A 72,089-nucleotide genomic window follows, 5' to 3' on the forward strand; every position below is an offset into this window, starting at 1 on the left:
AATTCTGGTTGGTTTTGTTATCAAGGGGAATAAACCAAAGCTATTCATTGAATTCACAAAATCACTTACTCTTTGGCAACTGGAGCTTTCCACATTAACATTAAAGTCTCCACACATAAAGAGCATTTTGTTTTAGATTTGATGGAATAATTCTATTATTTTATCTGTAAATTTCACAACACAAGAGTCTGGTGCTCTGTATACACAACTGATTAGAATATTTTTAGATGTTTCATGTACAATTTCCACTGTCACAATTTCTATGACATCATCTATAATTGTCATTTCTTCTACAATTTTACATGTCAGATCTGTTTTTATGTACAAAGCAATACCTCCACCTTTTTTTTTCTCTTCTATTTACAAAATATAACTCGTATCCCTCCATTTGAACATTAGCCATGAGGTCATTTTTAAGCCAAGATTCTGTGATTGCAACAATGCTGAATCTATTTTTAAACTGGTTTAAATAATTTTTTTATTTTTGACATTTTATAGTACAAGCTTCGAATGTTTATATGTATGAGTGACAGGGTATCTTCAGTAATTTTTTCACTATTTAACTGTTTTTCTGTATAATTCTCACAACCAGTTGTAGTCAAGTCAAATATACTTTCATCAACTTTTATACTTTCAGATGCTTGTGTGCGCAAATGTTGTAACGACAGGTGTACGACGTGTTTGAGGTGGCTCCAATTTTTCAAGAGTGGCATGTAATTCCTCCATCGTGTGCTAGTCGGCATCAATCATGTTATGTGTGAAGGGGCCCTTACATAAAGTGTAAGGATCTCTGAGTCAGTTAATCAACTTTGAGATGGGACACTGCATCTCCTCTCCAAGGCTTGATACATGATGTAAAAGTCCTGGGCCCATATCCTCAGTGCACTGCAAAGTCCTCTCAAAGAGCTCATAACTTAGCCTAAAATATCCTGGCAAGGACTCCCAGCCTCAAAGAAACCCAAGAGGTGTCTGAGAGCAACTCTGGGCAAGGAGTTGACAGAAACTCCTATCTTAGTGAGGAGGTGGGGTTGACCCCATTGCTAGGTATGACATGGTCCTGTAAGTGCTGTGATGGGTTGTCACAGAAAGGGAAGGGGGAATAAAAATTTAAATGCGCTCTGTGCTTCTAATACAGTATGAATGAACAGTAAAATCAACCGATCATATAACCTGAACTGCATTACGAAATGCGTAATCGTGAAAATAATTTGGTATCATGGTGATGATACTCAGCAAAATTAAATTTGAGCGATCACCAGTCGCTTCTTCTTCTTTGTCTTTCGGCTGTTCCCGTTAGGGGTCGCCACAGCAGATCAATCATTTCCATCTCACCCTGTCCTCTGTATCTTCCTCTGTCACAACAACCACCTGCATGTCCTCTCTCAGCACATCCATGAACCTCCTCTTTGGTCTCCCTCTTCTCCTCCTGCCTGGTGGCTCCATCCTCAGCATCCTTCTCCCTATATACCCTGGGTCCCTCCTCTGCACATGTCCAAACCATCTCAATCTCGCCTCTCTGACTTTGTCTCCAAACCGTCCCACCTGAGTTGTCCCTCTGATATGTTCATTCCTAATCTTGTCCATTCTTGTCACTCCCAAAGAGAATCTCAACATCTGCAGCTCTGCCACCTCCAGCTCTGCCTCCTGTCTTTTTGTTAGTGCCACTGTCTCTAAACCATACAACATAGCTGGTCTCACTACTGTTTTGTAAACTTTCCCCTTCACTCTTGCTGATATTCTTCGGTCACAAATCACTCCTGCCACCTTTCTCCACCCACTCCACCCTGCCTGCACTCTCTTCTTCACCTCTCTACCACACTCTCCATTACTTTGAACAGTTGACCCAAAATATTTAAACTCATCTACTTTCACCACTTCTACTTCTTGTAACTGCACTATTCCACTGGGCTCCCTCTCATTCACACACATGTACTCAGTCTTGCTTCTACTGACTTTCATTCCCCTTCTCTCCAAAGCATATCTCCACTTCTCCAGACTGGACTCAACTTGCTCTCTACTCTCACTACAGATCACAATGTCATTGGCAAACATCATAGTCCATGGGGACTCCTGTCTGATCTCATCTGTCAACCTGTCCATCACCACTGCAAACAAGAAAGGACTCAGAGCTGATCCTTGGTGTCATCCCACCTCCACCTTGAATGAGTCTGTCATTCCGACTGCACATCTCACCGCTGTCACACTATTCTTGTACATGTCCTGCACTACCCTAACATACTTCTCTGCCACTCCAGACTTCCTCATACAATGCCACAACTCTTCTCTTGGCACCCTATCATAAGCTTTTTCTAAGTCCACAAACACACAATGTAACTCTTTCTGTCCTTCTCTGTACTTTTCCAACAGTATTCTCAGAGCAAACATTGCATCTGTAGTGCTCTTTCTCGGCATGAAACCATATTGCTGCTCACAGATCTTCACCTGTTTTCTAAGCCTAGCTTCTACTACTCTTTCGCATAACTTCATGCTGTGGCTGATCAGCTTTATGCCTCTGTAGTTACTGCAGCCATCTGTAAATTCTTGTGCTGCAATGCACTATGGGAGTTCTGGGTTTTGGGGTTTTAAATGTTGTTATTGTGGTTCATGATAGTTTAACAGTGTTTTTAGTATTGTTGATTTATTGTCATTTTGTTGTTCAGTTGGTTTAGTGAGTTGTCACCATAAGTGAAAAGTGTATCGTGTTTCATGCTGTCCCTGTATTGTTTTAGCTGAAAAATGAGCGCCTCCTAGCGGCAGAGTGCCAAAAGACAGAAGCTCTTGCTTGTCTTTCATTATTCCATGCAGTTCACCACAAAATGAATTGTTAAACAGCTTGTTTGCACATATCTCATTCATTCATATCTCATGCCGTTTATCTGCATATTAAAAGTGTGCGTGAGTTTATTAATAAGTTCAATGTAAGTACATAATATAATTGTAAATAAGTTAAAATTCCATGCATGACACAAGAAAGTAAAACACTTATTTCTATTGTGGTCCATGTAAAAATCAAATGACAAAATAGAATTATAATAGAATTATATAATCGTAATAATAAAATAATAGTCCTAATACTGATAATAATAATAATAATATTAATGTGTGAATATGACAACAACCTAAGCAATTTATAAATACATTAAGACATTAAATTCACATAAAAATAATTAAACAGATCAAGCCAGTAGTGTGTTACTGACTCACTGTCATCCTACAAACGGAGAATATCTCTGCTTCCTCTCTGTCTTTTCCTCCATCTTGTCTGCTTAAGACACTTTTAGGCTTCTTAAAAGTCCTCCTCACTACTCTTACCAGTTTGGCACCATAGGAGCTCTCTTAAGGCCTAAGGTGCATTGCTGACAACTTTCATCTTATCAAGGGCAAATTCTAAGAAATTACTAAGAATTTGAGGAATTCTAAGATTTTTCTTCGAATAACATCACTAGGACCTACGTTTCGCCTTACGGTGCTTTGTGGATATGGGCCCTGGTTCAAAAGGTCTGAATACAGAGGCAAATTTTTGGCAAAAATGGTTAGGTTTAGGGGAAGGGAGAGGGTTACATTGTGGTCAGTGTTAGCAGAAGGGGTAGGATTAGAAATAGTAAAATAGGAAAAAAAAAAAGCATCACGAAAATGTGACTTGGAAAGACACACACCTTGGTTTGAAACCAAGCATGAATGTAAAGGAATTTTCGGTAGTCGTTGGAGACAGGAGGCACAAATCTGGGGAAGGGTACAAAACCATTTCTCTTTCTTTGAAGGTCTTAATTATCACAGTGCCCTATAGCAACCCATTTAGTATTAAAATTTTCAAACCTCCCTAAAAACAGTAATTTGTGCATGGAAAACAGGGTATTGGTGTTCGGTCTGAGTTATTTTCATTAGTTACTTCATCCAAACCATCAACATGTCTATTAGACCCCATTCCTACCAGGCTGCTCAAGGAAGCCCTACCATTATTTAATGCTTCGATCTTAAATATGATCAATCTATCTTTATTAGTTGGCTATGTACCACAGGCTTTTAAGGTGGCAGTAATTAAACCATTACTTAAAAAGCCATCACTTGACCCAGCTATCTTAGCTAATTATAGGCCAATCTCCAACCTTCCTATTCTCTCAAAAATTCTTGAAAGGGTAGTTGTAAAACAGCTAACTGATCATCTGCAGAGGAATGGTCTATTTGAAGAGTTTCAGTCAGGGTTTAGAATTCATCATAGTACAGAAACAGCATTAGTGAAGGTTACAAATGATCTTCTTATGGCCTCAGACAGTGGACTCGTCTCTGTGCTTGTTCTGTTAGACCTCAGTGCTGCTTTTGATACTGTTGACCATAACATTTTATTACAGAGATTAGAGCATGCCATAGGTATTAAAGGCACTGCGCTGCGGTGGTTTGAATCATATTTATCTAATAGATTACAATTTGTTCATGTAAATGGGGAATCTTCTTCACAGACTAAGGTTAATTATGGCGTTCCACAAGGTTCTGTGCTAGGACCAATTTTATTCACTTTATACATGCTTCCCTTAGGCAGTATTATTAGACGGCATTGCTTAAATTTTCATTGTTACGCAGATGATACCCAGCTTTATCTATCCATGAAGCCAGAGGACACACACCAATTGTTGTGAAAGTGTGAGAGCACGGACCCACAACAGGGGGCGCAAATGAACGGACAATGGATAAAGCCAAATACAACACTTTACTGTTGTGAAAGTGCACAACAACAACAGATTACAATAGTAGATAGGCTCAAATACAATATGTCATGTGGGCAGGCTCGAAGATAGGAGACGTCAATCCGAAGTCGAACCGGAACCACACGATTTCCTCCGCCACCGAACCCCGGGAATACTGGAGCCGCCAAGTCCCGAACTCCCAGGTGGCCACTGCCTCCGCATGTCGGATCTGGTACTGCTGGCGATGAGCAAACACAGTTAGAAGTGGGTGCGTGTGCACCCAGCAACACGTATGGTGGGAAACCACCTCCACCTCTCGTCGAAAAAAGGAACAGAATAAATGCTGTCCAATTCACACAAGCAACAGTTATTCAAAAAAACACAGTCAGCTGAGAAGTTACCTCTTTGGTAGAGCGATATCTCGGCAATGAGGTGGAGATGCCGTCTTGCTGATATACCACTGTCGATCCGATGATTGATGACAGCTGTCGCCGGTGATAAGTGACAGCTGTCACCCCGGCTGCTCCTGTGAGGTGGCAGCGCCCTCTGGTGCCTGGAGCCCGCACTCCAGGCAGGGCGCCCTCTGGTGTTGGTGGGCCAGCAGTACCTCCTCTTCAGCGGCCCACACAACAGGACCCCCCCCTCAACGACCAGGCTTGTCCGGGTGGCGGCGGTAGAAGTCAGCCAGGAGGGCCAGGTCCAGGATGAAGCTCTTCTTCACCCAGGAGCGTTCTTCAGGGCCGTACCCCTCCCAGTCCACCAAATACTGGAAGCCCCGGCCCATCCGTCGGACATCCAAAAGCCGGCGCACTGTCCAAGCCGGCTCGCCATCGATGATCCGGGCAGGAGGTGGTGTCGGACCCGGAGTGCAGAGGGGTGAGGTGTGATGCGGCTTAATCCTTGAAACGTGGAACACGGGATGGATCCGCAGTGAGGCCAGAAGCTGAAGCCTCACTGCGGCGGGACTGATGACCTTGAGGATTTTGAATGGACCTATGTACCGTTCCTGTAATTTTGGGGAGGCCACTTGCAGTGGAATGTCCTTGGTGGACAACCACACTTCCTGCCCAGGACGATACATAGGAGCCGGGGTCCGCCGCCGGTCTGCATGGGCCTTTGTCCTCATCCGGGCCCTCAGCAAAGCAGAACAGGCGGCACGCCACACCCGACGGCACTTCCGCAGGTGGGCCTGGACCGAGGGCACACCGACCTCTCCCTCAACCACCGGGAACAATGGGGGCTGATACCCCAGACATACCTCAAAAGGGGAGAGGCCGGTGGCGGACGACACTTGGCTGTTGTGGGCATACTCGATCCAGGCCAGATGGGTACTCCAGGCCGCCGGGTGCGCGGCTGTCATGCAACGCAGGGTCTGCTCCATCTCTTGATTGGCCCGTTGTGCTTGCCCGTTGGTTTGGGGATGATACCCGGATGAGAGACTGACTGTGGCCCCCAGTTCCCGGCAAAAGCTCCTCCAGACGTGCGAGGAGAACTGGGGGCCGCGATCGGAGACAATGTCTGTTGGAATCCCATGCAGCCGGACGACGTGGTGGACCAGGAGGTCCGCTGTCTCCTGGGCTGTTGGGAGCTTCGGGAGGGCCACGAAGTGGGCCGCCTTGGAGAATCGGTCCACTATCGTGAGAATGGTGGTGTTGCCCTGGGACGGCGGGAGGCCCGTGACAAAATCCAGGCCGATGTGGGACCAGGGGCGATGAGGCATGGGCAGCGGCTGTAACAATCCCGAAGCCTTGCGATGGTCGGCCTTGCCCCTGGCGCAGGTGGTACAGGCCTGGATATAATCCCAGACGTCGGCCTCTAGGGACGCCCACCAGAAGCGCTGCTGGACCACTGCCACGGTTCTTCGCACCCCTGGATGACAGGAGAGCTTAGAGCCGTGACAGAAGTCCAGGACTGCAGCCCTAGCTTCTGGTGGGACGTAAAGTCTGTTCTTCGGTCCAGTTCCGGGGTCCGGGCTTCGTGCCAGGGCCTCCCGGACGGTTCTCTCTACGTCCCAGGTGAGGGTGGCCACGATAGTGGACTCCGGGATGATGGGTTCCGGTGGATCCGACAACTCCGTTTTGACTTCGTCTTCATGTACCCGGGACAAAGCATCCGATCTCTGGTTTTTGGTCCCGGACAGTAGGTGATCCGGAAGTCAAAACGGCCGAAGAACAGTGACCAGCGGGCTTGCCTGGGATTCAGCCGCTTGGCGGTCCTGATATACTCCAGGTTCCGGGGGTCAGTGAAAACCGTGAATGGCACGGACGTTCCTTCCAACAGATGTCTCCACTCTTCAAGAGCCTCTTTCACTGCAAGGAGTTCTCGATTGCCGACGTCATAGTTCCGTTCGGCCGGGGTCAACCTGCGGGAAAAATAGGCACACGGGTGAAGGACCTTATCGGTCTTCCCGCTCTGGGATAGCACAGCTCCTATCCCTGAGTCCGAGGCATCCACTTCAACCACTAACTGGCGGCTAGGATCGGGCTGCACCAGAACGGGTGCAGACGAGAAGCGCCGTTTCAACTCCTTGAACGCGGCATCGCAACGATCCGACCAGGTGAAGGGGACTTTTGGTGAGGTCAGGGCTGTCAGGGGGCTAACTACCTGACTGTAGCCCTTAATGAACCTCCTGTAAAAATTAGCAAAGCCGAGGAACTGTTGCAGCTTCCTACGGCTTGTGGGTTGGGGCCAGTCTCTCACCGCCGCAACCTTGGCCGGATCAGGAGCGACGGAGTTGGAGGAGATGATAAATCCCAGGAAGGACAAAGACGTGCGGTGGAACTCACACTTCTCGCCCTTCACAAACAGCCGGTTCGCCAACAACCGCTGCAGGACCTGACGTACATGTCGGACATGGGTCTCAGGATCTGGAGAAAAGATGAGTATATCGTCTAGGTACACGAAGACGAATCGGTGCAGGAAATCCCGCAAGACATCATTAACCAAAGCTTGGAACGTCGCGGGGGCGTGAACATCGAATCCAACAGGGGCAACGGGTATCGATTACGAACCGTGATTTCGTTCAGTCCCCTGTAATCAATGCATGGACGAAGTCCGCCATCTTTTTTACCCACAAAAAAAGAAACCTGCACCCATCGGGGAGGTGGAATTCCGGATTAACCCGGCGGCTAAAGAGTCCCGGATGTAGGTCTCCATTGATTCGCGCTCAGGCCGTGAGAGGTTGTACAGCCTGCTGGACGGGAACTCACCGCCTGGAACCAAATCAATGGCACAATCGTACGGACGGTGGGGGGGAAGGGTGAGCGCCAGATCCTTGCTGAACACATCCACAAGGTCGTGGTACTCCACCGGCACCGTCCCTAGATTGGGTGGGACTCTGACCTCCTCCTTAGCCTGGGAACCGGGAGGTACCGAGGAACCTAAACATACCCGATGGCAGGTCTCGCTCCACTGAACCACTACCCCAAACGGCCAATCGATCCGGGGATTGTGTTTTAACATCCAAGCCAAAATCACACGGGAGGTAGTTGGAGTCACAAAAAAGGAGGACGTTCTGCTCGGTCATTAAATCCATCCGAGCCGTGAAAGCGGTGAGGATTCGCTGCAACTCACCGATCATTCCTCCTGCGGCCGCATGTGCGCCCTGTTCTTCCATTGGCCGTTCAACAGCCAGTTGACGCCCCTCGGGATCCATGACGTTGGCCGAGATATCCTGTTGTGAAAGTGTGAGAGCACGGACCCACAACAGGGGGCGCAAATGAACGGACAATGGATAAAGCCAAATACAACACTTTACTGTTGTGAAAGTGCACAACAACAACAGATTACAATAGTAGATAGGCTCAAATACAATATGTCATGTGGGCAGGCTCGAAGATAGGAGACGTCAGTCCGAAGTCGAACCGGAACCACACGATTTCCTCCGCCACCGAACCCCGGGAATACTGGAGCCGCCAAGTCCCGAACTCCCAGGTGGCCACTGCCTCCGCGTGTCGGACCTGGTACTGCTGGCGATGAGCAAACACAGTTAGAAGTGGGTGCGTGTGCACCCAGCAACACGTATGGTGGGAAACCACCTCCACCTCTCGTCGAAAAAAGGAACAGAATAAATGCTGTCCAATTCACACAAGCAACAGTTATTCAAAAAACACAGTCAGCTGAGAAGTTAAGTTAGAAGAGATGCCGTCTTGCTGATATACCACTGTCGATCCGATGATTGATGACAGCTGTCGCCGGTGATAAGTGACAGCTGTCACCCCGGCTGCTCCTGTGAGGCGGCAGCGCCCTCTGGTGCCTGGAGCCCGCACTCCAGGCAGGGCGCCCTCTGGTGTTGGTGGGCCAGCAGTACCTCCTCTTCAGCGGCCCACACAACACCAATTAGCTAAACTGCAGGATTGTCTTACAGACATAAAGACATGGATGACCTCTAATTTCCTGCTTTTAAACTCAGATAAAACTGAAGTTATTGTACTTGGCCCCACAAATCTTAGAAACATGGTGTCTAACCAGATCCTTACTCTGGATGGCATTACCCTGACCTCTAGTAATACTGTGAGAAATCTTGGAGTCATTTTTGATCAGGATATGTCATTCAAAGCACATATTAAACAAATATGTAGGACTGCTTTTTTGCATTTATGCAATATCTCTAAAATTAGAAAGGTCTTGTCTCAGAGTGATGCTGAAAAACTAATTCATGCATTTATTTCCTCTAGGCTGGACTATTGTAATTCATTATTATCAGGTTGTCCTAAAAGTTCCCTGAAAAGCCTTCAGTTAATTCAAAATGCTGCAGCTAGAGTACTGACGGGGACTAGAAGGAGAGAGCATATCTCACCCATATTGGCTTCTCTTCATTGGCTTCCTGTTAATTCTAGAATAGAATTTCAAATTCTTCTTCTTACTTATAAGGTTTTGAATAATCAGGTCCCATCTTATCTTAGGGACCTCATAGTACCATATCAACCCAATAGAGCGCTTCGCGATTGACATTTCTAAGTGACTTTGATGGGGGTTAAGAAGCAGACTAGTTGCTTCTGCTAACCCCTGGCAAAAATGATGGAATCACCGGCCTAGGAGGATGTTCATTCAGTTGTTCATTTTGTAGAAAAAAAGCAGATCACAGACATGACATAAAACTAAAGTGATTTCAAATGGTAACTTTCTGGCTTTAAGAAACACTAAAAGAAATCAGGAAAAAAAATTGTGGCAGTCAGTAACGGTTACTTTTTTAGACCAAGCAGAGGGAAAAAATATGGAATCACTCAATTCTGAGGAAAAAATTATGGAAACATGAAAAACAAAAGAACGCTGCAACACATCACTAGTATTTTGTTGCACCACCTCTGGCTTTTATAACAGCTTGCAGTCTCTGAGGCATGGACCTAATGAGTGACAAACAGTACTCTTCATCAATCTGGCTCCATCTTTCTCTGATTGCTGTTGCCAGATCAGCTTTGCAGGTTGGAGCCTTGTCATGGACCATTTTCTGGAACTTCCACCAAAGATTTTCAATTGGATTAAGATCCGGACTATTTGCAGGCCATGACATTGACCCTATGTGTCTTTTTGCAAGGAATGTTTTCACAGTTTTTGCTCTATGGCAAGATGCATTATCAACTTGAAAAATCACCCCCAAACATCCTTTCAATTGATGGGATAAGAAAAGTGTCCAAAATATCAACATAAACTTGTGCATTTATTGATGATGTAATGACAGCCATCTCCCCAGTGCCTTTACCTGACATGCAGCCCCATATCATCAATGACTGTGGAAATTTACATGTTCTCTTCAGGCAGTCATCTTTATAAATCTCATTGGAATGGCACCAAACAAAAGTTCCAGCATCATCACCTTGCCCAATGCAGATTCGAGATTCATCACTGAATATGACTTTCATCCAGTCATCCACAGTCCACGATTGCTTTTCCTTAGCCCATTGTAACCTTGTTTTTTTTCTGTTTAGGTGTTAATGATGGCTTTTGTTTAGCTTTTCTGTAAATCCCATTTCCTTTAGGCGGTTTCTTACAGGTCGGTCACAGACGTTGACTCCAGTTTCCTCCCATTCGTTCCTCATTTGTTTTGTTGTGCATTTTCAATTTTTGAGACATATTGCTTTAAGTTTTCTGTCTTGACGCTTTGATGTCTTCCTTGGTCTACCAGTATGTTTGCCTTTAACAACCTTCCCATGTTGTTTGTATTTGGTCCAGAGTTTAGACAGCTGACTGTGAACAACCAACATCTTTTGCAACATTGTGTGATGATTTACCCTCTTTTAAGAGTTTGATAATCCTCTCCTTTATTTCAATTGACATCTCTCATGTTTGAGCCATGATTCATGTCAGTCCACTTGGTGCAACAGCTCTCCAAGGTGTGATCACTCCTTTTTAGATGCAGACTAACGAGCAGATCTGATTTGATGCAGGTGTTAGTTTTGGGGATGAAAATTTACAGGGTGATTCCATAATTTATTCCTCAGAATTGAGTGAGTCCATATTTTTTTTCCCTCTGCTTGGTCTAAAAAAGTAACCGTTACTGACTACCACAATTTTTTTTTATTGATTTCTTATAGTGTTTCTTAAAGCCAGAAAGTTGCCATTTGAAATGACTTTAATTTTGTGTCATGTCTGTGATCTGCTTTTTTTTCTACAAAATTAAACAACTGAATGAACATCTTCCGAGGCCGGTGATTCCATAATTATTGCCAGGGGTTGTGTGTGTATATATATATATATATATATATATATATATATATATGTATATATATATATGTATATATATATATATATATATATATATATATATATATATATATATATATATATATATATATATATATATATATATTATTGCTGTTGTTTTATTTGATATATCCAGTCCAAAAATCTCTTGGAGGCAGGGTCTGCACTTTATGCACCGTAAGGGGTAAAAAAAAAACTGCTTGGGTTATTGTTGTTTATGTTCATTTTCTGCTCTTAGATAATTCTTGGTTTCTTCTCTTGCTGCCGTAAAGACCCACCAGTGTAGTACAACAACACATTCCCATCAAGTCTTTTCGGCTTTTGTTGATACTGTATTAGATGTTAGATGAACAACCAGAGATCAAATATATTCATAAGAAAATTGCACACAAAGGTCTATCTCAAATAAAATGTTGCTTTAAATAAACATCTTCATAAATGGACTGCTATTTTCAGGTTTCCTCATTTAACACAGAACTATGATCTGTCAGTTGCCAAACCAGGGATCGACTTTTCTCAGAATAAGGTCATGAGCTTTTTACTTTTAACTTAAACTTTCTTCTGAGCGAAATTGCTTCCTCTCCAAGTCAATTAAAAACACTGTTGCCACACACATACTCATTAATGCTATCTGCTGTCTGATTAAACAGGAGTGCGATTTCCCATGGAAACACTGTTTAGTTCCTTATTAGCATGTGAGCTATCAACAGCGGTGGGGGGGTCAGCTTCATCAGCTCTGACTCAAACTCTCAGCGGTAACCACGGGGTGCCAGAGCCTGTCAATGGGCTTCTTCAAGTGCACTACACGGTTTCAGAAGCCCTTCAGAAAACATCATGCTCATCATCACAACAGCTGAAGGAGTTCAGTGCAGAATCTGATGCACAACATAACAAATCAGGCAAGGAGAATAAAAACAGTCATATATCCGGACCATTGTCCACCCTATTTCCTGCGTAATAATGTGATAAAACATCACCAGTCACCATTTTGCAAGAAAGCTAGAAAGAATGTCTGTGAAACTAAATGTCCAAAAGAATCAACCTAAATCTCCAAAAGTAAGTCATATTCATTTTATACACCCGCTTACTCCAATTAAGGGTCACTGGGGGCTGGAGCATAACCCAGCAAAGATAGAGCATTTTGCTGAGTACATCCTGGACATTACACACTCACACAAATGGGCAATTTAAAGTTCACAGTTCACCTTACCGGCATGTCGTTGCAAAAGGGAGGAAGACAGAGCACCTAGAGTGAACCCACGTGAATGCAGGGAGAACATGCAAACTCCACACAGAAAAAAACAGGGGGAAGTGATCCCACAACCCACTTGCTGTGAGGCAACAGTGCAAACCACTATTCCACAATGCTGCCCTGAAACAAGTCACATGTACAAGAAATTTATTCACCACTGAATAAATTTATTCATCAATGAAAATGTTCAGTTTAATAAAACTAAACAAATGGGAGAGGGGAGGCACACCCTGGACAGGACACCAGTCTGTTGCAGGGCCACATATAGAGAAACAAACACATTCACACTCGCACGCACACCTAGACATTTTAAAGTTTGCAATTCACCTAAAGCCCCATTTACACATCGACGGTTTTGTCGGCGGGTAGTTCCGGCTGTTTTCGCGGTGGAAAGGGGTGGAGCATTTCGTTGGCGTTTTGACTGCCATACTATCCGCAAATAAGCGGATAAAACGCCGCTAAATCCACCAAATAAAGTGGCATTTTGACGCTGTAGCATCCGGCACATGTCAGGCAACGGGGGTTAATACCCAGTTCTATCCTTTACAATCGCAGGTTAAGACGTGCGTGAGAACGGCAGTGTTCTGCTGCCGCCGATAATGTCCTGTGTACCGCTGGTTAATACCCAGGTTTTTATCCAGGCAAATCCTGCGTTACTCCAGGATCATTTGCATATAGGCACCGCCCCCAGAGTATAATAGGCTGAAGCAGCAGGAATACATGCCTCTGTCACTGCAGGGGGAGGGAGATCATCCTCACCCTTTTCTTCTCCTTCCTTTCCCCCTCCTCAACATGTTGCTCAGTCTCCACCACAGGCCTCCCCTCTGCTTCTGAACTTTGTATAAATTAACAAAAAAAACAATAGAAAATTTGTATCATCCAAAACAATGTAACAGTGCAAAACAATGTAACAGTGCACATTTACACATTTAGTGTAATAAAAAGTGCAAGGGACGGTTGGCAACCCTAATCCATGGATATTTCGTTGATCAGGGACCTGGCAGTGAAAAGGAGTCACTGGTTGGCAGGGAATAATGACTTCACCTCATACCAACAGACAATGGGCCACGTGTCAGACTTCCTCCCACGTTCACAGCCCCCGCAACATAGCTTCCTGTTCAAACAGGCTCTAAATGTGAAGTCTCAATGTGGATGCGACCACCTCCTTCCGATGCTCCAGTGGAGGACGACGTAACGCCAAAGCGGGTCTCGCTTCTCCTCTCCGGACCGGCACAGCGACACCAGGGACCCCGCTCCCGCTCTCTCTCTTTTTCCCTCTCTGGCTGGCGTCAGGCCCTCTCGTCCTCCCGCGCTTCCATTTCCTCCATCCTTGGCTGGTGTGGCGTAACCCCGCTCCCTCTTCCTCTTACAGGTGGAGCGGATCCCTCACATCTTCACTCACCCAGCATGGGCAGGCAGCGGTGCTCTCCCCGGCTCGACGTATAGGCGCCTTCATTCAGCCTGCTGCAGACGAGCCGCATACACGCGAATGGCAGAACGACACCAGTGCTAGCGTTAGCACGGCGCTTAGCACCACACAGCAGCAGCTTTACGATAGTCTCTCGGTACTAATGGGCTCACAGTGTCCGTAAATGGCGACTGGTGTCAGAAAAATCCTCCTTCCTGCGGCGAGTCCCGCAGCTCCTGTGTCTGGAACTTTTTCTTCTTTTTTTCATGCTCCGTCTCACCACACCTGCCGCTCACACCGTCCGTGGGAGACTGTCCCTCTGCCACACAAATGCACCCTTCCCCTCCGGGTTATTTTTGTCCTACCAAAATAAAAGCCCCAATAAAAAGGGAGACGCTCTAATTCAAATTGAGTCTTTTTCTGGCTCTCCGCCACACAAATAGATAATGTTCTTGATAGAAACAAACTCAATTCCTGGCAAATAAATTTGTGGACGTTCCTTGTCAATAGACAGTGTCTGTCAAAAATAGTCCAGTCTATGATGCCCCAATGCACATGCATCAAGAGCAAATACACCTAAAAGGCTAAATGCAAGTCTTAAAAGGTTAAGCCAGGGATGGACAATGAGGGCCGAGACACTGCAGGTATTACTTGCAACCGATTGCCTCAGCAGTTGGGTTGCTGATGAGCTTCTCCCCTGAACATGAACACCAGGGTCTCATGTACAAAGACTTGTGTTGACTTTCAACTTAAAGTTGGTGTACGCCAAAACCCTGAATCTGGCATATGCACAAATATATTCAGATGTATCAAAGTGTGCATAGGCATGAATCCACGCACGTTTGCTTTGTACATCCTACTGAATGTGGAATTTACAACATTCCCTGGCCACGCCTCCATCTGAATAAAAATGAAAGAACTTTTAGAGACAACGTGCAAAAACAACGAAAGCTGTGGTTAGATCACCGTCGTCTCAGCTCACTGTAATGTAAAATGGAAAAAAATAAGTACGTTTGTGTGTGTAAATGCTGAACTGAGCAGCGCGCACACTGAATTAAAAAGATATTAGGTGCACGGCGGCTGACAGTGTGTGACATTAAGAAGCTCTCTAGTTCCACCATAACAAAAAAGAAAGCATATTAATAAAAAATACAGTATTAATCATTAATTAAATCACCTGCTGAGGTGATTGGTTAATGATCGGATCTGTTTCTGTGATTAAGAGCTTAATTTCTGGAGTTATGCTGGCTGGATTAATTTTCTGCAAGTTTTTATTAAAACACTATTACAGATGGAGTCCACTGCTTTCAAATCAAATCAAATCAAATAAATTTTATTTATATAGCGCCAAATCACAACAAACAGTTGCCCCAAGGCGCTTTATATTGTAAGGCAAAAGCCATACAATAATTACAGAAAAACCCCAACGGTCAAAACAACCCCCTATGAGCAAGCACTTGGCGACAGTGGAAGGAAAAACTCCCTTTTAACAGGAAGAAACCTCCAGCAGAACCAGGCTCAGGGAGGAGCATCTTCTGCTGGGACTGGTTGGGGCTGAGGGGAGAGAATCAGGAAAAAGACATGCTGTGGAGGGGAGCAGAGATCAATCACCAATGATTAAATGCAGAGTGGTGCATACAGAGCAAAAAGAGAAAGAAACACTCAGTGCATCATGGGAACCCCCCAGCAGTCTAAGTCTATAGCAGCATAACTAAGGGATGGTTCAGGGTCACCTGATCCAGCCCTAACTATAAGCTTTAGCAAAAAGAAAAGTTTTAAGCTTAATCTTAAAAGTAGAGAGGGTGTCTGTCTCCTTAATCCGAATTGGGAGCTGGTTCCACAGGTTCCTAAGCATCATGTGTGTCGGAATGGTTGTTTTGTGGATACTCTATTGTGGACCAGTGGCACTTTTTGAACACTGCAGCTTAAACGATGCAGCACATTCATGGATTTTTGCAGGCTACTGACAGCCCCGTTTCCACCGAGTTTTTCAGGTGCTGCACATTTTTTATACGTCAGAATGGTTAATTCTGGCCACAGGACCCTTTTGATTGGCAGGTGGAACACTTATATTCACGAGCATACGTGCACACTGTTGCTCAGCATCTCCACATCACACGGAGGCAAAACAGTATTTTCACATTATTTTATTTTATTTTATATTTTGTGGCTCATGGGATAATTTCATCGCATGTAGCAGATCAGGTGTTATGAGTCTTTCAACTTGCAGTGCAAAGTGGGCCAGTGGAAGAAGAGGATGCTCTGTTCACAGCAAAGACTCGAACCAATAAACAGATTACCCCTGTGCCGGTGTCCCGTCGAGATGAGGTGAATGTCGAGATGAGGTGCGTCGCACAAATGCGCATGCGTGCGCATGCGCACATCGCTCTACCCCAGATTTGAAGATGTCACCCGTCGAGATGAGGTGCGTCGCACAATTGCACATGTGGAGATGATGCAACTCGCTCGATGTGCAACTGCGCATGCGCATTTTGTTTTTTTGTTTTTTTTTTCCTCTACCCACCACGGAGACGTGCGCTTCATCTGCAGAGGTGAACAGTCAGTGGAGCAAACTATGTTTTTTTTTTAAATATATATATAGAAACACACTGCTTCACTTTAAATGCACAAGTCCGTTTCAGATGATCAGCACAGACCCTTTCTCTTAAAAGGCTTTATTTTACTCAGCATGTGGCTTTGTAAACTTGTAGCATCGCCTGCTACATTGATTAGCACTTACATTGGTTATGGACATGCTCTATGGTCTTCTTCTGGGATTTTTATACATTTACTTGCCCATCAAAATAAGCAAACTTCATCAAGTAATTTTTTCAGTGCATGCATGTGCAGTTACGCGAGGCACCTCATCTTGATGGCGCACCTCTGCTCGACGATGAGGTGCGTGCACCTCATCTTGACGGCGCACCTCATCTCGACAGAACACCGGCGTTGTAACCTGGCACCAAACAGCCGGTGTTCGGGGGACTTTTCCTCAGCCAAGACAAAATAAATTATTTTCAGACATTGTTTCCAAAATCAGCCTTTATGTGGATACCTTAAGGTTTTCATCAGTTGTGAAGATGGTCTCAATGAAATGGACAGATAAGACTTTATTATTTACTCCTTGTGTGAATGGTTTCAGTATTTGACAATAAGACATTATGCTATTGACATATAGTACACTAACTGTATTCAAGAAGGAGACAAGATTTATTTTAAAAATAGCATATATTTTTCAGTCCCTTGCAGTTACAATGTGTCTTTTTTCAGATTTGAAATGTATGTACCTGTTTCTAAGAAGAAAAAAAAAAACATAAATTAAAAAATCCACACTTCCTAATCACTTATTTCTGATGTTAAGGATACTAAAACAAACTTTAAAAAACAATTTTTATCAGTTGATTATGACCACAGAGCTGAGGGGGAAAAACAAACAGTTTCTCATCTCCACCTGCATGACAAAATCACCTGCATTATTTTTTTTTCTTTTTTATAATCACCATTCTGTGTTCTGAACTCTTCCAATTTCATCACTGTTGTCAGACTGAAGGTTTTCCTCCAAGGTTTCTACCTCATTGTGGTCTAAATAAGGCTCAAAACTATAAGGCAGTGTCCCTACAGCTTCTTCAGAATAACCTTCAGACTGGACTTAACAAAAAGCTCTACACTAGGAAAAAAAGAGGTCCAAAAACAGCTCAATCTCCCTTGTGTTTGCAACTGATTTAGGTTTGAATCAGCAGGTCCTGTTCTCCCGATGATGTAGCAACAGTATGGCCGCGGCTGAGGGCTGAAATAGAGCGCAGGCTTCAGACAGCTGTTGTATATCCTTCAACTATGCAATTTTCATTGACTTTCATTGTTCAGGATTTTTAAAAATACAAACATTTCATCATTTTTAGTGACTATTTGTGCACATTTTTTGGTGTCACCTACGTTTTAAGCACATATTTTGGACTGGAATGTCTGCAGGTGAAATATAAAGTCCGTCCAAAACTACTGGAATGACAAAGGCAGTTATTTTTCTTTTTGTTATGGATTCATTCAGATGATTTCTTACTTTGTTGTGTTTCTCCAGACTTTTACATGATGCCACTTTCAGGCACATCTTTGGGAGGCAAAACGCATGCTCAGGTGCACAAAACAATTTGTTGATTTATCGAACAGTTTAGAATGTTTAGCCCCAATGGAATGTTTTGTTGAGTTGCTAAAGTGGTTTGTCATTGTCTTGCTGCTTGAAGTGGTTTCTCCTATTTCCATTGGATAGATTTCTTCATAAAATAAACAACGTGTTTCTGTATGCTTCTGAATTAATTCTGCAGCTGCTATCATGAGTTTCATATCATAATACAAATTGCCACTTGGTTGGGACAGTACATTGTGCTAGGATGACCTACAACTCTTTCTTGGAAGGCAGTGTTGGCACGTCCTTGTTTTCATAATGCTGTATATATATATATATCAGTTAATTATACATTGTAGCCCACTCAACAAATTGGTGCAAATGAGTTGCTGCAAGGGCATTTTATGTTGTTGGTTAACTGGAGAGAGGAGCTAGTGTGCCCATTAGCATTAGCTTAGAAACACCAGCTGCGAACAACAGCTTTTGGACCGTGATTAAGCGGGAGGAAGTCATGTGGGGCTTGGTGCCTGGTTATGGTTCTCAGATGACACTCACCACTGAACTGTGAACCGGTTGCCTGCCTTGACTTTCACCCCTAGCTTCAGGCCAAAATGCCAGGTGTTAGTGACAGGGGATTCCTTCACCCACAAAGTCAGATTACAGATGACGGCTGATGATAAATGTATTCCTGGGGCCAGAGCACCTGACATTGTCTCTCATCTTAGGATGCTGATGTTGCAAAAGGATAGACAGACAAAGAAACATGACACTAGATATAGACACATTGTTATTCACAACGGCATAAACAATATTTGGATGAAGCAACAAAGGTCACAAAAATGGACATAGACAGGATTTGTGACCTTGCCAGAAAGACATGTCGGCATCAAGTAATAGCCTCTCTGCTAAGGGCCCCTTCACACATAGTGCAAAGTTTGGTCGATGTCTGGTCAGTTACTGCAAAACAGTTCAAAATTAGTGCACCATAAAACATTGCACCGATGGGCAGGCGTGCACAAACCCGGTGTGAGAGTTTGTGCACGTGCCGGTGTCCATTGAGCAGGAACAGTGCCAGGTGCAGCACATGGTGTTGCTTATGTGGAATAAATAAAAACCAGCTGGTACACATGGAACCACATTCGCATCGCTTATGTGTAATAATAAAAAAAGAAAAAAAACACACCACCCTGATGCGAACTCGCCCCTATCAAAAGCTCTGATTACCAGTCAGAGACTTTACCACTGAGCTACAGAGCTGCTCTTTGAAAACTATGGGAAGCTGCTTCATATCAGGAAGGACACGGAAGTATTATAAAAAAAAAATTAAATCCCACATTTATCAAGCGACCAATACAAATATGATCTGTCTCCGCCTCTGGTGATGACTCATGGTCACAGAAAATAAAGAAATGACATGAATGAGAAGCAGTGTGCTTGGATGTCCACATCTACTGGTCAGGTACGTCCAGTCGGCCATGCATATGTTCTGCCTGACATGCATGTCTTGTGGATGGCATGCTACAGCACAGACACCACATCATGTGGAACAGAGCTCACAGGGGTGATGTGATGGTCAGATCGCCCACTGCATGTTCTGATCTGATGGTCCATTTCAACCTGGGGGGCTGTCAGTACCCGCTCCGTGCGTGTGCTCACTTGCTGCAGTTTGTCACCTCCATGGCGATACATGTTTTTATTTATGTCCACGTAAATACAGCAATCAGACACACATGCCTCACAGTGGACATTTGTACGTCCATGACTGTCCAAACACAGTAGGTATTGTCCAGCTGGAATGTCCAGAATGACAGATCACCACAGCTACTTCTGTCAGAAGCCACACCTCCCATGAGTGTGGAGCACACACTCACGTGTCAGTGTGTGTGTTTGCAAAGTCTCACTCGTGGGGAACATAGATAAATTTCACAGCAGTACGACAGTGGTTGCCTGCAGTGTTATCATGCCAAGAGTGTGACTGGCCACACATTTTCTAAGTGTCATGCAAGCAGTGTTAGATGTTCGTGCATGTCACATGGAATTTGGTCGGCACCTGCTGCGAGAGGGTGCGATGGGTTCACACAATGCATACTTTGTCTTTCAGGTTTTTGTGCACGCAAATAGTTGTAGCAACAGGTGTATGAGGCATTGGAGGCAGAGACATTACATGGTTTGCACATGATTCCTGCGTCATGTGCACTAAGTGTGCACTTCATCCAAACTTCGCACTATGTGTGAAGGGGCCCTAAGAGATTAAGCCTGGTTTGAACAGGTTTGGACTTGTCTGTGCATGACCCTAAAAGCTGTTACAAACAAATGTTCTAATGGTGTAATGATAGAATGTTAAGGGTTGGTTTGTAGCGTGGAAAGCCTCAGTCTCAACAGGATAAATGATGGACACGCGTTTAGCGAGGAGCCGGCCTGCAATACACAACCTCTTAAGTTTGCATGAAACAAAGGTCATGCAAAGTATCCTTCAAAGAATAACCCATCACAGCTCAAGTTCTGGAATATATCTAAGTACCAAAAGGAGCTTTTCCTGAGCTTAGCACAGGATGGCCAGGTGTCATAAAACTGCCTCCTACCAGGATTTAAGATTCCCTAAAGTGCATTCCTCAGGGAGCCTTGGATTTTTATCATCTACCAAAACGAGATGGTGAGAACTTCCTTTTTCATTTAAAAACACAGACCCCAGAAAGACCTACTTTTCCCCAAAGTCCCAAAACTGTGCCTTTACCGCACATTTCCAATAAGACCACATAACAGAAGAATTGCCATTAACTTGGAAATCACAATACAGTTTTTCTGGTTAAAATCGACCTTAGATTGACAGATTTCACATTTTATGATGAAATCCCAAAACTAGCCTCTTCCAATCCATGGAGCACGAGTGAACCCTTTTGGGCGAATTGGGGATTGTGAGTGTTATAAAGTTGACGATCACATTTTTAAAAGTCGTACTTGTTACTGTCCTATTCGTTCTGGGGGTTTTGTGAGTTCTGTTTAGATTTGAATCTTACTTATACTCAACAAAAATATAAACGCAACACTTTTGGTTTTGCTCCCATTTTGTAAGAGATGAACTCAAAGATCTAAAACTTTTTCCACATACACAATATCACCATTTCCCTCAAATATTGTTCACAAACCAGTCTAAATCTGTGATAGTGAGCACTTCACCTTTGCTGAGATAATCCATCCCACCTCACAGGTGTGCCATATCAAGATGCTGATTAGACACCATGATTAGTGCACAGGTGTGCCTTAGACTGCCCACAATAAAAGGCCACTCTGAAAGGTGCAGTTTTGTTTTATTGGGGGGGGGATACCAGTCAGTATCTGGTGTGACCACCATTTGCCTCATGCAGTGCAACACATCTCCTTCGCATCATCCGTGAAGAGAACACCTCTCCAATGTGTCAAACGCCAGCAAATGTGAGCATTTGCCCACTCAAGTTGGTTACGCCGACGAACTGGAGTCAGGTCAAGACCCCGATGAGGACGACGAGCATGCAGATGAGCTTCCCAGAGACGGTTTCTGACAGTTTGTGCAGAAATTCTTTGGTTGTGCAAACCGATTGTTCCAGCAGCTGTCCAAGTGGCTGGTCTCAGACGATCTTGGAGGTGAACATGCTGGATGTGGAGGTCCTGGGCTGGTGTGGTTACACGTGGTCTGCGGTTGTGAGGCTGGTTGGATGTACTGCCAAATTCTCTGAAACGACTTTGGAGACGGCTTATGGTAGAGACATGAACATTCAATACACGAGCAACAGCTCTGGTTGACATTCCTGCTGTCAGCATGCCAATTGCACGCTCCCTCAAATCTTGCGACATCTGTGGCATTGTGCTGTGTGATAAAACTGCACCTTTCAGAGTGGCCTTTTATTGTGGGCAGTCTAAGGCACACCTGTGCACTAATCATGGTGTCTAATCAGCATCTTGGTATGGCACACCTGTGAGGTGGGATGGATTATCTCAGCAAAGGAGAAGTGCTCACTATCACAAATATAGACGGGTTTGTGAACAATATTTGAGAGAAATGGTGATATTGTGTATGTGGAAAAAGTTTTAGATCTTTGAGTTCATCTCATACAAAATGGGAGCAAAACCAAAAGTGTTGCGTTTATATTTTTGTTGAGTATTTCCTTTTTGCTTATTGGACGTTTTGTCTCAGCTGTTAGTGTCTGTCAGGTATCCTCCCTTGTGTGCTTTCACCTCCCTGCTGTGTTGTCTGGTTTGTACACGTTGTCTCCACCCTTAACCATATCTGGGGTGTCAAGTTGTTATTAGGTCTGTTCTGTCAGTTGTCATTTAAATTCTCCATAGTCTGTTGCATGTGATGTCTCTTTTGTCTGTCTCCTTCATTTGTGATATAACCAGTGATGCCGGTAACGCGTTACTTAGTAACGCATTACTCTAATCTAACCACTTTTTTTGTAACGAGTAATGTTTTTGTAACGTGTTAATCTTTCCAAATGAGTAATTAGATTAAAGTTACTTCTCCATGTCACTGTGCGTTACTATTATTTTTGCATTGTGGGTCGACAGCATCATTAAACTTGGTCCGTGGGCAGGGGTTCGACTGAACTGCCCACTTTAAGCGAGCTGTGAGCTTTTCATCCACGGTATTTTGCAGCTGCTCGACTCGTCCTCACCTCTGATCAGCACACCTGCACTGAGCTTTCCAAAGACATTTTTATGCTTTATTTTTCTCCTTTATTTAGAATTCTGAGCTGAGCCGCTCCGTATCATCTCGTTAAAAACAGCTGATCCTCTGCGACACGTCAACAACTAACACTATTTTCCACTCAAAATGCACCTAAACTCTCTTTCTGAGGACCACATGATGTGAAAACACAATAAAACTTTCTTACCTGTAAATCTGGTCATGTTTTCTACATAAATAAATGTTATCCATTCTTTGTGCTCAAACGCCAAAGCAGGGGCGAATCTAGATGGAATGGGGGCGTGGGGGAGGGATGTGCCCCCCCACAACACCCCTGGATTAAAGGTCCAGTTTTGAAGCCTTTTTTTTTACTACAACTACTAATACTACTTAAAATAATAATAATTTCGACAAGTAAAATATTTAGAGAGAATTTAAATGTTAGAAAAATGCTAGAATGAATTTAATAGTTGCATTTATAAACAATGTAGGTTCGAAATTGCAAGTTTTACTGTTACAGTGCTGTCAACAGTTAAATATGAGGTCAAGAAAGAGGTCTTTAGTTTACTTTTTATAAAACAAGTATTTACTTTCATTGAAGTCAAGAAAGGGTGACTATAAAGTAAGTTTTGGCAAAACAGGTATCATTGTCATGTTGAGGTGGGTTGTTGTCAGCAGCTGGGGGAAAGTAACTAAAAAAGTAACTAGTAATCTAACTTAGTTACTTTTACAAGGAGTAATCAGTAATCAGATTACTTTTTCAAAGTAACTGTGGCAACACTGGATATAACACCCTATTGCTTTCTAGTTTTGCAGTGTCACACTCTTTTCTGTGATCATGTCTTTGACTTTTTGTGTGAGTTGTGAATTTTTGTGTCTGGTTGTTTGTGGTTATTTCTTTTGTCTCTCAGTTTGATCACCTTGCTGTTTAGGTCTTCATTCAGAATGAGTTTTTATGTTGTAGATTCACTAGTCACTTGTGCAGTTCATGCTTCAGTCACCCTTGCTTATGTTAGTTCTTCTCTGTCGCCCTCTTGTGATTTGTTCTTTTATTACTACTTGTTGCAGCCAACTCTGATGTCACACGTTTCCAATTACCTGTGATTACCACACCTGTGCGTTTATGTGTTTATTTAAACCACACCCTTGTCCTCTTTGCTTTATGGGCTCATTGTGGTTTGTTACCTCTCTCCTGTGTTGCCAGTGGTTCCTTCCAGTTGTGAGTATTTGGTTAAGAGCTTTTGGTCCTTGTTTTGTATTTTTGAATGCTTTTGTCACCTTCCTAATTCCCTTTAACCTGAGAGGTTGGAATTGTATTTTTGTTGGACTTGTCACCTCCTTGATTTTTGTGTTTCAACCACATTTTTGTGGTTTTTGTTCAACCAGCATTTTGTTATGTATATAAGCTATTTTTTTTAATTAATTTTGTTTTAACTTCTGTTTTAAGACTTTAGTGGCAACCCTTCATTTTACTGAAAATGCAGGGAGACAACAAAAACAGACAAAGCAAGAGACCACGGTTCAGAATATACTTTCCTTAGTGGAAAAGAAGAGGATTCACAGTGAGAAAGTTAGCCACATATCGAACATGCGATATGTGGAAAATGAAAAGAAAAAAAAAAAAAACAGATTATTTGTATATTTTTATATAGCATGATAAAATGAATAAAAATACAATTTCACATAAGTTTCACATTATTTCATTCAAATGAGAAATGTTTTACAATTTGTTAAAAACATTTTATTCAGTCTATGGGAGTGACTTAGCAAAAGATGTTCTTCAGATCTGCAAAACACCACACCGACCAGAAATCCCCACCAATGATCCTCCTCCACTGAGCAGTTGACGTGAATGGACAAAGCTGAGGCTGATGCTGCCAAGTGGACCAGGTACCACCGATGAGCCCGACCCTTCACTCCAGAGGAGGAAACTGGAAGCCAGTGTAGTCGGATGATGGTGATGGGAAAAGTACTCCTTATTTTGAATACAACACAAGCTGGTAGTGGCACCCTTCTGTGCCTTCCCAAGTGTCCCCGGCACAACCGCACAAATTGCTGATATGCGATATGATGATACTTTCTGCAACAAAAAAAAGCATGGATTTATGTTCAAAACAACAGTTCATTCTTTTTATATTTGAATATTTTTTAGTTTTTTCTATAAACCATGTAAATGAAACTTTCTATTTCATGTGCTGACTCGTACTGTGGAGCATCATGTAGGCATAGTGTGCCACTCTGAGGACATCTGCATCTAAACACACAATCAAGAAACCAGCCAGCTGTGTGACACATTGAGGATTTTCGCCACCACGTTGCATCTCCGCCAAGACTGCAGAAATTTCCCTGCAACAGCGAGACTCGATCACGGGTGGCATCGGCTGACTGTGTTCACATGAGCATCTGAAAAAAAACAGAACATTGACATTTTTGTGTTTTCCAAATATACATATGCATGTAAACTGAACAGCCTGTTTTTTGTTCAGACTTCTGTTTATTCAAAGTAGATTAGATGTGATACAATTTATGATTACAGATGTTCTGTATGTGTATTTTAGACAGGTAAGTCTCCATTTAGCATAAACATTTTTCTACAATATTATGCCTGATAAAATTTCACAACAGACATACGTAGAAGTAAAATTTTCGTTTAATTATGTTGTGTGGGCCGCCAGGAGGTACTGCTGGCCCACCACCAGAGGACGCCCTGCCTGAAGTGCGGGCTTCAGGCACGAGAGGGCGCTGCCGCCATGGACACAGCCGGGGGTGACAGCTGTCGCTCATTACCTCTTGACAGCTGTCACCCATCTACTCAACATCATCTCACTCCATAAAGACCAGACGTCATCTCCACCTCGTTGCAGAGATATCATGCTTCATAGGAGGTAATATCCTCAGCCTTTGTGGAAATATTGAGAATCTGTTTATTGTGAGTGTTTGCAGGAGTTCCGGTCCTTTTGTGGAGGCTGTGCAATACGGCAACTCTTTTTCCTCTGAGGACGCGCTGCAAGTATTGAGTGAGAGGTGGAGGTGGCATTCCCACCGTTGTTGTTACTGGGTGTACACACACCCACACTTGACTGTCTTGGTTCTTTGCCAGCAGTACCAGATCCGACAGTCGGGGACGGTGATCACCTGGAAATTCAGGACTTGGCGGCTCCAGTATTCACCAGGTTCTGGGGCGGAGGAAATCGTGTGGTTCTGGCTCTTCTCAGGACAGACGTCTTCTATCCTCGAGCCTGCCCACACGTTACCTCCGTGTATTGACTGTTATGATATTCTGTGATTGTCTGTATGTTCGTTGTGCACATTCACAACATTAAATTGTTACTTTTTGGCTCATCTATTGACTGTTCATTTGCACCCCCTGTTGTGGGTCCGTGTCACTACACTTTCCCAACAGGATATCTCGGCCAGCGTCATGGACTCCGAGGGGCGTCACCCGGCTGTTGAACGACCAATGGGAGAGCAGGGAGCGCAGGCGTCTGCAGGAGACGTGATTGGTGAGCTGCAGCACATTCTCACCGCCTTTACGGCTCGGTTGGATCAAATGACTGAGCAAAACATCCTCCTGAACCGCAGGGTGGAGGCTCTCTCCGCACAGATGGCGGCGAGCGCTCAGGACGCTGCTGCAGCTCGTCCTCCTGCCGACCCTGTGCAGAATATGAACGTTCCAGTGGTGGTTCAACAACCCCTCCCACCATCCCCTGAAGCATACATAAGCCCTCCTGAGCCGTACGGAGGTTGTGTGGAGACGTGCGCGGACTTTCTTATGCAGTGTTCGCTCGTCTTCGCACAACGTCCCGTCATGTACGCGTCAGATGCTAGTAAAATAGCTTATGTGATTGCTCTGCTTCGGGGTAAAGCACGCGCCTGGGCTACGGCGCTCTGGGAACAGAACTCACGGTTGTTATCAGCATACACTGGGTTTGTGGGGGAGTTCAGAACAGTGTTTGATCACCCTAACAGAGGAGAGACCGCTTCAACCGTGCTGCTGTCAATGAGACAGGGACGCGAGAGCGCAGCCGCTTATGCAGTCAACTTCCGCATCGCGGCTGCGAGGTCCGGCTGGAATAACGTTGCACTCCGCGCCGCCTTCGTAAACGGACTGTCGTTGGTTCTGAAGGAGCAGCTGGTAGCTAAGGAGGAACCGCGGGATTTAGATGGGCTTATCGATCTCGTTATACGGTTAGACAATCGGTTGGAGGAACGCCGTCGGGAGCGAGGCGAAGGACGTGACCGGATACGCGCTGCCCCTCTCCTTTCCGGGTTCGATAAGGCGCCGCCCTCCCCACGCTCCACAGCCGCAGCGCTTTGTGGGGCAACAGCTCGCCCTGCTGACGCTGTTAGGGAAACGCACAGGGCCAAAATGGGGAGGCTGATCCGTGGAGAGTGTTTTCTCTGCAGCTCAACTGAGCACACACAGAGAAACTGCCCCAAACGGCCAAAACGACAACAACCGCCCTTAGAGACTGGGCTAAGGAGGGGTCAAACCATTCAAGTGAGACACACACAAATTGCCACACGACTCCCAGTCACAATCCTGAGCGGGGATTTAACCCTTCAAGCCCGAGCACTGGTGGACACGGGGTCAGAAGGGAATCTGCTAGACAGCAGATGGGCAAGGGAGGTAGGGCTCCCTCTGGTGGCGCTTCCTTCGCCATTGCAGGTGCGGGCACTAGATGGCACCCTCCTCCCTTTACTCACACACAAGACACAACCAGTAACTCTGGTAGTGTCTGGAAACCATCGGGAGGAGATTGAGTTTTTTGTGACTCCTTCTACCTCCCGCGTGATTTTGGGCATCCCATGGATGTTGAAGCACAATCCCCGGATTGATTGGCCGTCTGGGGTGGTGGTTCAGTGGAGCGAAACCTGCCATCGGGGGTGTTTAGGATCCTCGGTTCCTCCCGGTTCACAGGCTAGGAGGAGGTCAAAGTCCCTCCCAATCTGACGGCAGTGCCGGTTGAGTACCACGATCTTGCTGACGTCTTCAGCAAGGATCTGGCACTCACCCTTCCCCCGCACCGTCCGTACGATTGTGCCATTGATTTGGTTCCAGGCGCTGAGTTCCCGTCCAGCAGGCTGTACAACCTCTCACGACCTGAGCGCGAATCAATGGAGACCTACATCCGGGACTCATTAGCTGCCGGGCTGATCCGGAACTCCACCTCCCCGATGGGGGCAGGTTTCTTTTTTGTGGGCAAGAAAGATGGCGGACTTTGTCCATGTATTGATTACAGGGGGCTGAATGAGATTACAGTTCGCAACCGATACCCGTTGCCATTGTTAGATTCCGTGTTCACCCCCCTGCATGGAGCCAAAATCTTTACTAAGCTGGATCTTAAGAATGCGTATCACCTGGTTCGGATCCGGAAGGGAGACGAATGGAAGACGGCATTTAACACCCCGTTAGGTCACTTTGAGTACCTGGTCATGCCGTTCGGCCTCACCAACACCCCCGCGACGTTCCAAGCCTTGGTTAACGACGTCTTGCGGGACTTCCTGCACCGATTCGTCTTCGTATATCTGGACGATATTCTCATCTTTTCTCCGGATCCTGAGACCCATGTCCAGCATGTACGTCAGGTCCTGCAGCGGTTGTTAGAGAACCGACTGTTTGTGAAGGGCGAGAAGTGCGAGTTTCACCGCGCGTCTTTGTCCTTCCTGGGGTTTATAATCTCCTCCAACTCCGTCGCTCCTGATCCGGCCAAGGTTGCGGCGGTGAGAGATTGGCCCCAACCGACAAGCCGTAGGAAGCTGCAACAGTTCCTCGGCTTTGCTAATTTCTATAGGAGGTTCATTAAGGGCTACAGTCAGGTAGTTAGCCCCCTGACCGCCCTGACCTCTCCAAAAGTCCCCTTCACCTGGTCGGATCGGTGCGAAGCCGCGTTCAAGGAGTTGAAACGACGGTTCTCTACTGCGCCAGTTTTGGTGCAGCCCGACCCTAGCCGCCAGTTCATGGTTGAAGTGGACGCCTCTGACTCAGGGATAGGAGCCGTGCTGTCCCAGAGCGGAGAGACCGATAAGGTTCTTCACCCGTGTGCCTACGTTTCCCGCAGGTTGACCCCGGCTGAACGGAACTATGACGTCGGCAATCGAGAACTCCTTGCGGTGAAAGAGGCTCTTGAGGAGTGGAGACACCTGTTGGAGGGAGCGTCTGTGCCATTCACGGTTTTCACTGACCATCGGAACCTGGAGTATATCAGGACCGCCAAGCGGCTGAACCCCAGGCAAGCCCGCTGGTCACTGTTCTTCGGGCGTTTCGACTTCCGGATCACCTATCGCCCCGGGACCAAGAACCAGAGATCGGATGCCTTGTCCCGGGTACACGAAGACGAAGTCAAAACAGAGCTGTCGGATCCACCGGAGCCCATCATTCCGGAGTCCATTATCGTGGCCACCCTCACCTGGGACGTGGAGAAGACCGTCCGGGAGGCCCTGGCACGGAGCCCGGACCCTGGAACCGGTCCGAAGGACCGTCAGTACGTCCCACCAGAGGCCAGAGCTGCAGTCTTGGACTTCTGTCATGGTTCCAAGCTCTCCTGTCATCCAGGGGTGCGAAGGACCGTGGCAGTTGTCCGGCAGCGCTTCTGGTGGGCGTCTATGGAGGCCGACGTCCGGGAATATATCCAGGCCTGTACCACCTGTGCCAGGGGCAAGGCAGTACATAAGAAGGCCCAAGGACTCCTCCAGCCGCTGCCGGTGCCTCATCGCCCCTGGTCCCACATCGGCCTGGATTTCGTCACGGGCCTCCCGCCATCCCAGGGCAACAACACCATCTTCACGATAGTGGACCGATTCTCCAAGGCGGCCCACTTCGTGGCCCTCCCGAAGCTCCCAACAGCCCAGGAGACAGCAGACCTCCTGGTCCACCACGTCGTCCGTCTGCATGGGATACCCTCCGACATCGTCTCTGATTGTGGTCCCCAGTTCTCCTCACACGTCTGGAGGAGCTTCTGCAGGGAACTGGGGGCCACCATGAGCCTCTCGTCCGGGTACCATTCACAGACGAACGACAAACCTGGTCGGGCGCCAGGAGGCGCCCGTTGAGGGGGGGGGTCCTGTTGTGTGGGCCGCCAGAAGAGGAGGTACTGCTGGCCCACCACCAGAGGGCGCCCTGCCTGAAGTGCGGGCTTCAGGCACGAGAGGGCGCTGCCGCCATGGACACAGCCGGGGGTGACAGCTGTCGCTCATTACCTCTTGACAGCTGTCACCCATCTACTCAACATCATCTCACTCCATAAAGACCAGACGTCATCTCCACCTCGTTGCCGAGATATCATACTTCATAGGAGGTAATATCCTCAGCCTTTGTGGAAATATTGAGAATCTGTTTATTGTGAGTGTTTGCAGGAGTTCCGGTCCTTTTGTGGAGGCTGTGCAATACGGCACTCTTTTTCCTCTGAGGACGCGCTGCAAGTATTGAGTGAGAGGTGGAGGTGGCATTCCCACCGTTGTTGTTACTGGGTGTACACACACCCTGTTATGATATTCTGTGATTGTCTGTATGTTCGTTGTGCACATTCACAACATTAAATTGTTACTTTTTGGCTCATCTATTGACCGTTCATTTGCGCCCCCTGTTGTGGGTCCGTGTCACTACACTTTCCCAACAAATTAGAAATCTTTTCCCCCCATCCCATGTAGCTCTACAGCTTTTCAGATAAAGATTTGCAATCATTTGCTTTGAATAAAATGTGAAGAATTTGCAATCGCAAGAAACTGACTTATAACTGATTAAATATATACAGAATGTACAGAAACTTTATTTTCAGTGACTTTAGAACAAACTCCTGAATTTAAGCACGCTGTGCTGCTCAAATAATTTTTTTTCATACACAAACATACCGTGCCAGGAATAAATGATCGTTTATAAGAAAGTGGTGAGTGAACAAACCATTCTGTCATCACAGTGCTGCTGCTGTCAGATGTCAGCTGCACTTCATCCTCTTTCTGTCGCGTTCGGCTGGAACATACACGGTTTGGAGCTGCTCATTATTTACACATTTAATATCTTCTTCAGAAACCTCATCTTCAAAAACAATCTGTCACTTAAATCTTCACTATAATCGCGCACTACGCCTTCGCTGTCCATGTCTGCCGTGTTGGTAAACAGAGCCGCACTGCGAGATATCTACTCGAATGATGTCACATCCGTCGCAGCGAAAAAGTAGATCAACTCGGAGGCAGTAAATTCAAATTCTCAGATGAGTAACGTTTAGTGTAATTTTATGGTAAACAAAGACAACGTGGAAAAAGCTTTTTTTTTTTTTTTTTTTTTAAATTCTTCAAGAATACGAGATCTATTAGAAAAGTATCCAACCTTATTTTTTTCAAAAACCATATGGATTTGAATCACGTGTGATTACATCAGACATGCTTGAACCCTCGTGGCATGCAAGAGTTTTTTCACGCCTGTCGGTTACGTCATTCGCCTGTGGGCAGTCTTTGAGTGAGGAGTGGCCCACCCTCTCGTCGTTTTTTTTTTTTTTTTTTTTTTTTCATTGTTTAGGAATGGCTCAGACTCCTGCTTTGTTAAAAAAAAATTTTCAAAAATTGTAAGGCACAACTGAGTGGACACCATTTGATAAATTCAGCTGGTTTTCGTTGAAAAATTTAACGGCTGAGATTTTGGTCTGGTAGTGTCGCTTTAAGGACGGCCCACGGCACCTGACGGCGATCTGCGCTCTGAGGCAGCGTCATCTCGCTGTTTCAAGTTGAAAACTTCCACATTTCAGGCTCTGTTCACCCAGTAAGTCGTCAGAGAACTTTCAGAAGAAGTCGGCATGAGTTTATTCGGACATTCCACTGTTAAAGGTCATTTTGTAATGAAAGTCGCATGTTGGCCGCACCTGACTGCGGGGGGTCGCGACAGGAAAAACACCTCCGTTGGAAACCTTAACGGGCAAGTTGGAACATGCCCAACTGTTAAACAATTTCTTAGTTACTCACTTGTTGAAAGCCATCAAAAGCCGCCTGAATTTTACAAATGTTTTCAACACGGAGGTGTTTTTCCTTTCGCGGTGCACACAGATTTGCGGAGGCGTCACGGAAACGACTCAGCGAATTTGCGCGCACGTTCTTTCATTACAAAATGACCTTTAACAGTGGAATGTCCGCATAAACTCCTCATGCCGGCCTCTTCTGAATCTTCTCTGTTCTCTCACGACGTCCTGGGTCAACAGAGCCTTAAATTAGGATGATTTCAGCTCGAAACAGCCAGACGGCGTCGCCTGGGAGCGCTGCACAACGTCCCGCTCCGTGGGAAGTCCTTAAAGCGACTGAAACACCCCATAATCTCTCATCAGCCATTAAACTTTTCACCGAAAACCAGCTGAATTTCTCAAATAGTGTCCACTCGGATATCCCTCACAGGTCCTGAAAAAAGTTTGATAAAGCAACGCGCACCGTCTCACACAAAGTAATTCAGCCGAGAGGGCTGGACCAGTGCTCACTCAAAGTCTGCCCACAGGGAAATGACGTCACCGACACGCATGAAAAAACTCACGCATGCGCACGAGGGTTCAAGCATGATTGGTGTAATCACATGTCAATCAAATCCATATAGTTTTTTTTTTTTTTTTTATAAAACTGCCGGTTAGTTTTTATAAGATACCTCGTATGTAAAAACGTCATGGCGTGGCCGGGATCCTTTAAGAATACTCTTGTTCTGAGTTTAAAAAAAAAAAACTTATGTAAAATAGTTCCTTTACTAATGTGATCAAAACATTGAATGTCAATTCTGAGGCTGTTCTGTAAATATTCATTCATACACTTAAGAATATTCATGTTCTGAGTTCATAAACTTGTTCTGCAAATAGTTCTTACTTTTGTGATCAAAAACATTTATTTGAATCTCAATTTTGAGGCTGTTCCGTAAATAGTTTTCAAATAAACAATAAATATATCAACTTCTGATCAATCCATATCAATTTCAGACTTAAAATAATGTAGATTTAAGCCCCAGCTATTTCGGTTAAACCATGCCCACTTCCAGTTTAGGCCCCGTCCACTACGAGTACATATACAGATCATTAAATGGCTGAACAGATACAGATAGTGGTGTACTCGCTCATCCCTAATCCCTACCCCAGTGCACAACACTTTTGCTTAAATGCAGAAGTGAATGAACATTAAATGTCATGTGCTCTTTCCCATACAGTGACTGCACACCTCTAACAAAGTATACTAATGCTTCATGCGCATGATTTATCAGTTCAGCATTTAATTCAGACCCCACCAGAATGCTTATGCCCTCTATCAGTAATGCCCAATGAGAATGATACTTCTGTGGAAGTATACCTTTCAGAACCGGCAAGCTATAGTACAAAAGCCAGTGTTGCCACTCGTGGGCTTTCCAGAATTTGCATTCTGTTAAAGATCTTGGAACTCAAGCAACAATACCTGGAGATTTTATAGACAAGAGATGTCTGTCCATAATTGCTGTTTGTGCACCAATATACCATGGCTCAGAAATGCTCTTAAAATCCATCCATAAAGTTGCCATGTATTTGCACACACCAAGCAACACAGTGCATGTAATCAATGACCATCCATTGATTACATCAAACGCTGGTAAATCTGTGAGAGCAGATGGGCCCTTTATACCCAATATAATTTTCCCTTGTTTTTCAGCAATTTGTCCTATTTCTACTGTGGTTCTGTGATTTCTGTTACTTGGCTTTTCATTTGGACATGTGTAAACCCCATGATTCCTTGTCCTTTCCTTGTTTGCATTCCAGGGTGAAGGCAGACTCCACAGCCATATTCACCATTAAACTGCTTCAAATTCTGTAGTAATGGCCTTGCTACTGCATCACACACACAGCACAATGTGCGCACTTTAACATGTCTCAATGACTGATTACTAGGCTGTTGCCACTCAAAACCAGTTTGAGAAAGATTGGCACACTCCTCAACAAATAGTTTGAAGAAGCAGGACATGCCTGGCTTTTTGGATCGAAACCACAAAGCACATAAAAGTATATGTTTATCTCTACTTTCAGGGGGTATCTCATTAACACAACATGGTATTGGCCAAATACTGAATTTAGAGGATTGAAATACTGGTACACCATCACAATTGAATGTAAGGGACAGGAAATCCTCTTCAGTTTGATTTAAAGGTATGATATAAAGTGCCATCACATATATCCTTTATTACATGTCTACTACTGTCATCAGCAGGAAAACAAAGATCGTGCATACCCTGGTTCTCAAGAATATGTTTCAGCTGTTCCTTTAATGGAATAGTAATAAAGAAATGTCCTTCCTGTAAACTGGCTTTTGCTGTTGTACGAGGTCTGTTAGAAAACTATCCAACCTTTTTATTTTTTGCAAAAACCATATGGATTTGAATCACGTGTGATTGCATCAGCCAAGCTTGAACCTTCGTGCGCATGCGTGAGTTTTTTCACGCCTGTCGGTTGCGTCATTTGCCTGTGAGCAGGCTTTGTGTGAGCAGTGGTCCACCCCTCTCGTTGGATTTTTATTGCGAATAAAATGTTTTAGCGATTTGGAGCTTTGCTGCATCAAATTTTTCCAGAAACTGTGAGAGACCTCCAGGTGGACACCATTCGGAAAATTCAGATGGCTTTCAGGGACGATTTTATGGGGATTACACAGATTAAGGAGTGCTCCAGCCGGTTTAAAGACTGCCCACAGCGTCTGAGAGCACGGTGCGCTCCGAGCGCCGATCGACAGGCTGAAACCCCGCTGAAACAACCAGATCACTTCCAAAGTGAAGGCTTTGTTGATCCGGGACGTCGTCTGACTTCCACAGAAATGGCAGAAGACGTGGACATCAGCACTTTTTCTGCACATTCCATTGTTACAGGAGTTTTTGTGATGGAAAGAGAAGCAGAGGGATGCGCCACGGAGCCACTCATGGCGCGGACAAAAGCACCTCCGTGTTCTCACAGGACAGCTTTCAGATGGCTTTCGGTGGCTTTTCAGTCGTGTGACTATCCGAGAAATTGTGGATGAGCTGGACATGCCAGAACATGTCCTGAGAGGCTTCATCACGGCGTTGCTTTGCGCCATGCGGCTCCGTCCCAACGCGCAAATTTCTCCACTCCTCTTTCCATGACAAAAGTCCTGTAACAGTGGAATGTGCCGTTCATTTGCGGAGAAAAGGTCGGATAGTTTTCTAACAGACCTCATACATGAGGAACTTGACGCACCTAAGTGTTTCTTTTTGAGATTGTGAAGAACAATTATACTTCGTACAAACTCTGCAGTAATGATGCAGTTCAAACTGATCTGTAATATCAGGCAATGGTTTCTCCAAAAAATACTTGCTTGTTGGAACTGCACTAGTTCTAGCAGAATGTAACTGAAGCAGTTTGAGCAGGTCTTCCATAAATACTCCTGTAGTGTTGTTTCACAGCAAAGGAGAGAATTTAGATGATGCTGTTATGTGGGCCGCTGAAGAGGAGGTACTGCTGGCCCACCACCATCAGAGGGCGCCCTGCTTGGAGTGCGGGCTCCAAACACGAGAGGGCACCAGACCCAGAAGAAGTGACAGCTGTCATTCATCCTCTGCACCAGCTGTCACTCGTTCATCATCACCATAAAGGCCAGACTGCAGCTCCACCTCCTCGCCGCGAAATCGACTACTGAAGAGGTAATTTCTCTGCTGACTAACATGTTGAGTAATAATCTGAACTTCTGTTGCAGCCGTTTTCCTGGTATTTTCCTTGTCTGTGGGATTGGCGTTTGGTGTGACAGCGACGGCTTCGCCTCACACTCCAAACCAGATAAGTGGTTAACCAGGAGCTGCACGAGTGTGTGATTGGAGGTGGAGGTGCTCCCTCCTAACTGTGTACAGACTGTGGATTACTGAGTGTGCGGACTCACACTCATTCATCTTGTCTCTGCTTTCTGCCAGCAGTACCAGGGTCGACAGCCGAAGACAGAGGCCACCTGGGGACTCGGGACTTGGCGGCTCCGGTGTTCTTCAGACCGTTGGTGGTGGAAGCCGTGTGGGACGCGGCTTCTCTCTCGTCGGGGGTCTTCTATCTTCGAGCCTGCCCACACGTCACCTGGTGTCAATTGACTTTGCAATTTCTGTGTATTTAGTTGTGTATTATCACAACATTAAATTGTTACTTTTTGGCTTATTCATTGTCCGTTCATTTGCGCCCCCTGTTGTGGGTCCGTGCTACGACACCTTCCCAACAGATGCTTTACCCTTCAGATAGTCCATGGCAATAGACATCATGTACTTCTTGAGGGACATTGTCCTAAAATGATTGAAAAAGAAGCACTATTAAATTGGTTGGCACAGAAAATAAAAAGGAAGCCACAACATGAGAAACAACAAAAAAGGACTGACAAAGTGTACACTTCAATGAACTGCAGAAATTAATGAGTGCATTTTGTCAGTGTGTCCACTGTTAACTGAATGTAATGTTTAAAAGAACTTAATTAACCTCATATGTAAATGCTGTAGTTTTGCCTCACCTGTACGATTGTGGAAGATCCTTTTCTTTGTTCTTGTATTTGGAAGGCATCTTCGCTGTTTTTCTGAGAAGGATACAAATTATCAACTCATTAAAGATGAACAGAGGAATGGTAAAGCTGTGTTTACACATAGGCAGGACGCATTACGAATGTCATATTTGCATCATTCTTGGCACATTCCTGACATTCTTAATGTGACAACACATCTGAATAGGTTTCTTAATAATGTGTGTCTAATGTGTGTCGGTGCGTGACATTTGTGATTTTCGTGGAACATGTTTTTGGCTGTCAAAACAAATCTTCCATGAATGTCACGCACCACCCTCATTTCTCCTCATGTCATGGAGATCACACCTGAGCGTGTTGATCCATCTTGATTAGTGATGATCCTTAACGGAGTGTGACAGCGTTCGTCTCTGACGTGCGCACAATTAAACCCTGCTGCACCGCATTCAGTTTCATTGCTGCAATATGCTGAAGAATGACAGTGATGCCAAGTCAGCTAAAAGTCTTGTTCCAATGCTCCTCAGTGTGCTCCTGCAGGTGTTCCACCTGCTGCTGCTGTGCCTGATGGGGAAAATGAGTGAGACGACAGCCACGTGGAGCCACACATCTGGCTCTCTCCATTTCCTCCTCTCTGTGCCACTCCATGGCACAGAGCCCAACTAAGCATGCAGTCACAAAGTTCTTCTGCTGTGGATTTTGAGGAGCAACCTGGAGCGATCTGAATTGTTCAGCAACTGATGGTTGGATGAATATGGGTGTGTGTGTGTGGAGACAATTCACCTCATTCACAACGTGACAGAACTTGATGTGCTGTTACGCGCGATGGCACGCAACAATGCAAAACATTATTCTTGACCGTGCATAATGGTTCCTGATAATTCTCCAGCTACACGTGCCATTAATCATAACGCGTGGTAACAGGTTGCAGCAGCTCCTGAGGACACCTGACGCCTCTGCCTTAAATCATCACATCGGCCAAGAATGTATACTTCGTGGCATTCGTGACTTGCCGTCGTTGTGTAAACGCAGCTTGAGAGACACGATTGTATAATACTGTAGTTTTGTCTCTCCTGTACCAGTGCGAGAAGTTCTGCTGTCTGCTCTCACATTTATTCATCACTTTCCTAAGTGACAAATGCACTGAGATAGCAGCTATAGTTTAACAGTAAGAGAGATGTTTAAAACTATTTTTTTCTCACCTGTGTTAATGTGAAAGGCTCTGCTCTGTGCTCTTCTCCTTGGGTAAGTAAGCTTTATTTATAAAGCGCCTTTCACAGACCAGGGTCACAAAGCGCTGCACATGGCATACAAAAATAATCTAAAAATAACATACGAACACAATAAAATACAATATTAGGCTAAAAAGCTAACTTAAAGAAATGCGTCTTTAGTTGCCTTCTAAAAGTATCTATACAATCCAGAGAACGAAGGGCACAGGGAAGCTCATTCCAGAGGCTAGACGCCACCACTTTAAAAGATCTGTCCCAGCGAGTTTTAAAACGGGTCCGAGGAACCATCAACAGGTTCTGATTGGATGACCTGAGGCTCCTGGAGGAAGCATAAGGCTGGATCAGGTCCCTGATGTACTCCGATGCCTGTCCATGCAGAGCTCTAAAAGTCAATACCAGGATTTTGTAATGAATCCTGTAGGAGACAGGCAGCCAATGCAAAGTATTAAGAATAGGAGTAATATTGTCCCTCCTGCGGGTGCGGGTAAGCAGGCACGCAGCAGAATTTTGCACAACCTGCAGGCGGGCCAACTCCTTCTTATTCAGACAGGTGAAGAGACTGTTACAATAATCCAAACGCGATGAGACGAATGCATGAACAATCATCTCAAGCTCTTTTAACGTCACCAACTTACGGAGCTTAGAGATGTTCCGAATTTGGATAAAACAGTTCTTAACCAGGTAATTTGTGTGCTGCTCCAAAGACATCCCTCCATCCAAAATGACACCCAGGTTATGCAGGCTGCTTTTGACCGTGCAGCTTATGCTACCGAGATGCTGCTTAATTCCAGGTACAGCACTATCTGGTGCTACAATCAGTCTCAGTCTTATTGGAATTTAACTGCAGACTGTTCTCAGTGAGCCATTCCTTAATTTTGGCCAAACAATTTGTGAGAGAGCAGAGTTTCTGTGGCTCAGTTGTCTTAAAAGAGCAGTACAGCTGCAGATTGGCATACAAATGATAGGACACATCACTGAACTGCTGGATCAGCTTGCTGAGAGGAAGGAGATACGAGAACAAAACAGGTTCCAAGACCGATCCCTGTGGCACACCCCACAGAAGATCTGCAGATTCCGACACTGCATTGCCCACCGTCACACTAAACGTTCTACCAGTCAGGTAAGAGGTAAACCACTCTAAAACTCAACCTGACATTCCAACCAAATCCCACAATCTGTTTATCAGAATGCCATGGTCAACGGTAACAAACGCCTAAGACAGATTAAACAGAATCAGCACAGAACATTTGCCAGTGTCAGCTGCCATCATCATGTCACTAGACACCTTCAACAGGGCTGTTTCAGTAGAATGAAACTCACGGTACCCAGATTGAAAAGTGTCATGGATGTTGTTAGCCTGCAAAAACGATCTCAATTGAGCACAGACTACCTTTTCCAAGACTTTGGCCAAGAAAGGGGTTTTAGATATTGGCCTAAAGTTCTTGAGCTCTGTAGAATCCAATCCAGCTTTCTTTAACTGTGGTTCCACAATGGCATGTTTAAAATAACAGGGAAACACACCACTCGACAAAGATATATTAAACATTTTAGCAATGTAGGGCCCGATGGAGTCAAATACAGTCAAACAGTTTAAACGGAAGAACATCCAAAATACCAGAGGATGGCTTCACTTTATTCATGATGGTTGAGATGTCCTCTACAGTAACAGGCTCAAATGAGGCCCAGCACTGAGTGGGAGGTTCCCAGTGCTGGGGACCATGGCATGGAGGCAGGTTGTACTTTATAACTCTAACCTTATCAATAAAGAAATCCAGGAACTCCTCACAACTAGTTTTAGAGATAACAGGAGTGACGGCAGCAGGTGACACAAGAGAGCTGATTGTGTCAAAAAGCACTTTAGGATTTCTTTTATTGGAGGCAATCAGGCGATTAAAATAACTCGTCCTGGCCTCCTCTATCATCTTATTTAAGGAAGATATTAAGTCTCTTAAATGTAGCCTGTGAACCTCCAGTTTTGTTGACTTCCATAGGCGTTCAATCTGGCGACATGTTCTCCTTAGAGTCATAATCCCATCATTTATCCAAGGGCAGAAACTTTCACGAGGAGCTTTATCAGCCTTGAGTGGTGCCACTTGATCCAAGATAGTGGCACAGTGGCTATTAAAGCTATTCATAAAACAATCAGTTTCAGTGAGATTATTAAAAAGTAAAGGGTTGAATTTATCACAGAAAAGCGTAGCTGTTGTCTCTGTGATAATTCTCCTTTCTGCCTTAGTAGAAACAGGTCGAGGCTCAGATGGCACCATCAAATCAAAGAAAACACAACAATGATCACTCAGAACATCCTCCACACATACATTGGTAATTTCCAGGCCCAGTGCAAAAACCAGATCCAACGTGTGACCCTTGTTGTGAGTGGGACCTGACACATACTGTTTAAAATTAAAAGCCTCTGTCATAGTTATAAGCTCTCTTGCTGAAGTAGAAGAATCAACATCAATCTGGAAATTAAAATCACCCAAATTTAAGACCTTTTTCAATCTAATTATAGACGATAAAAAGTCAGTAAAAGCCTTAAGAAAAGCCCCAGCAGGGCCAGGAGGTCGATAGATCAAAATACTATAAAATTTATGTGAGGAACCAACTTCCATCATGAGCGCCTCAAAAGAGGGGGCGTGGCTCGTATCCAACAGTCTGCATGTGTCCCGGTGCACAGCAGCCAGTCCTCCCCCCGCACGACAGGGGCGGGGCTTACCCACCGCTAAGCAACCCGCAGGACAGAGCTCATTTAAATGGATGCATTCATTTTCCCTCTGCCATGTTTCTGTGAGGAAAAGAAAGTCCAAGTGGGTGGCACCTTCACCTTCCTGAGAGGAACACAAGTCCATTATGTATTAAAAAGATATGAAGAACGCGTGTGAAAACTCAAGAAACTGATTTACTACTATTTGACACCAATCATGATATCCCATGTGATTCACAGCTGGAGGTAGACAGCCATTCAGAGGGAGCTTTACGTATGCTTCATTTACTGTATTTAGCACTATGTGTGATTGGTGGATTCCTTTACCAGTCTATTGTGATTTCAATATTGAAATACATTTCAATATTTCACACATCTTTATTAGCACGTTGAACACTTGCCAAATTATGCCATTAAAATTCATCGGTGGCTCATTAAAAAAAACAAAAAAAAAACAGCTCCCACTCCTGCAAGTGCCATCTCTACCAGCAGCCCTGCAACCACTGAACAGAGCGCTGTATCCATGCCGGGCTCCGGGGACCGCCTGTGAATCACCAGCAGATGCACCCATGCTGGGGGCTCAAAACATCTGTGCTCCGCACGTTCAGGCCCCCGGCTCTACTGTGTCCACTCCTCCGGACTTAAATATAGATCGCCCATCTCAGCCCATTTTAAGCAGTTAATCTAAGTGGCTGTTTGGGCAAATTTAGAGGTGTTTCAACACAGCGTGGTATCAAACTCAACCACAGCTTGAATATTCAGTACTGCGCGATGCTAGCTTCTGGTTTGCTCATCACAAATTTACTTCTAATTCAGGCTGTGAGGACATATTTACTCAACGTGGCTACAATAAAAATATAAAAAAAAGGACTCTATAAAGACAGTGGCTCTTACAAACACACAGCAGACATCTCATACTCCAGCGCCACGGTCACGTGGCAGGAGTACTAGCGCCGGTCAGAGACAAGAGAAAATATTGTCCATCTGCTGGGTCATACCCAAGTAGAAAAGAACAGATACTACAACCCCAATTCCAATGAAGTTGGGATGTTGTATAAAATGTAAAAACAGAATACAATGATCTGCATATCCTCTTCAACCTATATTCAATTGAATACACCACAAATACAAGATATTTAATGTTCAAACTGATAAACTTTATTGTTTTTGTGCAAATATTTGTTCATTTTGAAATGGATGCCTGCAACACATTTCCAAAAAGCTGGGACAGGGGCAGCAGTGCTCAAAGAACACCTGTTTAGAACATTCCACAGGTGAACAGGTTAATTGAAAACAGGTGAGTGTTACGATTGGGTATAAAATGAGCATCCCCAAAAGGCTCAGCCGTTCACAAGCAAAGATGGGGCCAGGATCACCACTTTGTTAACACCTGTGTGAAAAAATAGTCCAACAGTTTAAGAACAATGTTTCTCAACATTCACTTGCAAGGAATTTAGGGATTCCATCATTTACAGTCCATAATATAATCAGAAGATTCAGAGAATCTGGAGAACTTTCTACACGTAAGCAGCAAGGCCTAAAACCATCATTGAATGACCGTGACCTCCGATCCCTGGCACTGCATTAAAAACCGACATCAATGATTAAATTATGTTACCGCATGGGTTCAGGAACACTTCAGAAAAACATTGGGGTCTGAGGGCATTTTTTGGACAATTCACTCGCCTGGCATAAATGTTTTCTTATTGCTGTTAACAGCTCTGCCTGCATCCCACAATCACGTTTTATGTCTCTTTTCTTCAGGACAACCTGTGGTTTCAGAATATATAAGTTTTTGTTGTGTTTTATAACTCAAAAACACAACTTACACTCAAAAATAGGAAAGGAAAAAATAAATCGAAAAATTTCCACACACATTTATTCAAAACACACAGCAAACTATAATAAACAACTGTTTTGACATTTTATAAAGGTAATTTGAGGTCTTGTGTGAAAGGCTGTGCAACAAAAAGTTCAAAGAATAAACACAAATGCACATTTTGAACAATATACACAAAATGGTCAATGCGTTTTGTTGTCCACTGATATGGTAAACAGTGCTTTATGCAGAGAAAGCAACAGAGTTATCAAGTAACATTCACATGCAAACTAGTGGAGCAATCCTGATAGTTACACACACTTTGTTTGAGCATGTGAGATTGTCATCAGAGGCTCTCTGTCTACTCCTGCTTTCATTGATCGCTGTGCGTAATGGCGCAGGGCACACTGAGTATGTACTCATTGGAGCACCCAGGGGGCTATTCAAATGGGCCAACTAGTAACATATCACTCAATCAATCAAACAATCAAACAATCTTTGGCGTTTCATGTGAGGTAAATCTGCCCTACTATTGGATTTTTGAAAACCATGTCACGGTGAACCAATTCCGGTTCCACATTGCGCATGTCATCACAGCTTCTATGAGGAGTACAAAGATGGCCAATGGCTGGCTCAAACGTCCACTGAGTTAACCTTTCAGCAAAAAAGTTTCTATCTCATATCATTCAAAAGTTATAATTCAGTAAAGCTTGGTCTTTGCCGTCGTATACAACGGCGTCGGCCCCAGAGGGTTAACACAGTTTGTCACTACATCTACAAGTGCAAGTTAAAACTCTACCATGCAAAGCGAAAGCCATACATCAACAACATCCAGAAATGCCACCGCCTTCTCTTGGCCCGAGCTCATTTGAAATGGACAGACACAAAGTGGAAAAGTGTGCTGTGGTCTGAGTCCACATTTCAAATTGTTTTTGGAAATCATGGACGTCGTGTCCTCTGAACAAAAGATGAAAAAGACCATCCAGACTGTTACCAGCGCTAAGTTCAAAAGCCAGCATCTGTGATGGTATGGGGGTGTGTAAAGCCGCAGTCCCACTGAATAATGAAGGATGAAGAAGGAGCCACGCACCCTGTTTTTTTTTTATGTTGTTTTGTGAGCTATCGTGGCAGTATAGTGGCTCTTAGAGGCATTCTCTTCAGTTAATGAGGCTCCTCTCTGAGCATGGCACTAATTTCAAGATGTTCAAAATTTAGCAACAACAGCGTGACGCAGTTTGTGTTCGAGTTACTGCGACGGCTTAGAGGCATTTGCGTGGTGCTTGTAAAAAGTCTGCAAAAAGTCCATTATCCGTTCGCCTGGCACCTTCGCAGGACCTGAGAGGCTATTTTTGGAACAGCTCTCCTCTTGCGCACACAATTCCACCTGAAATGTGCGCTGGACTCTATATAAAATAATTATTTTGTAGTGGATTAATCATTTTCTGCCAAACCTTTGGATGCTGAAAACACCTCTTCTAGAATCAGAGGACTGTTTCATGTGGACGCTTTTTTTTTTTCCTCTTTCCTGCTCCATGTGGGATGTATTTTGAACAGCTTAAGGTAATTATTTATTTTTAATGTTTTTTATAGCTTGATAAAACAGTTCCTTGCTGTAAAAGTATGTCTGTATGTTGATGTCTGTTGTATGTAAAAGTATGTTGATTTTAATATCTTGTTAATGGATCACATGACCTCCGCTGTGTGTGCGCACTGAGGCAGGACCTGAGAGGCTATTTTTGGAGCGGCTGTCTTGCACACACAATTCCACCTGCTCTGTGCGCTGGACTCTATAAAATAATTATTTTGTAGCGGATTAATCATTTTCTGTCAAACCTTGGATGCTGCAAACTCCTCTAATCACTTCTGGAATTAATGGATCACATGAGCTCCGCTGTGTGTGCACACTGAGGCAGTGACTCATCACACTTCAAACGAGCATTTAGGCAGAATGCCAGCTCACAAAAGAGTGATATTTCAGTCAATATTGGACGAACACAAAGTTAAAATTTGGGTGACTGCGTGAAAGTGGATGTGTGTTTAAAGCCATGGAAGATAATAACTCCAGTGGAGCAGCTAAGAGCAGGAGCTGTACGGCAACACAGGTGGAGAGCGCGCAAAAGACCGATTTTGAAGACATAACACAAAGTTAAAAGTTGTATCATAACTTGTAAGCTGCGGAAGAAATAGATATATATAATTTTTTTTTTTTTTTTTTGAAAATGATCCACAGGTGTATATAATAAAACGGCCACCTCATTCTGTATGCAGAACAGCACCGCGCGCAAAAGAGCGCTTTTGCAGAAATAAACGGACGAACACAAAGTTAAAAGTGGATTCACGTTGTAAAAATGATTGTTTAAAGCCAAGGAAAAAATAAAGCCAGCAAGCCACGAATGGAAAGGAAGCCACTTAGAAAGAGCACCGAGGCGGCTGTCCATGAAAGGACAACAGCAGCGTGCGCGCAAAAGAGCGATTTTGCAGAAGTAAACGGATAAACATAAACTTTTGTGTGTTTAAAGCGCAGAAGAAAAGCCAGAGAGCCATGGAGCCAGCGAGGAGCACAGAGGCGGCTCTCCAGGAACCCATGTTTCGGGTCTAGCTGGTCTGGTGCATTACAGGTGGACAGCAGCCTGGTGCACAGCGCACAAGTGTGGAACTGTGCTGGAGTGTCTATTTTTGGACTGCGTTAAAAAAAAAAAAAAAAAAAAGGGACATCTTTAAACTCTGCTGTGAATCTGTGAATTGAAAACCCACACTTTAAAGGGACCAGGTGTGGGAGGGCTGGAGGTTTGGACCAAACTCATGCCTAAACATGCGCCAACATGGCGTTATCATGGCGCTATCATGACACTATGTGGATTAGTGTGGCTGATGCGAGCCATTCAAGGCTGTAATGACAGGTCAGTCGTGGCTCACTAGAGGTTGCTTCACGGCATATGCGGGGTACAGAGAGGCACATAGTGGCACCTTCATAGTGAATACGTGATAGATCAAAATGTGGGTCATTCTTCAAATAATCACCCCACACCCATGCGTGGCTCCTTCTTCAGCCTTCATTATTCGGTGGGACCGAGGCTTTAGTGCCCATGGCATGGGCAACTTACACATCTGTGATGGCACCATCAATGCTGAAAGGTACATCCAGGTTTTGGAGCAACACATGCTGTCATCCAAGCAACGTCTTTTTCAGGGATGTTCCTACTTATTTCAGCAAGACAATGCCAAACCACATTCTGCACGTGTTACAACAGCGTGGCTTCGTAGCAAAAGAGTGCGGGTACTAGACTGGCCTGCCTGCAGTCCAGACCTGTCACCCACTGAAAATGTGTGGCACATTATGAATCGCAAAATACAACAACGGAGAACCCAGACTGTTGAATAGCTGAAGTTGTACATCAAGCAAGAATGGGAAAGAATTCCATTTACAAAGCTGCAACAATCCTCTGTTCCCAAACGCTTATTGAATGTTGTTAGAAGGAAAGGTGATGTCCCAGCTATTTTGAAATGTGTTGCAGGCATCCATTTCAAAATGAGCAAATATTTGTAGAAGAACAATAAAGTTAATCAGTTTGAACATTAATTATCTTGTATTTGTGATGTATTCATTTGAATATAGGGGTGATTCTTAGACTACGGGCACTTATTATGTCCTTTGATCATATTGTATGAAAAACAGAAAAAAAGGGGAAATTTCACACTTTTATAGTTATCTTTACAATGAAAGTGTGTTAAGAAATTTGTTCTAGTAGTCTATGATCACTTTTTCACCTTTTTTCAGCATCAATATATGCAAATATTGCCGTTTTGTGCTTGTCCCACACCCAGACTTTTGATCTTCAATGATAAAAATGAATGGTAAACATTTTTTTTCTAATGTTTTAAAATATCTCTGAATAAAATATCAGTAAAATAATCAAAACATAATTGGGGTATTCAATGTCATACAACTGTTGTGATTTTTTTTTTTAACAAAATGTAGTTGTCCCACACTATTGCCATAAATTCCACCACAACACTGTAATGTCCCTTTACTTTTTAGTTTCTATGAAAGATAAACAGTGACATCAGAGCACATGTATATAGCGCCAAATCACAACAAACAGTTGCCCCAAGGCGCTTTATATTGTAAGGCAATGGTGTGGTGGAAATAACATTTACAAGGCCAATAGTGCCCGTAGTTAAAGAATCACCCATAGGTTGAAGAGGATTTGCAAATCATTGTATTCTATTTTTATTTACATTTTACACAACATCCTAACTTCATTGTAATTGGGTTTATACATTAAAAGCATGGGTGAAGTCATTCAGTTTCTCAGTTAGTGAACTTGTTCTGTGGGGGCACAATCACAGGGATACGGATGAGGAGGGACTGTTTACTTGGCTTGTTGATTGCACTGTCAAAAAAGATTCTAAACACACAGATATCGCACAATTCATCCTGAAAAATGCCAAATATGCTCATTTTCCACTTTGACCTGCATGCTCACCCCCTCTGCAGATGAATGCTGCATTCCACAGGAGAAGAGAGATGTAGTCATTTTGGTCCATGAAAAAGACATTTAAAAAAACCTTGACATGAATCAATTTGTGTCAGAATTTGCCAAGGCTCGCTGTAGACTAGCCATGTGTCTGGGCTACTGTAAATATCTAGTTTCTTCGCTAATGATAGCACATCCCCTACGGTTATATGCTCTATATTATTGATGTTTACCTTAATTTGTTAGCAGTCACCTGCAGTCTGTATGTTATACATTTAGTTAGAGGGGGGAAAGGTTTCACGATGTTGTATTTTACGGCAATTTAGAGTTTTTTTTTTTTTTTTTTTTTGCTCCCTCCAAATAGGACAAATGCCCACCCAAGCATGGCATCCTGGCAACATCTCTGATGAAGAATGAGGGGGAGAGACAGATAATTAGTATAGTTCAGCAGAGAGTGAGAGGCCAAATACAATTAGTATTACTAGAAGAGCTACGACCACTGCCTTTGCACCCCCCCCCCCCCCCCCCCAGGACTAAACCAAACCAACTTTTTTTAGGTTCCTTAGACCCCAAAACACAATCAGGATGTTACCAAAAATAAAAACTGGCCTCAAGCCAGTTATCCAAGATGGCCACCAAAATAGGGCTTTTCACTAAAACACCTTTAAACAACATATAAACAACTTAAATATCACAGAGATTCAATGATAAGGGTCTACTGGCGGCCATTTTGGATGCCAATTTAGTTTAGGCACAAATGAGTTTGCTGTGACCTGCAATGATATTCCCATTGTATCTCTGTGATATTTAAGCTGTTTATATGTTGTAAAAGGTGTTTAGTGAAAAACCCTATTTTGGTGGCCATCTTGGATGCCATCTTGGATAACTGGCTTGAGGCCAGTTTTTATTTTTGGGAACATCCTGATTGTGTTTTGGGGTCATCTAAGGAACCTAATAAAGTTGGTTTGGTTTAGTCCTGGGGGGGTGCAAGGTAGTGGTCGTAGCTCCCCTAGTATAATCCTGTAGTTCTGTCTCACCTGTTCCAGTGTGAGAGGTTCTGCTGTCCACTCTTCTATCTGGCTACCGTCATCACCACTTTCCTAGGAATGACAAAAAATGAACTGAGAGAGCAGCTATAGTTTAACAGTAAGAATGACAGAGATGTTTAAAACTGTAGTTTTTTTTCTCACCTGTGTTTGTGTGAAAGGCTGTGCTCTGTGCTCTTCTTTGGGTGGCACCTTCAGCTTCCTGAGAGGAACACAAGTCCATTATGTATTAAAAATATATGAATGAGGGAGAGAGATAGAGAAATAGTAGTTATAGTTTGACAGAGGGTGAGGGTGAGCAAGAGAATATAATTTGTATGTTAATACAATAACATGCTTTTGGAGGGCGGTATGCATTTTCAGAGGCCCGACATCCATGCTCAGTCGCTCAAAATGACTGATATTCGCCCTCGTTTAACTCGGGCGAATATTGGTCATTTTGAGCGACTGAGCATGGACAGAGGGACTCAGAAAATGCATACCACACGACAACTGCATGTTGTTTTATTTATCACTTGAGATACACATGTGGAATCACATTAACAACATTTAATGTTGGATGGTACCGCGCTGCTCTCTAAATTCACCAGGGCGTCCTCATCAAGCTGGCTGCTTTAGCTGCTGTTGGGACCAACACACACTTCTCGCCTTTTTATGTTATCGTCTGCAGACAGGTCTTGGGTTGCGCATGCTATGATGTCATCACTTTATGCAAAGCGAGCGGGTATTGGGATACCTGCCTGCTACTGCGGGCAGGTATGAAAAGGTAGCGTAAATGTAAATCTATGCTACCGCCCAACACCACCTCAGTAAGTGATAATAATGTATATAATACTGTAGTTTTGTCTCACCTGTGTGAGAGGTTCTGCTCTATGCGGTTCTCTCTGGCAAACATCTTCATCACTTTCCTTAAAGCAACTCCTTACACACATATCACACATCTCCCTGGAAAAGTATTACATTGCATTTTCCCCCTTTGTTTTATTGTTGACTGGTTGTTTTTGAACTTGCTGTATCGAAGGGATCACTGTTGTTATTTACTTCAGCCTTTCCTGCACATGCGCACACAGACGGTAGGCACAAAACTACAGACTCCAAGAAGATGCACTGAGAAAATGCACGGGAAGATGGCTTCAGATTACTTGTCAACTCTTGATCCCGAAGATCAAAAGTGATGTTTTGAGGAATTAAATATTGGATATGCCGACCATGAATGATTTCAAGTTTTTGGAGGCGTACAATTATTTTATCAGTCGTCACATGAGGGATCGCTGTTATCAGCCTGTTGCTGCAGATGTTGTTGTCTGTCTGAGCTCTTTCTGTCTGGTTCTGTCTCTTTGGGCTGAGTGCAGCAGCAGGACGTCTTTGAAGTTGAGGAACTTTTTAAACGCAGTCCAAAAAAGACACTCCCACAGAGTCTAGCCAGTGTGCGCATCGTGCATCAGGCTGCAGTTCACCTGTGTTACAGTCATTAAATGCAGTTATGGGTGTGTGCAAGGTTGAAAAAATGGAGGAAAAATGAGCCAAAGGTTTCTCTGTGACCAAAAAAACAAAAACAACAACAACAAAAAAAACTGCAATGAGGCGGCCGCTTTAATTATACACAGCCGCACATTGATTACATACACCTGTGTGGATCACATGACTTCCCCCCCCCCCAAAAAAACAAAAAACAAAAAGATCCACAAACACAAAATCAGCCTGTGTGTGTGTGTGTGTGTGTGTGTATTCATACATTTTAACAACCTGAAAGTCACCAGACCAGCTAGAACCAAACCATGGGTTCTTGGACAGTAACCTCTGTGTTTCTTCTCGCTGGTTTTATTTTTTTTTTCTGCAGCTTACAGTCATTTTAATGACGGTGAGCCCAACTTTACACTTTGTGTTCGTCCGTTTGTATGCAAAATCACTCTTTTGCGCATGTTAAACTGTTTGATTTCAAAATGAACTGAAAATCAGATCGTTGTTAGTTTGCAGCCCTCATAATAACTTCAGTCACAGTTTATTGCCTAAATGTGGAGCTGCACAGAGAAAACCAAAAGAAAAAAAAAAATTCAGACAGGGAAGTCTGTTTTTAATGTGATGAGTTTGAACACAGGGTGAGCTCTTGTGATCCCATCTCCCACCTGTACTGGACACAATTCTTTGCCAAACCACATCTGATCCTTGAGGCTAAATGTTGCAAAGTGAAAATCTTTCAAACAGACTGTCACATCCATCTGGATGTGATGTGTTTTTTTTTTTTTTTTATGCACAGCGCTGATCTGTCAGTGTGTGATGGATCACCGAGTGTACGGTTTGAACGGTGACATCTTCAAATATTACGCACAGTCAGTGGCTGTATAAGCACTTTCTGCCTACCGGTGTGGGCCCCGCCCAGCGCGTGACATCATCGTGATTCATTCTATATACACATTATAATAAGTTAAAAACTACTGGCTACTTTCTCCTCTTTCACTGCCTTGTAAATTACATTTGCTACCAAAACTATTATCTGGATTAATAAACAAATAGATTAAGTTTAAAAAAAAAAAAAAAAAATCACATTAATGCAACAGACATATTATGAAGTCAAGGTGAACATGTCAGCCCACATTTGGCTCATAATTAGCACTTCAATTACTTATTGTATGGCAGACTATTATAGTTCGTTATTTATACATTAACTATTACAATGTTAGCTGGTAAGACAAAGGGAAAAAAACTGGTTGCACTTACATGATGTTGCATTGTGTTCTATCTGATGTCAAAGTTCTACTGATTTTCTTAATAAAACAATGTACAGTAACTCGTTACTTCAGTACTCTGTGGTGTCCAAAGACATTTGCAGAAAAAGCCAAGAGGATGCAGTTTTTCTTTGCAGGTGCTGACGCTTTGACCTGTTGGTGGAGATTTTGAAGACACTTTCTTCACCTGTCTTTGGACACCACTGCAACATAAATGTTACGAATAAATAGGGGTGCAGGAAAAAATCGATTCACGTCCGAATCGCAATTCTTATTTATTGAGATTCTGAGTCGATCCAATTTAAAAAGCATTTTTTAAAAACATTTTCTTGCTTACTCGCTGCATGTACTGTTTGTCAGGCAACGGCCTCCGCTTCGGAAACACTTCAAATCCGCAAGCCTACATGCTACGTCATCACCCAGAGCTAAAACAAGCGGAGCAGCGATCTCTGCAGACTACTGAGCAGCGCACACTCCATCACCTCACTAAACTGCCAGCCAACTCTGAACGAGCAAAGCAGATAAGTAAATTTACATCTTTAGAATCACTTGATTAACCTTGTAAAGCTGCATTTTCTTAAACATAAACATTTTTTTAAGTATTATAACTATTTCCCAGAGCTCTTTCAATCAAAAATCGATTCTGAATTGGAATCAAATTGAATCATGAGTTATTGTAAGATTCACATCCCTACTAATAAACTGCATGAGGAGACATACGATACATACTTTTTCTATCTTGTTAAAGTACGCGGAGGAACGCTTCTTCTCAACCAATCTCTTTCTGTTGTGTCAGGTGTACATAGTTTCCTTTTCAGCATAGCTCTGTCAACTGGAGGTTTACAGATCTATAATCTGTCCATGCAGTAAAACAATCCAACCGCTAAAAAAAACATCTCGAAAAAGATTTGACAAAGCTCTGGAAGTTCCGCTAAAGGTTGTGTCTTGGGTTGTTTTTGGCCATGAGAGTGATGATTGGTTAAGAGTAAGGTAAAATATTAGTAGCCAATCAGAGATAAAGAAGGATGGGTCTTGGCTCAGTCCTCCTGGCAACAAATGAGCAAAGTGAGATTTTGCGCACTAACGTTACACGGTATCATTTTGAAAGAAAAAAGCTGACTCGAATTCTGCCTTCGTCCCATGGACAGTGCACCATGCAGCTGAGTGGATCTAACGTTAGAGGTAAGTACATTGACATTCTGGTGTGTATTTTTAGACAGCTAAAATTTGATGTCATTTGATTTTTTTGCTCAGGTGGAATTAGCTAAAATGATTAGTGGGTAGCTGAATGTTCAAAAGTACACATCAAAAACTAGCAAAAATGTGGATATTAATATTTTAAATGAAATAATGAATTGTGGCATTAAAGAAAATTTTAAATTTAAACCTACAGACTTTGCCTCCTCAAATACAGTAGCATTTTTTTTGCAGCCTCTCTATCATTAATTCTAATGTAATGTGGCGGACATAATTCAATAGGTAATAGACATTGTGGCCAACCGGTTGTCATATGTGGTTAGTGTGTTTTGTGTTGTGCATGCGCGGAGGTGTGTGTGGCGGGGTGCACATCAATGGTTCAGCTACAGAGATGGTTATGATCAGCTACAGCTTTTACAAATAAAAAAAAACAGTTGCTCTTTAAAGAGCCTTTATTTTATTTAGAGGTCTAGCAGCAGGTGTGAGATTTGATAGGTGACAGGTGAGCTCCACCCTTAGGACATTAAACCAGATGGTCTCCTCAGCAGCTTCGACCTGTTGGTGGAGATTTTGAAGACACTTTCTTCACATTTTGAAGAGCAGAAATGTTCTTTTCTTCCATCTCAACTTCAGGTTTTGGTGTTCAGCTCCATCACTGGAAGTGTTGAAATGTTCCTAATGTAGGACAAGTGAAGAAATGTTTCTTAAAATATAAAGAAAAATGAAACAGTGCTGTGCTATTTTCTTGGTCTGTTTACTAGATACTTAAGTTAATTAGACTAAAAAACTGTGTAGCTTTATTTATTAAAAATAATAACTAAAAATCAGATCAATTTACGAATATAAAAATTTCATTCAGTTTGGCAGTGATTGCTTTAACATCCTGCAGCTAAAGTGAGCTGATAAATTTCAGCAGCACGCTAACATCAGTATTATTTTCAGATTGCTCTCACCTCAGACAAATTTGTAGAAGCTCTGTTGCTCAAACTGGGTGTGCGTGTGTGTGTGTATATATATATATATATACATATATATATATACACAATGTTCAGAGCTTCTGTTGTTATTGCACACCTGGCACTGAGTCTTTTTCTTCTGAGAAACTCTCATCTCACAATGCTGCTGTTTGCGCTCTTCCCCAGTGCCTTTTCCTGCAAATATCTGTTTTGAAGTTCCTCGGCGAGCTCCAGCATGAACAATTGCTGACTTTCTTTTAATCCTGTACATGCTGTGTATAAAACATGCATTTGTGGCAGCCACGTCCAGCAGGCTGTAAAACACAGCCATGGGCCATCTCTGTTTTCCTGCATGCACAGAGTAGTTGCGAAATTTATGGTCCATGATATCAACACCACATTTGAAATGGTTGTAATCAACAACAGTGTTCGGTTTTTGTTTGAGTGTCCACAATTTCCACTTTCTGCTGCATGGTGGTCAGAAGACACACAGATTTCTTTTTTTTTATTTCTTTTTTTTTTTGCATACACCGTCAGCAAGGCACTTCCAGATGCGAACACCTGTGCTGAGTACAACTGGCAGCCTGAGGTTTCCTTGCTGATTCTTGTTGATGGTGCCAAGCAGGACTATTTTTTTTTTGTTGAAGCCTGTTAACCAAAGACAGAGTTGAAGAAATTGTCCATAGTTACAGTCCTTCCCTGGTCCATAAATGGTTCCATCAGCTTCAAAACAACATTCTCTGACAGCCTCTCTCCCGCCGGATGAGTGGGATCTTTTCCCAAGTAAGGGATGGCATTCCACATGTATTTCGTGTCCAGATCTGCTGCAATCCAAAACTTGATTCCAAACTTGTCAGGCTTGGATGCAATGTACTGCAGAAAGGGACAACGAACCTTTGATGGAAATAATTGCTCATCCATGGTAACATGCTGCCCTGGACTGTAGGACGACACACGCTTCTGACAAAACCACTGCATGATGTCAGAAATTGCTGCAAATTTGTCTGTTTGTAAGCGTTCCTTGCAGGTGTCCTTGTTGTCGAAGCAAAGGTACTGCTTTATTTCAAGAAAGCAGTTATGGGGCATTATGGCTTTGATATCTGGGTTGCCAAATCTATTGGCCCACATGAATCGAATGGCACCAACGTAGCTCTTGGCAGCCCTTCGGAAAAGGATTGCAAGGAACACCATCAGCTCATAGACGCTCATCTGCCAGCTGGGGGTTTGTTCTACGGCCCTTCTGGACATGGTGTTGACTCTGATGGTCAACACCATGCACAGCACAAGCTTTGAAGGCGAGTTGTGATTTTGTGTTTTGAAAATTCTGTTGGCCCCCAAGATCCATTGAATGCTGTCTGTGGAGTTCATGAACAGAATAGTCTTCAACGTTGCAGTGGAACCAAACAGTGCCATCTTTTGCCTTCTCTGTGAGTCCAGGTGTTATGCTGAAATCAGCAAATTTTTGTTTTTTGCTACAAGGGGGGTTGCCATGCTTTGTGTCTTCCTCCTCATCCAATGTAGCCTCTGTGTTTGAACTGTCCTGCTCAATCACATACTTGACCACCTGTCTCCTGGTGCATCTTTGGAGGGGAGGATTTACTGGTGCGAGAGCAGTCGCATCCTTATCACTTGAAGAATCGGTAACAACATTTTCATTCTGAAATGCAAAGTCACCCACATTTCCACCGTCAGATTCACAGTCCAACATGCTCTGTAGCATTGCTAAGGCCTCCTGAGCGTTGATCCTTCATTACATTGGTTGTGACATTGTAAAATCTGGGGTCTTTGTGAAAGGCATCCCATATTTATGGTTAAACTCTCAGTTCATTGAGAGTTCAAAGGGAGGAGGTGGGTGCCGAAGTGAAACTGCCTTCAAGTTTTAATTGGCACATTCCAAAGAAACAATAGGCTGCTTTTCTCTGCTGAAACCTGTCAGCCTCCATATGTTATTACATATGCAGGCTATACAAACCACACAGGGACTCAGCTCATTTATATAACAAAGGGAGGAGGTTGGTCATATGCTAAACTATGGGGGATTTTCACTGCAAACTAAAGTCTGCTCTCTGGGCCTATTAGTGTTAAGGTAAGTTATGAAGGTAAAACCAAATGTAGCCAAAAACGCCCAATAATACCCAGGACTCCAGAGGGTTAAACCTGTTCACATGTAAATGTCCGCCACTCAAGGTAACACTGTGCTCTCCGCCTGACATGTTAATGAGGCAATGCACACGTCTGTTTTCCTGGCAGGTCCTCGGCTCAGCAATGTTCTATTCGTTATTTCAAAAGATGTCTCGATAATGTGCATGCAGACTCCTATCACTCACTGCTTGTGCCAAGCAGAGACAACAGTCTGCCCCTGTTGTTTATGTAATCAGCCCACCCCGGCCCTTTGTGTTTCACTCTCAAGACCCTTGCGGGATAAGAAGCTGGGTCAAGCCCCTTTATAAGTCCATATACATGTAAGGTTTCTCAGTGGGTACTTTTGTGTGAATAAAGTGACGCACCATGCATTGTTAAAATGTAGAAATTGTCTCTGTTCTTTTTGTCTGACTCAATTTGTACAATATATATACAGTGTATACAACCCCAATTCCAATTAAGTTGGGACGTTGTGTAAAATGTTCATAAAAAACAGAATACAATGATTTGCAGATCCTCTTCAACCTATATTCAATTGAATACACCACAAAGACAAGATATTTAATGTTCAAACTGATAAACTTTATTTTTGAGCAACTATTTGCTCATTTTGAAATGGATCCCTGCAACACATTTCAAAAAAGCTGGGACAGTGGTATGTTTATCAATCAATCAATCAATCAACTTTTTTCTTATATAGCGCCAAATCACAACAAACAGTTGCCCCAAGGCGCTTACCACTGTGTTACATCACCTTTCCTTCTAACAACACTCAATAAATGTTTGGGAACTGAGGACACTAATTGCTGAAGCTTTGTCGATGGAATTCTTTCCCATTCTTGCTTGATGTACGACTTCAGTTGTTCAACAGTCCGGGGTCTCTGTTGTATTTTGCGCTTCATTATACACCACACATTTTCAATGGGCAACAGGTCTGGATAGCAGGCAGGCCAGTCTAGTACCTGCACTCTTTTACTATGAAGCCACGATGTTGTAACACGTGCAGAATGTGGCTTGGTATTGTCTTGCTGAAATAAGCAGGGACAACCGTGAAAAAGACATTACTTGGATGCCAGCATGTGTTGCTTCAAAACCTGGATGTACCTTTCAGCATTGATGGTGCCACCACAGATGTGTAAGTTGCCCATGCCATGGGCACTAACACACCCCCATACCATCACAGATGCTGGCTTTTGAACTTTGTACTGGTAACAATCTGTATGGTCTTTTTCCTCTTTTGAGGACACGACGTCCATGATTTCCAAAAACAAATTGAAATGTGGACTCATCAGACCACAGCACATTTTTCCATTTTGTATCTGTCTATTTCAAATGAGCTCAGGCCCAGAGAAGGCGACGGCATTCTGAATGTTGTTGATGTATGGCTTTCACTTTGCATGGTAGAGTTTTAACTTGCACTCGTAGATGTAGTAACGAACTGTGTTAACTGACAATGGTTTTCTGAAGTGTTCCTGAGCCCATGCAGTAACATGCTATACACAATGGTTTTGAATGCAGTGCCACCTGAGGGAATGAAGGTCATGGGCATTCAATGTTGGTTTTCTCTGAATCTTCTGATTATATTATGGACTGTAGATGATGGAATCCCTAAATTCCGTGCAATTGAATGTTGAGAAACTGTTCTTAAACTGTTGGACTAATTTTTCACACAGTTGTTCACAAAGTGGTGATCCTCACCCCATCTTTTCTTGTGAATGGCTGAGACTTTTGGGGATGCTCCTTTTATACCAAATCATGACACTCACAATTAGTGTCCACAGTTCCCAAACGCTTTTTGAGTGTTGTTAGAAGGAAAGGTGATGTAACACAGTGGTAAACATACCACTGTCCTAGCTTTTTTGAAACGTGTTGCAAACATCCATTTCAAAATGAGTAATTATTTGCACAAAAACAATAACGTTTATCAGTTTGAACATTAAATATATTTTCTTTGTGGTGTATTCAGAGGATTTGCAAATCATTATATTGTACTGTTATTTACATTTCACACAATGTCCCAACTTCATTGGAATTGGGGTTGTGTGTGTGTGTGTGTGTGTGTGTGTGTATATGTATATATATATATATATATATATATTTGTGTGTGTGCATAAAGTACAGTTTAAAATGTGACTGTAAACATTTAGGACAGTGATTGTGAACACTGCAGAGGGTGGAGGTTGGGAGTGTGTGTGTGTGTTTCCATGCATGTAAATATTTGTCACACTATCGGTGTCTTAACTTTTAAAAACTCCCTGTGACACAATATGCCATCTTTCATTCTTACTATGTTTGTCTTTAGCTCATCCATATCCAGCACTACTACCTCCATCCCTGGTACTTCAAGCAGCACTACCTCCATATGTGGTACTCCAAGAACTACTACCCTACGTGCATCCACAATCAGTTTTTCAGTTATACTTTGCCATTCTGTTGAAAATTTTGTCTTGCATTTCCCCACAACATGGGAATGATGTTGCTACACAAGCTGTGAGCTTTGCTGATGTAAAGGCTGGAGCAGACATGTATGCAGAATGTTTGACAGGCAAAATAAAATTTGCTTTTTTTTTTTTTTTTTTTTGCATGAACATTGACCATTGTTTTTGAGCTAATGCCTCAACAGGCTGGCTGGGATGAACAAACTCTCCTACTCACTGACATTATGCTGTCAAAGCCCCATACAGTTACCTGTGCAACAGAAAAAGGAGAAACAAAAAATTTAACTGTTATTACTAATCGAATAAAGTATTCTCCTTAAGTTTTATTCCACTTTATTTTCATCTTGAAAACAGGCTCTGATGCTGAAATCCACAAATCCCAGGAAGCATTTGTCTTTTGCAGCCAAAGTACTATGTTACATATCTAATTTGATCAGATTATGGAGGTGCAGCATGTCATTGTGACAGATATGAAAACTGACTGACTACAAAAAGCATCTTGCAATAAGAGAACTAGAATACAACATCCCTGTTGGGCTCTGAGGTTCTGACTATTCCTTTGTACCGGTGGATCAGATGAAGAGATGATAGTTTTTACTAAACATGACACTGTGGGTGACAGACGTTCAGCTGCAGTCTGTCTGTATCAGACACCTGATGGCTGATGTTTGCTCAAAGTGGAAAAATGAAATATTTCAACCAGAATTTGTAGTAGAGAAAAGCAAAAACACTGAGTGACAAAATTGTTCCTCATTAACATATCAATTAAATCGTGGCCTGAGATGCACTGACATTAAAGAATCTGTATTTGCTGCACTCAGTGAATATTTTCAAAGCCTGCCAGATTTTTTTTTTTTTTTTTTTTTTTTTTTTTTAGAAAACGGAGTGAAGAAAAAAGTTTGGAGTTGTGAGTTGAGGCTAACCTTGGATACAGTGACTACCAAACCTTGCTCGACTGACCAATCAGAATGTGTTGTTCCCCGTGGGGGGATGAGTAAATCACAGTGCAGAGTGTCTGACATGTTTGACAGCTCTGGAAGTGATCACACATTCAAATGAAGCAGTGAAACTTCTTGATGATTAGAAAATGCAGATAAAACACTATATTGATATACTGAGGAATGACAAATTTTCTGGTGATTCCTATCATCTGATGTCCATAACAGGACAAAATAACTACAGGACAAAAGTCTTTTGAATGGCTGGACATTACAGGACCCCAGCTGGACCTCCTGCAGTTCGCCTATCGGGCGAACAGGTCAGTTGAGGATGGTAACATGGTATTTTCCCTGAGGGTTCCCTGAGGATTTGCACCTCAGGGAACCCCTCTGTTGAACTCCTGAAATTTGCAGATGACACCATCGTTTGACTCATCCAGGATGGTGATGTGGGTGAATACAGACAGGAGGTGGAACAGTTGGCCCCCTGGTGTGGTCAGAACAATCTGGATTCTGAATCTGCTCAGGACTGTAGAGATGATAGTGGACTTCAGGAGGAACCCACCATCACTGCAACACCCCTCTCCCTCCTCAACAACGTTGTGTCTACTGTAGACACTTTCCAGTTCTACCATCTCCCAAGATCAGAATTAGATCTCCCACATAGACTCCATCAGGAAAAAGGCACAGCAGAGGATGTACTTCCTCAGATAGCTCAAGAAGTTCAACCTGCCCCAGGAACTGCTCATCATCTTCTACGCATCCATCATTCATTCTGTCCTGTGCATCGCCATCTTTGTCTGGCTTCCCCTCTGCCTCCAAACATGACAGGCACAGGCTTCTACAAACTGTCAGGTCTGCAGAAAAAAATCATTGGAGCCAGCCTGCCCTCCATCCAGGACTTACCCCATATAAGTCCCTTATATTTATGCTGCAGACCCCTCACACCCTGGACACACACTGTTTAAACTCCTCCCCTTTGGTCAACATTACAGAGTTCTATGCGTCAAAACAATGAGACACAGGAACAGTTTGTTTCCACAGGCCATCACACTGATGAACAATTTAACCTGCTAAAAAAAACTCATTAATTCGTATACCTCATGTACCGCTTGACTTCAGTCTGTTTCACACATTTGTTATTCTCTTATTGCACATTCCTTATATTCTGTAGATACTTGGCAAATAAAGGTTGCTATTCTTCTTCTTTTTCTGCTCATGCACTTTCACACCTGTCATTTGTTCATATCAATCAATCAATCAGTTTTTTTATATAGCGCCAAATCACAACAAACAGTTGCCCCAAGGCGCTTTATATTGTAAGGTAAGGCCATACAATAATTATGTAAAACCCCAACGGTCAAAACGACCCCCTGTGAGCAAGCACTTGGCTACAGTGGGAAGGAAAAACTCCCTTTTAACAGGAAGAAACCTCCAGCAGAACCAGGCTCAGGGAGGGGCAGTCTCCTGCTGGGACTGGTTGGGGCTGAGGGAGAGAACCAGGAAAAAGACATGCTGTGGAGGGGAGCAGAGATCGATCACTAATGATTAAATGCAGAGTGGTGCATACAGAGCAAAAAGAGAAAGAAACAATGCATCATGGGAACCCCCCAGCAGTCTACGTCTATAGCAGCATAACTAAGGGATGGTTCAGGGACACCTGATCCAGCCCTAACTATAAGCTTTAGCAAAAAGGAAAGTTTTAAGCCTAATCTTAAAAGTAGAGAGGGTGTCTGTCTCCCTGATCTGAATTGGGAGCTGGTTCCACAGGAGAGGAGCCTGAAAGCTGAAGGCTCTGCCTCCCATTCTACTCTTACAAACCCTAGGAACTACAAGTAAGCCTGCAGTCTGAGAGTGAAGCGCTCTATTGGGGTGATATGGTACTACGAGGTCCCTAAGATAAGATGGGACGTGATTATTCAAAACCTTATAAGTAAGAAGAAGAATTTTAAATTCTATTCTAGAATTAACAGGAAGCCAATGAAGAGAGGCCAATATGGGTGAGATATGCTCTCTCCTTCTAGTCCCCGTCAGTACTCTAGCTGCAGCATTTTGAATTAACTGAAGGCTTTTTAGGGAACTTTTAGGACAACCTGATAATAATGAATTACAATAGTCCAGCCTAGAGGAAATAAATGCATGAATTAGTTTTTCAGCATCACTCTGAGACAAGACCTTTCTGATTTTAGAGATATTGCGTAAATGCAAAAAAGCAGTCCTACATATTTGTTTAATATGCGCTTTGAATGACATATCGTGATCAAAAATGACTCCAAGATTTCTCACAGTATTACTAGAGGTCAGGGTAATGCCATCCAGAGTAAGGATCTGGTTAGACACCATATTTCTAAGATTTGTGGGGCCAAGTACAATAACTTCAGTTTTATCTGAGTTTAAAAGCAGGAAATTAGAGGTCATCCATGTCTTTATGTCTGTAAGACAATCCTGCAGTTTAGCTAATTGGTGTGTGTCCTCTGGCTTCATGGATAGATAAAGCTGGGTATCATCTGCGTAACAATGAAAATTTAAGCAATACCGTCTAATAATACTGCCTAAGGGAAGCATGTATAAAGTGAATAAAATTGGTCCTAGCACAGAACCTTGTGGAACTCCATAATTAACTTTAGTCTGTGAAGAAGATTCCCCATTTACATGAACAAATTGGAATCTATTAGACAAATATGATTCAAACCACCGCAGCGCAGTGCCTTTAATACCTATGGCATGCTCTAATCTCTGTAATAAAATTTTATGGTCAACAGTATCAAAAGCAGCACTGAGGTCTAACAGAACAAGCACAGAGATGAGTCCACTGTCCGAGGCCATAAGAAGATCATTTGTAACCTTCACTAATGCTGTTTCTGTACTATGATGAATTCTAAAACCTGACTGAAACTCTTCAAATAGACCATTCCTCTGCAGATGATCAGTTAGCTGTTTTACAACTACCCTTTCAAGAATTTTTGAGAGAAAAGGAAGGTTGGAGATTGGCCTATAATTAGCTAAGATAGCTGGGTCAAGTGATGGCTTTTTAAGTAATGGTTTAATTACTGCCACCTTAAAAGCCTGTGGTACATAGCCAACTAACAAAGATAGATTGATCATATTTAAGATCGAAGCATTAAATAATGGTAGGGCTTCCTTGAGCAGCCTGGTAGGAATGGGGTCTAATAAACATGTTGATGGTTTGGATGAAGTAACTAATGAAAATAACTCAGACAGAACAATCAGAGAGAAAGAGTCTAACCAAATACCAGCATCACTGAAAGCAGCCAAAGATAACGATACGTCTTTGGGATGGTTATGAGTAATTTTTTCTCTAATAGTTAAAATTTTGTTAGCAAAGAAAGTCATGAAGTCATTACTAGTTAAAGTTAATGGAATACTCAGCTCAATAGAGCTCTGACTCTTTGTCAGCCTGGCTACAGTGCTGAAAAGAAACTTGGGGTTGTTCTTATTTTCTTCAATTAGTGATGAGTAGAAAGATGTCCTAGCTTTACGGAGGGCTTTTTTATAGAACAACAGACTCTTTTTCCAGGCTAAGTGAAGATCTTCTAAATTAGTGAGACGCCATTTCCTCTCCAACTTATGGGTTATCTGCTTTAAGCTACGAGTTTGTGAGTTATACCACAGAGTCAGGCACTTTTGATTTAAAGCTCTCTTTTTCAGAGGAGCTACAGCATCCAAAGTTGTCTTCAATGAGGATGTAAAACTATTGACGAGATACTCTATCTCACTTACAGAGTTTAGGTAGCTACTCTGCACTGTGTTGGTATATGGCATTAGAGAACATAAAGAAGGAATCATATCCTTAAACCTAGTTACAGCGCTTTCTGAAAGACTTCTAGTGTAATGAAACTTATTCCCCACTGTTGGGTAGTCCATCAGAGTAAATGTAAATGTTATTAAGAAATGATCAGACAGAAGGGAGTTTTCAGGGAATACTGTTAAGTCTTCTATTTCCATACCATAAGTCAGAACAAGATCTAAGATATGATTAAAGTGGTGGGTGGACTCATTTACTTTTTGAGCAAAGCCAATAGAGTCTAATAATAGATTAAATGCAGTGTTGAGGCTGTCATTCTCAGCATCTGTGTGGATGTTAAAATCGCCCACTATAATTATCTTATCTGAGCTAAGCACTAAGTCAGACAAAAGGTCTGAAAATTCACAGAGAAACTCACAGTAACGACCAGGTGGACGATAGATAATAACAAATAAAACTGTTTTTTGGGACTTCCAATTTGGATGGACAAGACTAAGAGTCAAGCTTTCAAATGAATTAAAGCTCTGTCTGGGTTTTTGATTAATTAATAAGCTGGAATGGAAGATTGCTGCTAATCCTCCGCCCCGGCCCGTGCTACGAGCATTCCAGTGTGACATGTCAACCTTTTTGTTCTTTCGTGTCCCTTCATTGATAAAACCTTTCCTCAGAGGACAGCCTCATGGAGTTTTCGGGTTGAGAACAAAAGTTGTTATTCGTTGAGCTTCCCATTACAAACACTAAGCTTGTTCCTGCCATCGCTCTGCTTTTAACTTTTTGCTGGTCACACTGGGCCTCATGTATCAAAGTTGCGCACTTGTGGCATAAATTTACGGTGTAAATTTGAAGTACACCAAAGTTGCCGTGACATGTATCAAGCAGTGCGCACCTGCCCATTTCCAGCGTACGCCTGACGTGACCTTGATAAATGTGGCGGGTGGAAACAATCGTAATTATAATAAACACGCCCATAAATATTCAGACTCCGCTTCAGACACACCCTCATTTTACAAAATGGAAGCCAGGAAGACGGCAAAGAAAAAGAACTCTACCAATCACGATGCGTGCCAATACAGCGTCAAAAGCGGCCGTCGTATTAACTGTTTTGTAGTATATTCAAAAAAGTGTTACAGTGGTCCCTCGTTTATCGCGGGAGTTACATTCTAAAAAATAGCCCGTAATATGCGAAACTGTGACGTAGTCAGCGTTATTTTTTACAATTATAATAGATGTTTCAAAGCTGTAAAACCACTTTATACACTTTCTCAATCAGGCATGAACATTTTCTCACTTTTCTCTCGTGTGTAAACACTCTCAAAGTTCAAACCTTATTAGAAAAATAAGACCAACCTGTTTTCAGGCCCAAACATTTGTTTGAGAAATAAAAATAGAATGTTTTCGTATAAATAATTATGATGGGTTTTAGAACTAACAAATTTAATTTTCATGATCAACGTACGAGGTTGGAAATTATTAATAGTGACTGACCAGTATTTCGCAGATCGGGCCTCTGCATCCTGATGCCGCGCCTTTTTCCACTGAGTCAAACCTCGCTGCAGGTGTCTGTTTCCGAGTGACAAACACAGTTATGGGTAGTTGTTGGCGCTCTTTTTTCTTCTGGGCGAGAAGATTCTTATAAACAGACACGCAGACCACAATGCACTGTAAAAAAGGCATGCAAAATTGGGACTAAAGAAATCCGCGAAACGACGCCGCCGCGAAAGGTGAACCGCGTTATAGCGAGGGACTACTGTATTCTCTTTTCACATGTCAATAATTCTTGACATGGATATTTGCTCGCTCAATTAATAAGACACGCCTAATTTTTCAGATTTCTTTATTTTTAATATGTATTTATTTTATTGTGACAAACGAATGGAGACGACAAAACCTGATTGCAGCACGGGCGAAGGGAATGACAACACTACAGGTGTTATTATCAGTTTCATTGTCTAAAACGATCACACCACATAAAGTTAAGCTCAGTGCTGCTCTGGCGCCAGGCTGTGGAGAAAAAGGTGAGCAGCGCTTTCTTTGCAGTCAGCGCTGTGGCCACGGATCGTGCTCGAGACCAATAATCCCGCAAAAGCGGGATATGTATTCATTATTAACGTAGTATAATCAGGAAAGTGTTATTTATGTAACATATGCATTGATTTGTATAATGGCACTGTTTATCATGTTGATCATCTTCATTTTTATGTGGATTCCAGCGCTGGTTCATTTTGGTGTATAATTTACGCCACATCTCGACCTGGTGTATATTTTCAGCGCAGCGTACGCCAACAACCACATTGATAAATGCCAAGTAGCGCAGCTGTTTTGGCGTACACCCCATATATGCTCAAATATCACTGTACGCTCGTTGATACATGAAGCCCACTGAGAATAAATAGAAAAGGAATCAGAAAGATGGAGACAGTCAAGGATGATACTTCTGTTTTAAATGTGGGGCATAGATTGTTTCGGGATAGATTGGTACCCCTCCTCATCCCATTTCTGTGAATGCTGTTTCCCTTAACTCCCACCTCTGTCACCTATAATCCTATTTTAAAGCAGCCCAGCCAAACATCTGCAACCTTTAAATGAAGGTATTATATATGCACCCTTTTTTGAAGAAAGTTTGTTAAACTCCCATCCCAAACTATTTTTAAGATTAAATACCCACCTGAATATAAATTAATTTCTTATCTGTGACAACATCATCAGTATGCGCTGGTAGTAGTTGCATGACAATGAAATCAATTTGAATGTATACAGTTCAAGAGTTGCTGCACGCAGCGATTGGAACAGATTTAATTAATAATTGTCAAAAGGGCCTTTCACACCATTTGTTTACCCTCTGCATTGTGTTTTCCACACTCTCAGTGCAAACTCAGAATCTCCCAGACAGGAGGCAGGTACTCTAACCATGAAGCTAAAACCCATGGGCTCTGATAATTGCTAATCCGAAAGCAAGCAAGTAAGTAAAAGTAAAAGTAAGAAAGTAAAAGTAAAAGTCCAGCCACATATTTGTTCCATCTTCCCAATAAACCTGCTGATTGTAATTAGTTCAGCTCTTCAGGCATGTGGATGAGCTAATTATTGAGATCACCGGTTTTAGGTGCACAGGTAGAAGAAACACATGGGAGGGTTTTTACTTTCTGAAGCCAGATTTGACACCTCTGCTAATCCGCTAACTGAAAACTTTTATAACGCTAAACTGATAAACCGCTCAAAAATTTGGCAGAAGTTACAACTAACTGCTAACTTTTAATAATGACTTGGTACACTGTCAACTACTGAGAAGCCAGTGTTGAGTTTAAGCATCACAGAAGTTTTTGAGTAAAATCAAAGGCGATCACCACGCAAAACAAACAACGAGTCAGAGCTTCTGTCTTTATGCACCTTGCCCACTGCTGTAAAGAGGTGTCGTTTACTTTCCATATGCAACAACAGAGACGTGTGGCAGGAGACATGAAAAGCAAGGCAGTTTTCACTCATGGTTTCATTTATAAACAAAACTAATTCTGGACAGTTTATCGACATTAACGGCAAATCTGTCATTTTAACAAAGTGAAAATATTGCACCTATGTTTTTGCACTAATTTTGAACGTTTGAGCATTAACAGACACGTGCCAAAAGGCATTATGGGGATTTTTGTTGTTTTTGTTGTTGTATCAGCAGCCGGCCTGCCCCCTTCTGCTGGGGGAGGGCTGAGCTCACAGCGGTCTGACTATTGCAAAACACACAACAGACAGGAACTAATTTTTTTGGACCATTAAGCTTTACTCACTACGCCAGCAAAAAAAAATGTTAGTGGAGTGAAAGTTAGCAGAACTAAATTTAGGGTTAGGGTTAGGATTAGGGTTAGAGGGGCATTGCAAAGCAGCAAAATTTGTCACTGTGCTACACTTAGCTGTGTGTGCTGCTGCTAAGACATCAGTGCACCCTAATCAAAGTTCAACCAAATCTGATATTCACAGTCTTATCTTAGTGCAGCTAATAGACACGAGGCATTCAGCTCAAAACACGAAAATATGTGTCAGAGGAGCTGTCAGAAAGCTCCTGTTAGTGTCCACATTGCAGTTTAGTAAAAATCAAAACAAGATTTCACAATTTACAGATTGTTGATGTTGCTCTGTAAATTAGTACCATAACTTGTCAGTTGTTGTTGCTTCACATGAGATGATTTTTTTTTTTTATTAACATAACAAACCTTGAATATTTATTTTTAGACTAAAAGTAAAGTGTACATTTTAAGCCTGGTTGATTCATTCACTGAAATCTGCATTTTAACCAGGAAAAAAATGACAGTAAGTAAATAAATATATATGTGACAATTAATGCATTGTCTGTTAAAGATTACAGTATATTTACTGCAGTCACATTTCATTTTACCGTTGACGGTTACTTGTGAGCAGATGTTATGTGATGACAAACTCCAAGATGATGTTTTTATTTAATAATTTCAATATTACTTCAATATTAATATTATTTTCCCTTTTTGTAGGGAAAAGATGCCATCTGTGCTGGCGAGCCTTCTGCTTCGCTCTCTTACTGTTTTGCTTGCTTCTACTCTACTTTAGCTTTTTTACACCAGTTGAGATGTGTCTGCTCTTGTCAGGCCGGGTGGCTGCCCAGTTACCATGGCGGCTGGACCCGCAATGCAAACTCCCAGACTAGGCTTAGGTGTAGGAGAAATCATGGTCTTTATTCCAGGCTTGGTTTTGGTACACATGTTGTCAGTCAGCGCAGCAGAGGTACAAGCAGAATTAGGCAGAGACGTAGTCATGAACGAGCAGGGGTCAGAGGCACAAGCAAACACTGACATCTGGGATGAGGCAAGTGGCATGGTCAAGGAAGCACAGAGCAGAAGTTTGATACATGGTTTGACAAAAAACAGGACTGTGAAGGGCGCTGGAAAATGTACTGCAGGGGTGCCCAAGTTCGGCCCTCGAGATCCAATGAAATACTCATTAGCAGGCTTTTAATGAGTCTTTCATTGGATTCAGGTGTGTTGGAACAGGGAGACAACTAAGAGTGCCAGGAAGGTAGATCTCGAGGACCGAACTGGTGTACTGAGACAACAATATGGCGGCGTAGTGAAGAACTGTGGGGTTTAAATACATGTGGACTAATTAGTGTGGAACGAGGGACAGGTGGTGTCAATGAGGTGCAAGTGAGGAACAATCTAGAAGGGGGCGTGGCTAGTGAACAAAGATAACACACAGTCAAGATTGTGAGGAGGGGAGTGCACAAACTGAAGTGATGCAAAGACATGGGGCAGGTGCAGTGAAGTGAACACAATCAGATATAAGTGAAGGACAAAGACATGATGGCAGGTGCAGGATGTGGAGTGAACATAAATACTTCAGCACAACTAAACTAGGAAAACCACGTGGTCAACGAGCTATAAGAAAAACAAACTACATGAAAACAGAAAGCAAAACCCGACATAAAGCATAACTGATAACACAAATGAGAAAAGCAAAATAAACACGTGATAAACAATGATCAATAATTATAACACAATCAGGCGGAAAAAAAAATAGAATGGAACTGGACAGTGGCTCGAGTATGAAAAATAACAAAACAAAGTAACACAGCACTAGAACTAGAACATAAAATAACCACATGATGAAAAAAACTAATACATCAAAGCTTGGGCAGGAGGTCAACAGAAAGGGAGAAAAAATGGTCTCAATGCCCCGATCAGGCCAAAACCATGACAGCTCTACTGATTTATGATTGCCAAACACTTCATCTGAGGCTTTATTGTCATCTGATCATTCATTATTTGTTTGGCAAATACTTCCTCCTGTGCTGGCGGACGTTCCTCATCACCTGCGCCGACTGCCCAGTGTTTTTCCCCGAAGGAGGCACGGTCAGAGACACTGGTGTTTGGGACACTGCCACAGAACATCAATACCGGCTGTCTTGTCTACCTCCCCGAAGAAAATGCATTAGAAGATGCAGAAAACGCGCTGGTGCGCTTGTCAAGACTCAAGGCTTACTTTTTAGCCTTTTTGGCTGATTCTCGCCTTGGACTTGGACTTTCTGTGCCTCTGTCTGAACGTCAGTGCCGTTTGTCCCAGCTTGTGATGAGCTACTGTAGCTTTGAGCTGCAGCTTTTTGAACTGAACCTGTCATTTCCTGTCCTTTATAAATGAGTGTGCGGACGTTATGTCCGGGATCGTGGTGAAATACGGTCATATTTTAATCTCTGATTTTAATATACATGTCTGTTGTGAATCCCATCCTCTGGTCAAGGACTTTTTAAACCTGATTGAGTCCTTTCATTTTACCCAGTGCATGTCTGGCCCGACTCATGAAAAGGGGCATATTTCTTCTCTTGTCTTATGTTTTAACTGTCTCTATTAATGAAATTGGTGCAACTCTGTGTATCATCTACCTGTGCTGTTCAATTTGACGCTTCCGTGTTCGGCAGATAAACCACCTGGTCCGAGTGCCTCTGGCCTGCTATTAACCCTTTGACTGCCACACAGTTTTCCTCCAATTTTAATGATTCTTTTTATGCACACTTGATGGAAAATGTGGTCTCAGTGCCAATGAGATTTTGTCTGTCTTTAATGCCACATGCATGGAGATCTTGGACTGTGTCGCTCCTCTTAGGCCAAGGCACTCTAAACCACGCTCACAGCCGTGGTTAAATGAGTCAACGCACACACTCAGATGCACATGTAGACACGCGGAGAGAAAATGAAAAAAGATCACGTCATTGTATTTTGACAAATTCTTCATGGCTGTATGTTTGCTTATCAGAGAGCTGTCAAAGCTGCCAAAGCAACCTATTTCTCCACTTTAGTCAGAAATTCCCGTAAGCCTCAGGTTCTGTTCAATGTTTTGAACTCTCTCATTAATCCCAATGATGTCTCCCCTTTTGTGCCAACACCTACACTTTGTAACAATTTTTTATCACTAAAGTGTCTGCCATCAGACCAGTTTATTCAGGTGTTAACACTAGGACTCCCAGAACTCTAACACTAGTAGAACTGCCAAGGCCAATTTGACGGGTAGCAGTCTGGCGGATGGAATGCGTGGGCGGTAATGCAGTCATCCATTGGCCAGAATACTAAAGGTATTCATGCACACTATAAAATGATGGTTTAGAAAAGGACATAATAATATTATTTGGTCAAAAACTTACTATGTTTTATGTATTTAAAAAAGACAGAGTTGCAGATAAATTTGAAATAAAGGTTTACTTGAAGGATCATTCATTTGTAAGAGTTCTTTTTATAACAAAACACAAAGAATAAATACAATAATAGTTATTAATGTTTGTAAATATTTAAGGAATATATTCTATTGATTAAATAAATTATTTCACAATTAATTGAATGTTTTTTCATTCAAACATTTAAAACTGTACAATAACAAGATCTAGTAACTTAATGATAATTATAAAACAATGTGGGAATAAAAAAATGATTACAAACTCATTAAATAATAGTTAATAATTAAATACATTTTAATCATATATTTCAAACTGTACAATAACAAGAACTAATAAGAACTTAGCAATAATAATAATGATAATAATAATAATAATAATACAATATGGAAATGAAAAAACGATGAAAAACAATTTACAAAACTGAAGTATTAGGATTAGAACAGGAAATCTATATACAGTTTTTACATGTCACAGCCGTAAACGCTGTGCATTTCCTGCACACCACTGTCTTGCACAGACAGCAAACATCTTTGGAGCGGTTTTTGGAGCAACCTTTGTGCACTTGGTACTGTCGCCTCTTCTCCAAAACACAGTTCTTCCACAGGTGCAGGCTCACAGGGCAGCGGCTGTGTTTTGGTGCGCATGTAACTGGAGTGCAGTTCATCTGCGAGCTGCAGGATAAAGTTTCATTGTGGGATATTTTCATTGTGGCATTTTCAATACAAAATCCACAAGTAGATTGCAGCCATGTTGAGGACATTATAAAAACTGCCATTGGCCACATACGTGTTGCAGCTTTGACAGAGTATTTTTTAGCATTTGGTCAAGCACATCCACGCCAACCTTTGTGTGACTAGTAAACCACGGGCTCTGGTTTGGATTTAGGGCCGCTGAGAGTATCAGATGAAGTGTGCACAGTGCTCAGCACACATATATTTATTCGTGTTTTACGAAAAACATTCTCCGACTCGCTTTCACTGGAGCTGACGACGGTGTTGTGTGGGCCGCCAGAAGAGGAGGTACTGCTGGCCCACCACCAGAGGGTGCCCTGCCTGAAATGCGGGCTTCAGGCACGAGAGGGCGCTGCCGCCTCCAGGAACAAGCCGTGGTGACAGCTGTCACTCATCATCCATGACAGCTGTCACTAATCATCTACTCACATCTGGAATAAAAGCAGGAAGACACCTCCACCACATTGCCGAGATATCATCTTCTACAAGAGGTAATATCCTCAGCCGTTTTGTGTTACAATATTATTTGTATATTGTGAGTGTTTGCAGGAGTACCGGTACCTCTGTCAGTGGAAGCTGAGAGAGCGCTAGAAGGCACTCTTTTCCCCTGAGGAATCACTACAGTACTCTGCAAGTTATAGAGTGAGAGGTGGAGGTGGAATTCCCACCAGGATTGTTACTGGGTGTTCACACACCCACCCTTGACTGTCTTTGCTTTCTGCCAGCAGTACCAGATCTGACACGCCGTGACGGTGGCCACCTGGGGACTTCGGGACTTGGCGGCTCCAGTATCCCTCGGGTTCGGTGGCAGTGGAAATCGTGTGGTTCCGGTTCGTCTCCAGACGGGCGTCTCCTATCGTCGAGCCTGCCCACACGACACCTTTATTAATTGACTTGTGTACATTCTGTAATCTGCTGTGTTTGGTTGTGACATTCACAACAGTAAAGTGTTCTAATTTAACTCCTTCCATTGTCCGTTCATTTACGCCCCCTGTTGTGGGTCCGTGTCACTACACTTTCCCAACAGACGGACCAAGACTTGTCCAAATCCCCCTCACCCCAGAAGCCGCCTCATCTAAATTTTGTAGAATTTCCAGTGCTTCATTAACTGAAAACTGGCATCTAGAAGCCATTTAGAATGAATTGCTAGCTGTCTCCTTCTCAAACAGTGCGCCAGAGCAGTGGTTGCTAGGTGACGCTCACACCCACACTCAGCCACGGGAAAAAATACAATGCAAATAATAGGGCCGTCAAAATAGAGGCTGCGGTAGTTAAAGGTAGAAATACTATATCTTCTTTTTCCTTTTTTAAAATAGAGACACAGGAACAAACAGGACAAAGGTTTAGACAAAGTCAGGATGCCAGGAAGAGAATGGTTTTAATTAACCAGGTCAAACTTTCAAAACCATCAAATTGACTACTCTGGTAGTTCTAGTGTTAAGCCCATCACAAACCCTGATCCTTTTTTGTGCTCTGCGACCCTTGACCAGTTCAAGCCTTTGTTCTTCTCCATACTTTCTGATGTAGCCAATCATCTGTGTTCTACAAATTGTTCTTTAAACATCATTCCTCCTTGTCTCCTCTGAGGAGTTTTTGATTTAGTGGGAGGCACTTTTTTGTTGCTGGTTAATACCAGTCTCAGTTCTGGCTGTGTGCCTTTAGCTTTTAAACATGCTGTGATGAAACCTTTAATTAAAAGGAAAAATGGTGATCCTTCTATCCTTTCAAATTTTAGGCCTATATCTCAACTCCCCTTTTTTATCCAAGGTGTTAGAGAGAGCAGTCTATATTCAGTTGGTCATTTTTAGCTCAGCATGACATTTATGAAAAGTTTCAGTCTGGCTTCATACGCAGACATAGCACTGAAACTGCTCTGCTGAGAGTTTTTAACAATCTGATTTTAGCTGCTGACTCAGGTAGTCCTACCATCCTGATGCTTTTAGACTTGTCGGCTGCCTTTGACATAGTGGACCACATGATTCTGCTGTGTTGTCTCGAGCCGTGTGTGGGCATTGCAGGCCCTGCTCTCACTTGGTTCAGTTCTTATCTCACAGAGCGGAGCTTTTCTGTGCAGCTAGGCCACTTTTCTTCAGATGTGGCCCCACTGACCTGTGGAGTCCCTCAAGGCTCCATTCTAGTTCCTACGCTTTTTCTTTTGTACAACCCCAATTCCAGTGAAGTTGGGGTGTTGTGTAAAATGTAAATAAAAACAGAATACAATGATTTGCAAATCCTCTTCAACCTATATTCAATTGAATACACCACAAAGACAAGATATTTAATGTTCAAACTGATAGACTTTATTGTTTTTGTGCAAATATTTGCTCATTTTGAAATGGATGTCTGCAACACATTTCAAAAAAGCTGGGACAGTGGTATGTCTACCACTGTGTTACATCACCTTTCCTTTTAACAACACACAATAAGTGTCACTTTAAATG

The sequence above is a fragment of the Thalassophryne amazonica genome, chromosome 7 (assembly GCF_902500255.1).
Source record: "Thalassophryne amazonica chromosome 7, fThaAma1.1, whole genome shotgun sequence".
NCBI classification, from domain to species: Eukaryota; Metazoa; Chordata; class Actinopteri; order Batrachoidiformes; family Batrachoididae; genus Thalassophryne; species Thalassophryne amazonica.